We start from the raw sequence: 72,089 nt of genomic DNA on the forward strand, positions 1-72,089 counted from the left end.
TTTCCCTGCTTGATCCTGACTCCGGCTCTGATCTCTGGCTTGACTCTTGGTTCCCAAGTCTGGTTCTGACCCGCTGGCTCAATTCCTGGCTCCTGACTCTGGCTCTGACCTCTGGCTCGACTCTTACCTCCCAATTCTGGCTCTAATCCTTGGCATGACCCTGGCTTCTGACTCTGACCAGTAGCTCCTGGCTCTGGCTGTAGTCATTAGGTCTGATCCCCTATGTCCCTGTCATGATACCCATCTCTGCAAAGTCCAGTGGGAATCAGATGAAGTGCAGTAGTGAGGCTCTGAGAGTTGTGCATATATATATATATATCCACACACTTGCATATGCGGGGCTGATATGTCACCCCTGTGCAAAGAGGCAGCACAGGCCTGTGCACCATTTAAATCCCCACTAAAGCTTCATTTTGAGACATTTGAAAGAGGCATAGGCCTTCTGTTAGCCCTCTGCATGGAGGTAAAATTTCATGCACTGTGAAATGGGCAATTGGCCAAGCTAGAGATGTGCAGCTGTGAATGGGATGTGTTGCCTGCACGGCTATAAAAGGCCTTTCCCCATCTTAGGTGGGCCAAATTCAGAGGTGAAGTAAATGATGGTTACACATAGATAAGTCAGAATAAACAGTTACAAGCGGGTGTAACTTACACGCCCAGGGGACAGAACAGAAAGGCATAGCAGGTAAAGCAACTAATATGAAAGTGTAAAATGCAGAATGGCACTAACAAGACAAAACACACCTGTATGGGTTTGTGATGGGATGGACTATGCCCTGAGGCCCCCTACTGGAGGCCTTGTGTCCCTGCCACTCCCTACTCCAGAAAAGGGCAGTAGAGAGATCCTCCAAGCTGCCTAGAGAGGCTGTGTGGGAAGCAGCCAATCAGGACCCAGCAGGCTAGTATAAGAAGAGCTGCAGGACTAGCGTGAGTTCAGTTCAGATGCTTGCCAGCTATGCTTTGGTTTCAGAGAAAACTTGGGATTTAATCAACACCCGCACACCAGAATCTGCTTTGCAGTAATCCCAAACATCTGGTGAAGCTGCTGACTCTCTGCAATAGGGCCTTAACACTCAATTCCTTTGCCACATTTTGGTTCCCTCCCTGAAGCCAGATCGCTTGTCCCCACCCTTTTACTGTTCCAAGCCAGATTCCTGTCCTCCACCCCAGTAGAACTAGGTACTCCACCACCATCTCTTCTTGCTTATTGGACCTTCATGTTGCCATTCAGATTTGTGCTCAGTATAGCGTCTAGCCTCATTCTGAAAAATATGGATGGTCATGTCTCTAAGATAAAATGTGACTGACCGGACATACAAACATGTATTAAATCATTGGGATCTGATCCTCAACTGGTATAAATCTGTGTAGCTCCATAGGCTCCCTGGGCACTTTCTGGGAAGTCAAATTATGAAAAATAAACCACAAGTCATCATCAGAAGCTTGCAGAGGGATTTGAGGGCTCAGCAAAAATGATCTGCTTCACATCAGTCCTCTGACCCGTTCATTTCTCCATCAACAACAGGCTGCTCTGCGATCAGCAGAGAGGAGGGTGAGTGACCATGTCTTCCTGGCTTACCGAAGCTGGTTTTAGTTAGTTCTCTGGTAGTAAGTGAAGTCTTGTAGGACAAAAGGAAAGCAACAACATAGAAACCTAGGAGGAGAAACAGGGAAGGCTAAAGTTTGTCAATGCCTATTCCTATCTCATGCAATTACAGGAAAATTATCTAGTGAGATATGCCCACCTGATTTTAGCAGATGAGCCTTCTTCATAGGTCATAGAAATTAGAGTTAGAATAGACTTGTTAAGCCATCCAGTCTATCTCCTTGCCAGTAGAGGAGTATTGTATTTGGGGTACATGTAATAATGCTTTGTCCCATGTTAGAGGACATACCCTTCACCCGCTCCCCTGGTTCTTGTCACGCAGACAGAAAGCAGAAGTCCAATGCTCAGACAATGTGATGTTTATTGGGGTTAGTTCCTAGCAAACCTATCCATAGCTCTACACGCTGGCAGAGTCTGTTTCCCAATGTTCCCTTCCCAGCTCTAACTCTGCAGAGCCTTGTCTGTGTCCCTGTTTTCCCCCTTCCGATTCCCCTCCGCACCTTAGCAGGCCCAAATAGACCTGCAATGCATGCCTTTAGTCCCACCCCTTTCGTATCCCATGAGAGGAGTGAGGTTGTGCTGGTCAGGTATAGACATTTCTTTGGTCTTAGTATTTTATGCCTTCCCCCAGGGCCAGTGCAAGGATATTTTGCGCCCCAGGCGAAACTTCCACCTTGCGCCCCCCCAGCCTCTCCCCTCGACAACCTCTGAAAACTAGTAAACTTAGCATTATAAACAGCCTGTCAGAATGGGTAAAGGCTGTTGTAATGTTTCTTTTTTACCTTTAAGGCGTTTCAGTTGTTTGCCATTGCCTCTGATGGTGTCCCATTCAAAGTCTTACTTTTGTGCAAAGCTAAACAATTGAGCCTTGCATTGCATCACCAGCCAGTTAGGCAGGGTGACACATTATCCCCTGGTGACTAATTTCTACTCCAGGTCTGTAAAGCAGACTTTTAAGGTAAATATATTATTCCTTCAATATTACCTATGCACACATCTCACAAAGAGTCTCACTCTTGACACGTTACCAGCCTTGTGTAGATCCCTTCCACATTCCTCTTTGTGGATAAGTGCTCAGTGTGGGGTGCACTGAGTTTGTCAGGCCTGCGGTAACAGCTGTTTGTGAAGATCAGGGGGCCCTTTGCCAAGGAGTGCTGGTGTCACAGTGAGCTTGGGGTGGCTGACAGTATGGGGCAGGGCACTGAGGCTGGTGGGACAGGTAACACTCACTGGGCTGGGGGGCAGGCGGTGCCGGGATGGGGCAGGAGCAGGTACCTGTCAGTCTCCAGCACTCAGGCCACACCAGGGCCAGCAGCCTCTTCACCTTGGAGTCTCCCCCGCTTGCCTGGGGGCCACTCTCCTCTCAGGCTCCCCGGGCGGCTGCCACCGCAGCCACCCGGGAGGACACAGGCGGGGAGCGCTGCCAAGGAGGAGATGCAAGGGGCTGGGCTCAGCTGGGGCCCTGCACCTGCTGGCCAAGAGCAGCAGGAACCGGGCACCGCTCAGGGGCAGCCGGATGGCCCAAGCCCAGGGCACCTACGCTCCCCGCCTGCCCCTGTTTCTGTGGAGGCTACCGCCACCCTGGGCTCGGGCCACCCGGCTCCCCTTGAGCGGTGCCCGGTTCCTGCTGCTTTCGGCCGGCAGGTGCGAGGTCCCAGCCAAGCTCGGCCCTTTGGATCTCCTCCATGGCAGCGCCCCCTGCCCGCATCCTCCTGGGCGGCCGCGGTGGCAGCGGCCGGGGAGCCTGAGAGGAGAGTGGCCCTCGGGCAAGCGGGCGAGACTCCGAGGTGAAGAGGCTGCTGGCCCCAGCACGGCCCGAGCTCTGGAGACTGACAGGTACCTACCCCGAAGCAATAGAGTAAAAAACAATTTGGGGCACTGCTTTTTGACATCCGCAAATCTTGGTGCCCTAGGCAGCCACCTAGTTCGCCTAGTGTTTACACCGGCCCTGCCTTTCCCCCAAACCCTTTTTGCCCCTCCCAACTGGTCGCTTGACCTTGCCTTGAGTTCGGGGTTGAGGCAATCCTAAAGTGACCTCTCCAGTAACACTAACCACTTTTATCTGTTCCCGTTGTACTAACAAACCCATCTGACTAGGCAGAAGCAACATACACCATCTTTGTCCTTTGTTTACACATATTAGTGTAAGATATAAGAGTATCAAAGTCAAACCCAAAATTCTATCCCAGGCTAACAAATAGACCTATATACTAACCTCCAGTGCCACTTTTAATGTACCAAGTGATTGATGTGGCTTCCCTCACATCCATTGAAATTCTGTCCCAAGGCCTAATAGATCACACTGTTAAGAAGTTTTAAGGTTTAAAATCCATGCACGGGGAAGATGTCTTGCCACTGACAAGTGTGACAAACAACTTTACCTTGTGCTATGAACAGGAGTTGCTGTGGCTGCATGTCTAGCCCCAAGATACTGTTGGGGTCCAAGCTGTGCTAATGGCATCCCCTATGGCTTGATGGTTACTTGTTTTTCTGCATCTTTCCTACCCCTGCACTCTGGGAAGGTTGAGTAGAGCTGTTTGTTCAAAGGGGATAAGACTTTGGTTCAGGGCCTTGGATACACCCCCTTTGCTTCCTGCCACTCTCCTTGGAGACAGTGTCTGCAAAAACCTACTTAACCAGCTACTCAAGGACCCTCCTTGCCTAGGAGAAAGTCTGGGTGGCAAAGAGTCATTGGCGTGGCTCCCATACTGCTCCCAGATCTAGGAGGTGTGGCCAGAGTGTCCTGGCTCTCCAGCAATCCCTGGCTGCTGGAATGGGCTGTTGGGAACCAAGAGCAGCTGAGTAAAGTTAGAGCAGCCCTGAGGCTTCTGCTTTTGGGCTTGATAGTTGAAGAACCCCAGGACTGGAGAGATACCAAGACACCCCTCCTGAGCTGGGTTGGGCTCTGCACGGTTGCAGCTCAAATATGAGCCTTTGACCTGTCCCTGCCACTTTGTTCACATCTCTGCTGTGTCTCCTTTTGAGCTCGAAAACAACCTGTTCCCCTTCCTAGAGGCAACAAGTCCATTTTCCCTCACCACGGCTTACAAAGCACATTCCACTGCAAAGCAATGTCCTTGGAGATGGGGGCTGTTGGGAACGTGTCTAACCACTCAAAGGAACATGTGGGAAGCCAGTGTACCGTGCCCACTAATCGGCTCCCTCTGCTTCTCGTTTGTGCTAAATATATTTGGCTTGGACACTAGTTATTGGTATGGAAAGTTTAAAGCTGCTTCTGAAAGCCGGTTGGAGGCTATGTTGTGTAACAGAGTAGTGCAATAAGTCATCAGAAACAAGCTAATCCTTTCCAGTCCCATACTGGATGTCATTGTGAATGTTGTTTTTAACCCAGCCACTAATTATACATGGATTCTTTTTGTTTTTTTAAAGCAGAGTGTAGCACTTGTGATTGATGCTGGACCAACCACCCTGGAGCTTGCAGTTTTTTGGCTGTGCACAGAATGGATATAGCATTGGGCAGCTGCAGTTCAAGCTTCCCTGGGACCACCAGTGTGGCAGAAGATTTGCCCAGGCAAGACCGCCCCTATGATTATCTATATGGCACCATAATCTTGCATGGTGGTTTATGTACCTGTAAAAAGATTATAATCTCTATGTCAAGAATCTATCTGAAAATATGGTATACAACCTCTAGGGGTGAAGGAGTAGGTTCCATGGTTCATTGATGGTTTGCCTTCTCTGATGGGATTGCCAAGTTTGGGGCAGTTTTTATTCCACATTGGTCACCCAATGGTAATCACTGGTGACAAATAGTACTTACCATTCACTTAGGCTGGATTCAAAGTGGGGAACTAAAGGCTGTGTAGTCTATTACAAAGACACATAGTTACCTCGGCATAGGGGGTTTGTGTTTTGATTTGAGATGTTTTCAGCATGGGCAGCAGGTATAATAGGCTAGGGAACGCTTTGCCTTCACAGGCGCTGCTGCCAACCCACCATCGGACAACTGGGCTGTGGTGCCTCCCTTCCCTGAGACCCCCACTGCCTCCTACACTCCACCCCCCACCCCCAAAGGTCCCCGCTGCTTGCTGCTTCCCTCCTCCTTGGGATGGGACGGTGGAGTGAGGAGGCTCCGGCGGGCACTGCTGGTAGCTTGGTGGGGGGGGGCGCGGCCTTCAGGGATGGGAGGAGCTGGCGCTCAGGGGGGCTGCCAGTGGCTTGGCTCTGCCCAACTCTGGGGCTCAGCACCGTGCTTGGCGAGACTGCCGACCCCACTCTGGCAGCACTGGGGCCGGCCTGACGAGCAGGGGGCTGGAGGCTCAGTCTAGTACTGGCGGTGGGGGGCACGGTGGGTGGGGCTGGGCGGTAGCTGGGGCGGGCCGGGGCTCCTCTGTTCAGGGAGGTCCCCTCAGGGCTTTTCCTTTCGGGGGTGGAGGGGTTGGGGCTCTGGCATCTGGGGGGGGGGGGGCTTTGGGCAGAAGGGGTGGGGTTGGCAGGCTAGCCTCCCAAAGCGGGGGTTCACCCACTGCCCATGGTCTTCAGGATTCTCCCAGTCTAAAGATTATTGGGCATTCTTCATCCAGAAGGCTGACAACATTTTAGCCGTTCTCTAGCAGTGCAAAACAGCCCACTGAAGCACCTACAGAGGGATTCTCGTTGTGGCACAGAGTTGGTTGGCATAGCTGGCCCTACGTCTCCAATCGCTCCAGAATAGAGGGTGGGTCAGCCTGTGGCTGAGCAATCATCACTGCACTCTGGCTGTCCCCGGCTGCTGAACTGACCCTTAGGGGCTGTTGCAGCCATACAGAGTATAAAGCAGCCTTGAAGATGTTTTCATTTGTGCTGGGGGCTGATTCCACCCTAGCTTGTGAGGGAGGGCAAAAAAGGTGACATAAAACCACTATTGTTCCTCCCCACTCTCAGCCAGGCCAAGTTCTGCTCCTGCTCAGTTGAGGATCTAGCTCATAGTCCCTTGCCAGAGAAGGAGGCTAAATTCTCCTAGCGAATTGCTGGCTTGAAATAATTGTCCCTGACTCTCAGCAGAACCTTATACAACATTTTCCTGACATCTAGAGGCAAGGATCACAGAATAGTCAAAGAGGATGACATGCGATAGCATCTATTAGCCATTTTCTTTAGTACATGTGGATCACTTTCACAATTGTATTTTTCTAATGCATATGCTAATAATTATCTCATTTTCACTGAGGGGGAGAAAAAATTATAAACAGAGAACGACTGCAGAAAATAAACACTCCTGATCAAGTTAATGATGAAGCTGAAGGAAAACAAGGTTCCAAGATTAAAATCCTGGACTATAGTATTGGAAAACTGGAAGAATTTCTCTGATACGCAGCTTGATCATCTTGTTGCTTAGTGACTTTACTCCCCTCTTCACCCCCAGAATTGTAGTACCGTGATCCAGCGTACATAGCATTCGGGATGGGCTAGAGTTGAGCTAACCACTGCCTGTGGCTGAGGTTGAAAAGCTCGGAGAAAACTGACAGCCATTGTTAGAGATATGACAGGCACATAGACACAGTGCCTAGCACAATGGAGCCCAGATCCTGGCTGGTACCTTTAACCATTACTGTAATACAACTGTTAATGTAGTTTAGGAGCCTAATTTTATGCCCCTGTCTATACATGAGGGAGGGAGAAGAGCTCCTGGAGCTAAAGGACAATCTTAGCACAAGAACAAATGGGGATAAACTACCATTAGCAAATTTAAGATGGAGATTAGAAGGTTTCTAACTATCGGAGCAGTGAGGTTCTGGAACAGTCGCCAAATAGGAACAGTGTGGGCAAGAAACCTAACTAGTTTTAAGATGGAGCTTAATAGATTTGACCAGGAGTATATGATAGGCTTGTGATAGCAGGGGATTGGACTCTCACCTAGGAGGTCCCTTCCAGTCCTGTGGAGTGTGGGAGGCACTGATGACTCTTCATTTCCCAAGCCCAGATCTTGCATGTAACGATGCTTCTTCCTCTTCATTTCCGTTAAACTATCATGTCTCCTGTTTCAAAATCAGTGTGAACTAGCCATTTCCTGGCACTCCCAACTGTCTGGCTGCTCAGAGCTGATGCATAGTAATCTCTAAAGATAACACAGAACTCCCAAGGAAACATACAGGCCCATCTACCACTCATGAGATGTTATAAAGCTCTAGTGATATTAATGGATTGTAGATGCTTTCTCCCCTTTTTCATAACATTATCTGACGTGTGGCAAAGGCGTTATGGAGCAAAAGAATTCACTTTGCATTTAACATCTTAATTGCTGGGGCTGATTCTCTTTCCACCCTGGTGTGAACCAGGAGTAGTTCCACTGATGTCAATGAAGTTACAAGGGTGTAAGTGAAGAGCAGAATCAGCTGAGGATCTGGCCCTTGCCAAGCTGTCTGGAGTGGCTCAGGAGCGTGAGTACCAACCTCAGGACAGACTGTTAAGAAGCAGGGCACAAACCCAAACTGAACTCCTCAGATACTATAACAGCCTTAACTCGGAGTCAAAGACAGTCCCCTTGGGTACTCCAGTCTATCTTGCCATCCAGGTAAGCTTGCCTTAGTGAAAGATGGTCCCTTACAAAAAATCACAACAATATTCAGTCACTTATCCCAGGTCCTTGCACCTTAGATGGTACACCAAAGACAACGCTTGTATCCAATCCTATAATAAATTAACTAAAGATTTATTAACTAAGAAAGAAATGAGTTATTTACAAGGTTAAAGCAAGTAAACATACATACAAATGAGTTACAGTCTTAGGTTTCAAAAGGTAATAGAAGCTGCTGTAATATGCAAGTTCTACATGTCCTTTAGGATAACCCAAGCTAAGCAGTTGGGGTTCCCTTGCTTATGCTTAGAAATCTTTCCCTCCCAAAATCCAATCATAGCAATCCAGTTTCGTCTTGTCAGAACAAGACGAAACTGAAAGTCTTTCCCTTCCTCCAGAGTTCACATTGATGGGATGAGTCCTAGAGTCTCCTCTTCATGGATGTCGTGGGGAGAAATCAACAGAGCCTTTGTCCTTTGTTTCACAATGGTTCATTTGATTTCAATGGGCTTTCTTGGGTGCAGAACCAAACACCTTCTGTAGGAAGCCAGCTGTTACATTAATTAATTAATTCTTTCCCATTACAGTTACAGAAGTTTACAATGCAAATACTTAATATAACCTTATAACATGGGGTACAGTTGTTAAGTGAGATTAATACATACAGCATCCTACAAGCATTTCATAAAGACTAAACATGTTTATAAATCTAATACCTATTTTAATAATGCTAACACAAAGGTGAGCCAAATTAATTTCCAGCTATGCATTTGTCAGTGTTCAGCTGGGGTGTAAGGGCCTTGGCATGAGCTGGCAACTGGTCTGCTAGCGTCACATCCCTATCCCTCAAAGGGGGTAGTCTTTTTTCTGTATTGTTGGGCTTATAAAAATCCAGATGTCTGGAGATGTTCAGTTGTTCTGCTGCTAGGTTTAATTCTTAATGCTTGGTGGTCATTGTCTATACAGAGTGTAGGAAATCTTGTGATATCCAAAAGCCTGTTATTGGTATAAAGTGGCCAACATGTACTCACCATTATAGTTAGTACTGTTATTTGTTCTTATAACATATTGTAAAAGATTTGGGGTCAGATCCGCACTTGATGTTCATCAACTTGATGTTCATCAACATAACTCCTTTTAGTCTGATGGTGCTATGCCAATCTACACAAGCTAAGGACCTGGCCATTAGAAGAAGACTATTAGTAGCTTAATTCTGCCGTCTGTTACATCAGTGTAAGCCTCGATTAACTCTTGGAGGTAGTGACTGTCTGTTGTTATGTGTTTGTGCAGGACCGAACACAATAGCACCCTGATCATGGCAGGGAACTTTGGATGCTACCGTAATATTAATAATATTGCTGTCCATGGAGTTTTGCTGGATTTATGTGCTGTAACTGACAGAAGAAGCTGGTCCCAGGTCTCAAAGATGGTATTTTGTGCAAAACAAAATAATCACTTACATCTGTCTAATCTGGTCTGTGGATCACTTGCTGGTGGTCTGCGGAGAGCTGGCTCCTCCTCTGTATTTCCAGCTGCTAAATTCCAATAAATTAAGCTAAACTATACTTTAAAATACTTTCCTAATATTATTTTAACATGTAAAGCAACTGCAATCATTCCCCGAGGGGGCCTTATGTGATGGGAGGGGAGGTCACCCAGGAGACGATCTCTGTATTAAAATGTAGTCTATTCTACGTAGAAGCTTGAGAACCGCCGATCAATTTAATAATTACTATTTGTGTTACAGTCCCACTCAGAGCCCTATGACGCTGAATGTTGTACAAACAATTATTAAAAAGATGGTCCCTGCCCCATAGAGCTTACACTCTAGGTTACAATAGTGGATGGGAAAGTAGAGGTGGAGAACAAGGTAACAATAAGACAAGCATATTTTGGCACAGTGAGCATTAGTCATGGCTCATCATCTGTCCACTGATGCTGTCATGTAGGCATCCTGGTTTAGATCAGCCACCATGTGACACAACTAAACTGTATCAGCTACTCCTGCCATTCCCCAGCTGGGATTTCTGGTCAGCAGCTCTGATGAAAATGTCTTTGTTAGACTGACCTGGCAACCTGATCTGGAAAAGCATCTGGCCACAATTCCCCAAATAAATGGCTACTGTCATCTCTTTGTAGGAGAGACTAATCGGGGGGTTTGTATAGTGCTTATCCTAGTGCCTATATGGCATCTTGCATCCTAGTATCTTTCATTGCACATCTTGGAAAGTAAGCACTCAATCTGCAAACACACCCCCAAATAACTTTACTCATCGCAGTTGAGCCAGGGACTTGCAAGCATATGCATTTGTTGGCTCGCACCTTTAGGAACCACTTCACCCACCACTGAAATGCAGCAGCTACTTACCAACTTGCAGCAACTCTGTACAAGAAGGTGAGGGTGGAAACTGCAGAGGTAATGCAAGGAGACAGAGTGGAGTTATCCATGCTGAGGTCCTGTGACCAATACCCATGTTCTTGTAAGGAGTGCAAGGGGCTAGCTAATCACCACCAGGCCCTGACTGCGCATCTGGAAGCCTGAAGCTCCAGCAACATTTTAAGAGGATGTTGTGGTATTGGTTCAGGTCTGACTCAGAAAAGTGCCACCTGCTGAATCAAGAGAGAGATCTTGGAGTCACTGTGGAGAGTTCTCTGAAACCATCCACTCAATGGGCAGCGGCCGTCAAAAAAGCGAACAGAATGTTGGGAATCATTAAGAAGGGGATAGATAATAAGACAGAAACTATTATATCACCTCTATATAAATCCATGGCACGCCCACACCTTGAATACTGCGTGCAGATGTGGTGGCCCCATCTCAAAAAAGATATATTGGAATTGGAAAAGGTGCAGAAAAGGGCAACAAAAATGATGAGGGGTATAGAACAGCTTCCGAGTGAGGAGAGATTAATAAGACTGGGACTTTTCAGCTTGGAAAAGAGGCAACTAAGGGGGGGATATGATAGAGGTCTATAAAATCATGAGTGGTGTGGAGAAAGTAAATAAGGAAGTGTTATTTACTCCTCCTCATAATACAAGAACAAGGGGTCACCAAATGAAATTAATAGGTAGCAGTTTTAAAACAAACACAAGAAAGTATTTTTTCACGCAACCCACTGTCAACCTGTGGAACTCCTTGCCAGAGGGTGTTGTGAAGGCCAATAGTATAATGGGGTTCAAAAGGGAGCTAGATAGATTCATGGAGGATAGGTCCATCAATGGCTATTAGCCAGGATGGGCAGGAATGGTGTCCCTCTCCTCTGTTTGCCAGAAGCTGGGACTGGATGACAGGGCATGGATCACTTGATGATTACCGGTCTGTTCATTCCCTTTGGGGCACCTGGCATTGACCACTGTTGGTAGACAGGATACTGGGCTTGATGGACCTTTGGTCTGACCCAGTATGGGTCTTATGTTAATACTACCCTGTAGTTCTCCCATCCAGCTATTAGCCACACCTATCGTTGCGTAGCTTGAAACCTAGCAAGTCTAAATCTGGTGGTGTTATGATGACTGGTAGTAACTGCTGGTTCCTACATGTCTGAGTGAAAAGGCATGAACTGGTTCCTGAGCGTGGCACTGCCAGGGTGTGCGTGTGTGCGTGTGTGTACAAAGTCAATGTAAATCTCACCTTTGTGCTCCCTCAATCCTGAGGCTGCTGTGTGCTGGGGATGCTGTCACCTCCACTGCTTGCTAATGTTCCAAAGAGCCAGAAGGGCAGCCTGGGATTGGCTCTAAGCTGCGTAGGTGCACAGCGGGGAGGGGCACCTCTTGTTTTTGTTCTCAAGCCCTAAGTACTCCTGTAAAACAAATAATAAATTCAACCGCCAAAGTCGGCCTACAGCGCAGTGAAAAGAAACTTCTCCACACCTTAGGATCTGGCCCGATATCTTACAGAGTCTTTGGGTCAAATTCTCTGCTGGAGTTACTCCATGGAAGTCAACGAACATACACCATCAGGGAATTTGGCTCTTTGTTGTATTGTTGTACTCTGTTGTATTATTCAGTGATAGTTCAGCTAAGATTATTGACTTCAAAATTCAGCTCTCTGCCTTTTATGTCTGATGCTAAATGAAAAGCCCAGTGACTAATGGGCCACTTTAGTGCCAAGGGTGACGTGCTACTTCTGTTACTTCTAAACCACCTAGCAATTCCGATGTAAACAACCAAAAAACCGAGAAGATTCCAAATACACCAATAGGTTTGCCACGTCAGAATGATTCATGAGCAAATGATGAAAGAAAAGAGAGATCTAAAAAGTAAACAACTAGGAATGCATTTTATGGGTGAAGGGTCCCCCCGCCATTTTACTTGTCTTTTGAACTGAGGTTGAATAGAAATGGAGAGTTTAGAGGGTTTGGGGTTAAAGGAAGCAGGACTTGGTTCCTATGTCTTTAACACCACAGGATTTCCACATTCTGGGCAATTTAGTTTAGCGGTGCTGCTCAGAGATGAGACCAGTAAGTTGTTGCAGTGGTGTCTGGGGGCCGCAACCAAGATGCGGGCCCCATTGTGCTCGGTGCTTTAAATATCCATAGCAAGAAACAGTCACTGCCCTCAAGCGCTCACAATGGACAAGACAGACAAAGGAAGTATCATTATCTCCACTTTATGAATGGGGAACTGAGGCACAGCGAGAGGAAGTGAGTTGTGCAACATCACACTGGAAGCCTGTGTCATGAGCGCCAGTCCTAGCTCCTTAACCACAAGGCCATCCATTTTCTCTTCATTTCAAGTTTTTTCAGATATCTCTGACTAACAGAGAGAGAGGACTTGCCAGTTTTCCATCTGCATGATATTTACTTGTCAGTGGTGGGTCTGTCACTGTGAGGATCACTCTTAAACTGGGTCTGGTAGTTCAGACACTGATCTTGGCAATTTTTGATTGGGTTTTGGCTGCTTGGCAGCTGGTTTTGGCTTCTTTGTTGGTATGTCCTGCGTACTGCATGTAAGATGTTGCTTCATGGAAGAATTTGACAAGCCACCATTTGAGAGTGTTTGACAAAGATTTTCGTGGAAGTTTGTCATTGTTTACACAAGAGTCCAGTTGGGAGGATGGGGCTAAAAGAATGTAAGCATGATGCAAACCACCAAGCTAAAACCTAGTTCCAAGGGGAAAATGTGAAATGTAAACAGAGGACCGGGCCCTGCCTTTGTTTTCATTGAAACTAAATACCAGGGGGGAGGGGTGGGGGTGGGAGAATCCTCTACTTGTGAAAATGTATCTAGGTGCTTATCTGGCCCTCAAGGGCATGGTATCTGAGCGCTTCATGGTCATGAATGGATTTTATCCTGACAAGAACCTTGTGAGGCCGGGGAGTATCCCCATTTTAAAAAAGGGGGATTGAGGTGACTTGACCAGTCTGGGTTTGAACCCAAGCTTCTGAATTCCTAAATAGCAGCCAATTCCACTGGCGTCCCCGGAGCTACATCCAGCATAGCTTGTTGACTTCTGTCATGAGTATCAGAAACTGGTGCCTTTCCTGTTAGGAGCACTGAGAACCCCCTGGCTCGATCTTCCTCCACTTCTTCTTACCCTTGTTACCCCCCTGTGTCCACTGAGAGGAGTAACTTCAATTTGCTATCTAATCTCTAATGGGAGGACTAGGTCAGTGCAGTCCTATGATGCCCAAGCACAGAGATTATGTATCTACACCACTGTGATAAAAGATCCATGTCAGGGCCGCAGCTGACCCAGGGTTTGGGTTGCAGGTCTATAAAATTGCAGTGTAGACATTGGGGCTTGGCCTGGAGCCTGGGCTCTGGGACCGAGTCAGCTGACCCAAGCCAGCCGCAGGTCTTTTATTGAGGTGTAGACGTAACCTGAGACAGGGAGCACTGATAAGACTACTGTAGCCACTTCCAGCAGCTCTGTAGGGGGAGTGTTAGGAAAAGGCCATTGCCCTTATTGTGGGGCTAATGTGGATTTTTTTTTTCATGTTTACCTACTTGGCTGCTCTCACTCTTGATCCTACCATCCAGGGAATGGCTCAGTCTGTGTTATCTCTTTCTTCTTGGTCCTCTCTCTCTTCCCTCCTGCCCCTTCCTCCCTCTCCCCGTGGGTTTGCCCAGCAGTGGTTGACATTGTGCTGGATCTTATTGCCTGTTAGTGCTCACAGCGTAGGCATTTGGTCAAATTCTGTGGTTGCTTTTCCCTGCTTTGATGGGCTTGGAAGCACTTGGAAGCACTTGCCCGTCACCTCGGTGGCTCAGGTGTCAGTGGTACCACTGCCCCTCCTGTTGCTGCTTATCCTCCGAGTGAGTGAGTCGTGGGTCACATTCTCACAGCACAGGAAATTGTCGCTGCTTTCACAGCCTCTTCCTCCGAAATTCTTCCGAATCTGTTTGGTGGCGGTGGGAAGATGGCAGAGCTGCAGGTTTTCCTTTGCCCACACTTGTCGATGAAGTACTTAGACTGTAAGTTCTTTGAAGAAGGGACCATCTTTTGGTTCTGTGTTTGTACAGTACATCGCACAATGGGTCCTGATCCATGACTGGGGCTCCAAACTGCTACTCCAATGCAAATAATTATAATGGCCTCAGCTGATTACTTCCTGGCTACATAGTAATGTTGTAAACAGCAACAAAAATTAGATCTCTATATACTTAAGTAAATGTAACTATACAGGACCAGATCCTCAGCTGCTATAAATCAGTGCAGCTCCATTGAGGTCAGTGGAATTTACCACTAGCTTATGATTTGGCCCTTGTTAATTCATAGTTTCCTGTTTGTTAGTATCCTTAGTATAAGGATCAAAACATAAGTGCCTGCCAGAATGGTCTTGGATTTCACAGGAAACCATTGCCAGCATCAGAGCCCATGGCACCGTGAGATCAGAGCTAGAACCAATGCACTATAAATATTTAGACTGAGCATCGTTAGCAGACTGATTGCAATAATGATACTTTATATGAATCATCCCGAAGTTCCCAAAGCTCATTACAAGCTTAAACAAATATATAACCGCTACACAAGGACCACAGAGTCCAGTCAAAACTTGGAGAGGAATCTGTAGTATGTAATTACCCTTGCTGAAATTTGGCCAGAAAAAAAACAGGCTAATCTTCTTCATATCCTGTTACCTTTCCAACAAATGCCAGTAGTTCCATATCTCACTAGAAAGGGCACCTTCAGCAGCTCTGTCCTCTAACAACATGGTAGGACATCGGTTGAGTGCCACTGCAGACCACCATCAGCACCTGAGTAGAGCGTGTAGGTCTCTCAGCCAGGTACTGACCCTGTCCTAGCCTGTTTAATTTCAGCTATGACAACAACAAGATGACATAGCTGCATAAATATGAGATGGGCAATGACTATCCAGAATGAGTGTGATCAACATTTCATCTCTATGACATTCCAGGATGCAATCCGGACCAGTGAAGGGCTGTGTCTCACCTCTGCCCTGCAAACTTGGGTGCCTCATGCTGCTTAAATGCTGTAGCTCCCACCTGGGAGGCTTGCAAACAGCCTTCCAGCATGCAGGTAACACCCTGAGTGTCTGTGTATAGTTGCAGCCTGTCAGTCACACTTGGGCTTCCACCAGCCTTGCTTATCATTTGCAGGGTGACCGCAACACACTCCCAGTCCCAGATTTTCCCCAAAAATTTGTGTTCTGCACTGTCCGGCTCTCTTCTGGACAGTCCAGATATATTGGGTCCATTGCCCCTCTAAGGGGATCAATATACAACAGTTTGCTACTTTAAATGAAGTTACCCACACAATTCAGTTTAAACACAACACTGGATTATTTTTGATTAAAGAATAAAACAAGTTTATTTAACTACAAAGAGAGAGGTTTTAAGTGAGTACAAGTATAAGTTAGAAATGGTTACAAGAGAAATAAAAATAAAACACTTCCTTGTACTAAAACTTAACAAACTAGACTTGGTTCAAAGAGAAGACCTTTACCACGTGTTCCCAGTAACCTTGCTGACCAAATTCTCAGGCCAGGATCTGCTCCCCAAGTCTGTTTCTTTTGTCGTCTTAGGTGAAAAGGAGAGAGATGGATAGGGAGAGATAACTTGGGCTGTTTTTTGCACCCTCATTTTTATAGTTCAGTCTCCTTTTGAAAATGCATTGTCCTAAGGGTTACCCCTAGATACATTCTTTCCCACTGTGAGGTTAGAGACATGGCATCTCATGGTGAAAGAGGTTCCGTGTTGCTGTTTGGTAAGATGCAGATCTTTTTGTTCCTGCTCCCTTTCCTTGCCAAAGAATGGCCACTTGAGTGCCCATCAACTTTGAAGGCACTTGCCTAGAGGCATCAGTTTGTGCTTAGTCTCTGAAAAACTGGCTTACCCTGACTTGTCTGGTAAACACATTTCAGACCTAATTTCAGCTTGTGTTTAAAACTTGACAGAGAATGTTGCTATACACATTTCGTCATGGTATGGTTGACCTCTGAGTTATTAGTTTTCAAATGATGCCTCAGGAGGCATATTGTGTACAAAGATTATTACAGTAGTGTGTTGGGTGTGAGCACAGGGGTGCTTTCAGTCACAATCTCCCGCTATGTTGTTTAGCTCTTTACGGGGATGCTTGGATTGTACTGAAGTTGTAGCACTGGTTTTAGAGAGTCTTGTGATCTGTGGCAAATGCCACGGACTGGAAAAGACTGTTAAGAAAGGAGAGAGAATGCAGAGATGACTAAAAAGCTGTGAAAATAGTAATAGGGAGGGAAAGAGAGTGATAGCTGATGGGACTTCCCCATGTAGTATGTTTTCCCCAGGAGTGAAATCCTGGCTCCAGGGAAGTGGTTGGGGAATTTTGCCATTGACTTCAATGGCGCCAAGATTTCCCCCCAGGTTTTTAAAGTTAAGGGGCCAGATCCTCAGCTGGTGTAGAGTGGCATAGTTCCATTGACTTCAATGGAGCTATGCTGATTTAAACCAGCTGAGAATCTGGCCCATTGTTTAAATGACTACGTCCCAGGAAGAAAAGAAAGCAGAGACCCATCTGAGTATTCCTTCTTTTGTAACATCTGGATTCTGCGCTGTCATTATGCAGCTGCTGTCAGCATAACTTAAACATAGGCTGAACCTGGCAAATATCTTTAACTGATGCCCTCCACACTCACATCCATTTAAATAATTGTCAGTGTAGGACCCTCAAAGTCATTGCAATCAATGTTTTGCAGTTACCATATGAGAGCCAAGCTGTTTGCATTTAACTGGTGAAAAGTTAATCCTCTAGCACCTGATTTATCTGCATTCAGAGGGGGTGTGTTTTTGTTTGGGTTTGTGCTTCTCACGCTGAAAGCCTGCATGTTTCCTATCGTTCAAATCTTACATCGAGACACTTTCCTGGTGCTCATGGTGTGTACAGCTTCACTTGCTCACCATCAGATGGCTCTTTGATGGCTTGTGTGTCATGAGTTGGTAGCCTCAGGGTGGCTCCTAAGACCTGAAGTCAGTGTACTGTAAACACTTCCATTGACTTCAATGGGCTTTGGCTTAGACAACTGCACAAATATCCACGTTGCAGAAATGACCATCACAAAGGCATTAATTGGCCCCTCTTGTTAGCCATTTCAGTCCAAGAAGGCCAAGCAGTAAATACCCATGCAGATTGTTCTACTCTCTTATCACTCGGTGAGGCCCCGGCTGGTCAGGATTGAGGCTGGTTGCTGAGGAAGCATAGGCCAAATGTGTACATCAGCTGCACATGTTGTCTATTCTGTGGCTAAATAGTCTAAGGGACTGAAGGCCTCTGTAGACTTGGTGCCTTTTGCCAGCACTAAATTAATTTCAAGTACCAAATGTCAAGCCCAAAACATAGGATGCCCAGGCCTAGTGGCTAGCACAGGGTGGGAACTGGGTTCCCATGCCAGCCAGGGTTCAGAACGGGCGGACAGGAGCTGAGGTCAGGGACAGAGTCAGATACAGGAATCAGGCCAAGTCAAGAAACCAGGGGTGGGAGTCAGAAGATTACCTGGAGATCAGGAACCACAAGTCAGATAGCAGGAATCAGGCCAATGCAAGAAACTAGCAGGAGAGGGGAGGTCAGGAGCAGGTAGTGCTGGGTGAGCGACCCAAAGCAGGGTGGAACCCAGTTGTACAGACGATTTCCTGTTCTTCCTCATGACTTAAGTCAGGGAAGCAGGTCAATCAGGGCCCGAAGATGGAGCCTTCTATCTGAGCTGGGCTTCAAGGAGGCCTTGTTCTAGTCAGTCACTGTGTGGTGGGTTGGAGTGTAATGACTCTGTTTCCCCAGGAACTCTGTGGATCTGGGTTGAGACCCATGGGTCATGACAACCACAACACTAAAAAACCCACCGTGGCCTCTAGATTTTGCCTTTTTGTGGTTGGGGAGATTTTCTGCCTTCCATTTTATTACTAGGGACAGATTCCAAGTTTGAGGAGACAGTCACTCTGATCGAGCTATCACGCTAAAAGTAGAGCAGGGCAGTGGGAGAAGCTAGGCACACGAATACATACCCATCCAGGATGCTCGGATGTTCCATGGAACTGAGAGCACCATGGTCCAGACTTCCAAACCCCTGCATGCTAAGATATGGCTTTAGCATGTACCCAACTTGCACACGTGTAACCTGCTGGTGGGCGTAGCACGCACTGACCCTGACCAGTGGATTACGCGTGCACAATGCCTGATGAATCAGGATTTGCTCTTGTCCAAGCCTGTCTGAGCATGCTCTAAGACCTCTGCATGTAAACCCATGAGCCTCAGCTGCCTGAGCTGAAAGACTTAGCTCTCTTAGTCCGTGCTGGAGCAGCAGGCTCATCAGCCTCACTCTGCGGCTCCGCTGTCACCACTAGAGGGGGACAGAGCACCACACTGAGTGGGCTGCACTTGCATCAGGGCAAGAGAGCTGTCACAAAGTTGGTTGCCTGCTTACAGGGGGCATTGCAATGATTTCCATCAATACGGTAAAAAGGAGCAGTGAAAGCTTCTGCTGATGAAATGCGCCAGCTCTTTCTTCCAGTATTTTAGGTGTTGGCCTCCTTAAGGCTAAAAAATAAAGGAACTAGCACGGGGCAGCATCATATAAGTTATTGTTTTCTGTAATACCCACAATGTGCTGGGTGCTTCCCAAACCTAAAGGAAGGCATGACTCCTGTCCCAAGCCTTTTTCATAGATTTTAAGACCAGAAGGTTTGTAAGGTAGTCCAGTCTGATCTGTATATAACAGGCCATGCAATTTCACCCAGTAATTCCTGAAGCAAGCCTATAACTTCTAGGCAGAGAAAGGGTAAAGGGAAAGGAGTGCAATGAACAGGCAGAGTCGTTAGGTGGTGTCTTGAGAAAACAGTGTCTTGTTAATCCAATTCTAGAAATATAAAACTACCCCTAATTGCCACTCTGCATGGCCACTATTAGTCAGCCAACTTATCGCAGCAGTCACAGTACAGATGGGTGTTCAGGGGGGACTTCTAAATGGAAAAGACCTGTGAGATCCGGGAGTCTATCCAGCTGCATTGTTTGCAATGAATAATGACCACTGGGTTTTAGTAAATCTGCGGGGAGGAGAGGATTATGAATCATCACTAGGTTAAACTGGTTCATTAGACGCTTGCTGGCTTCAGACAGGTGATATGGAATGTCTCATTGATGTGATATGAGTAAGGCTGCAAGTCTGTCCGAGAGGTCATGGAAGTCACAGATTCTGTGACTTTCTGTGAATTCTGCAGTGGCTGGTGCTGGCTCAGGGGCTGCTCCCCTGGGCCAGCAGCAGCAGTTTGGGTGTGTACGAGAAGGGTCAGGGCTAGGGGCGTGGGGTTGGAGGGTGTGGGAGGGGCACTTACCTCGGAGTGGGGGGCTCCCCCAGCTCCCACTGGCATGGCCCTGCAGCTCCTAGGCGGCGGAGGGGCCAGGATGTTCTGCACCACGCACTGCCTGCGCCCGCAGACCCTGCCCCTGCAGCTCCCATTGACTGCGGTTCCCAGCCAATGGGAGTTGTGCAGCCGGTGCTTGTGGTGGGAGCAGCACGCGAAGCCCCCTGGCCCCTCTGCCACCTAGGAGCTACAAGGACACACGGAGCTGTGTAGGGAGCCCCTGCCAGCCCCACCAACCCTCCTCCCCCGCATTAGCGGGGGTCCTGGCCAATGAGCTGCAGCCTGCCCCCCCATCCCAAGCACCAGTGGGGGTCCCGGCCCACATGCCGTGGCCTGTGTGCTTCCCTCCAGCACCAGTGGGGTCCCGGGCCACTGCCCCTCCCCCCTGCCCAGAGCACCTGCAGCCCCTAGCCCAAGTTATAGTTAGGGATATATAGTAAAAATCATGGACAGGTCACGGGCCATGAATTTTTGTTTACGGCCTGTGACCTGTCCATGACTTTTACTAAAAATACCCATGACTAAAATGTAGCCTTAGACATGAGTAGTCTGGGGATATGTGTTCGCATGTGTACAAGGTCAATCCCCAACGTATTCTTTGTTGGTCGGGTACCAAACACATTGGCAGTGTGGTCTAATGGATTAAGCACAGCACTGGAAGCAATGAGCTCTTGAGGTTTAAGTCCAGTTCTGCCACTGATTCCAGCTGAGGACTGGAAGGGGAGGGTGCACAACCTTGTTCAGACCGGTTGTATTTTCTTTTTCAAATAATTTTTATGTTAAATGAGGTGTGGGCTGAACCCAGGTGGTCCACAACTGATCGAACTTGCATCCTTGTTGGCAGTGCCCAATGAGGGGACAAGGATTCTGTGGGACGGGGCATGACCAGCTCATATTTAGGGTTTGTATAAATCTTTTTAAAAATCCAAGGACTGATAGGTGGTCTTGTGGTTAAGGGCCTGGATTGTCCGGGCTCTGTTTCTAGAGCTGCCCCAGACTCCCTTTATGACCTTTGGCAGTCATTTAATCTGACCATGACCTGAGAAAGAAAGCTGTAGTGGTTTGGGTATGTTGTACGGATGTCCAAAAAACTGTATTCCAAGACAAGCCCTTGCCTAGACACCACTTGGAGGAAGATGGAAAAGACGAGGACAACAGATGACCTGTAAGCAAACCATTGAGAAAGATGTCATTGTCATGGAAACAGACTAAACTGGAGCAAGACAGGTGACATTAGACAGTGGTGGAAACACCGGGTTATCTCATGTGTCATAAGGCACAAGAGCATCTAATCTGAAAAATAATTAATGTCACTTAATGACAGATTCTGATTCCCTTTCCCATGCTGAGTGACCCCATTTTGGATGGGCTATCACCAGCAGGAGAGTGAATTTGTGTGGGGTGGGTGGAGGGTGAGAAAACCTGGATTTGTGCTGGAAATGGCCTAACCTGATGATTACTTTTAGATAAGCTATTACCAGCAGGACAGTGGGGTGGGAGGAGGTATTGTTTCATATTCTCTGTGTATATATAAAGTCTGCTGCAGTTTCCACGGTATGCATCCGATGAAGTGAGCTGTAGCTCACGAAAGCTCATGCTCAAATAAATTGGTTAGTCTCTAAGGTGCCACAAGTACTCCTTTTCTTTTTGCGAATACAGACTAACACAGCTGTTACTCTGAAACCCATTAACTTGTGGATTTGATGTATTTATTAATATGAGTAACATTATTAGCATCTGACCCAAGCACTCTGCCTCAGTTTCCCTTTGTAAAATGAGGCTAATGGTCCACTACATCATGGAATGTTGCCAGGTGCTCATCTCCTACAGTAATCAGAGCCATTGGAAAACCAATAATATGTAATATTCTAATTAACACAACAAATGCCCCTTTCCCTGCAGAGCTTGCAACCCAAATATTGCAGCATTGTGCTTGTGCCTAAGAACCTGAAGGTGAAACTGACTAGAAATTGTATAAACAAAAATGAAAGAGACTGGAAATTGACTATGACTCTCTTTTCATTGTCTGAGCTGAAATGCAAAAATTCAACAGCACACATAGGGAAGGAGACAATTCCACTTCTCATTGCATTTCTGTTTCAGTTATTTATGGTACAATTGGTAGTATAAGTAGGACTCCTTTTAAAAATATGATTTCTATCAAGACAGTGTCCCTTTCTTAATTCAAAATATCCATTAGCCAAGAAACCAGTCCAGAGGCAAAGAGGAAATAACCCCAGGCTCCTTTGAGTTGGAAAAAAGTAATAAAAGAAATGAACTTTAATACTACACATTTGAGGGTGGATACAACACATCTATAGTATACAAGGATTGGGTAGGATTCCTTTTAAACTGAATGATGATAATACATTAATAATTTGTAATGTCCTTGTACAGTAAAGGGGGAGTAGTAAGTAGTGTACAGGCATTGGGTAAGATCCCTTTAAATAGTTTGAGAGAGCTCTAGTGGTGTTCACTGTGTACTATGTTTTATTGGTTTCAGAGTAACAGCCGTGTTAGTCTGTATTCGCAAAAAGAACAGGAGGACTTGTGGCACCTTAGAGACTAACCAATTTATTTGAGCATGAGCTTTCGTGAGCTACAGCTCACTTCATCGGATGCATACCGTGGAAACTGCAGCAGACTTTATATATACACAGAGAATATGAAAGGAAGATGATGTCTGTCTGTATCTGTGCAAGTTTTTTCATGCAGTTGATAGATTTCGCAAAAAGAAAAGGAGGACTTGTGGCACCTTAGAGACTAACCAATTTATTTGAGCATGAGCTTTCGTGAGCTACAGCTTAGTAACCTGCTAGAGCAGCAACCTTTATACATAAATAGGCCTTGTATGTTGCATATCGTTAGTAGCATGGTTAGTTGGACCTCACTGTGCCTGTGTGGTTTATTTCAGTGGCTCTCAACCTTTCCAGACTACTGTACCCCTTTCAGGAGTCTCATTTGTCTTGTGTACCCCCAAATTTCACCTCATTTAAAAACTACTTGCTGACAAAATCAGCCATAAAAATATAGAAGTGTCACAGCGCACTATTACCGAAAAATTCCTGACTTTCTCATTTTTACCATATAATTATAAAATAAATCAATTGGAATATAAATATTTCTACTTACATTTCAGTGTATAGTATATAGAGCTGTATAAACCAGTCACTATCGTATGAAATTTTAGTTTGTACCAACTTGAGTAGTGCTTTTTATGTAGCCTGTTGTAAATCTAGGCAAATATCTAGAGGAGTTGGTGTACCCCCTGGAAGATCTCTGTGTACCCCCAGGGGTACATGTACACTTGGTTGAGAATCACTGGTTTATTTCATAGTATTATTGTTGTGTGAAGGGAAAAAGAAGACCTATCATCGACGGGCCAGATGCTCAGTTGATCTAAGTTTGTATAGCTCCTCTGAAGTCAATGGAACTTTGCTGATGTATCTGGACCATCTGATTTTTTTATAAGGGTCCCTGCTGATGTTTATTTTTAATATTTTCTAGAGAATGAATGAATGAAGTCATTTTCAGTTGGTAAAGTATTCTCGTTGCAGGGATGGTGGCATTGCTTTTTTCTCTGGTGAAAAACGTGAAAGGAACAGGGCAAGAGCCGCGGGGAAGAAATCATTGTCTGACTCCAGTGGGGATGGAAAAGTGGCTGAGATTTCAAACGGGGATGAAAAATCCTTGAAGAGCAAGACCGGCTGCTGCAGAATTTATTGGCTTTCCCCTTCAGAACGAAAGGCTTGACATCAATGACACGCCTCTGTCCCTCACTTGTATTGGCAAAGCTGCATGTGACAGAGAAGAGCTGCGATGTAAACCCCTCCTGCTGCATTAGGGTGCTAAAAGGCGGGATATAAAAATGCTGAGATGGTGTCTCTGAGAGTGGCTTAATGTGGCTCCAGGGAAAAGAATGATCATGGTAAATGGAGCACAGGTTACAGGGGACAAAGCAAACGGGGAGGCTACATTGCTAATGAAAAAAGAAGGAAAGAAAGGAACTAATGAGGAAAGGAAAGGGGGAGTGCACCACATGTTCTCCGGAGAGCATTTTAGTTGTCATCAGCAAGCTTTCCTTACACATTTTCAACCCTTTGGGCCAAATTCAGCCCCTCTGTAAGTAGGCACAAGTCCATTGATTTCAAAGATGAATTTGACCCTCTCACTGTAAGTCATGGCGAATGATGTCCATTCAGTTTAGTGAGAGAGGGAAATCACCAGCAAATCAACAGCGGCCCTGGCAAATCAGCAGCAATTTGAGCAGTTCTGTGAAAAGACTGAAGGTCCAGGAGGCCGATTTTCATAGATTGTAAGGCCACAATGGACCTTTGTGATGCTCTAGGCTGCATAAAGCAGGCAGGGGTGAAAGTAAGCCAGGATGGGCTGATACAGTGTACAGGTCAAAAGTGGCTGCCGGTACCAGCCCATATTCATCTGATGTTAAAGCGTGGCACTGCCCCTTGCGGCAGGGCTGCCAACCGGGGGGGCGGAGGGGGGGCGCGCAAAAGGGGCAGTGACATTAAAGCGGCTTTAACGTCATTGCCCATTTTGCCCCTCTTCCCCCACCCCAACCAGGGCTGTGATTTAAAAGGGCCCGGGGCTCTGGAGCTCCGGGCAGCGCACGCCAGGCACTGCAGATGGGCTGGCTGGGGGACTTCTGCCCAAGGCCCTGCCCCTTTCAGGGGCCGGAGCCGGCACCCCATACCTCTAAGTGTTGAAAGTTACTTTCACCCCTGAAAGCAGGCCCTAGGGCTTGCGTGAATTAATTCTCGTTTGAACTAGAGCATGTCTTTTGAGGTTCCATGTTTTGGATCAGATGTTTTCACCCAAACATTTGGATGTCATTTCTAGTCTTAAAAAAAAAAAAAAAGGCCAGGAGCCGGGTTCGGGCTGATTAGTGCAGCTGAGGGGAAGATTTTGAAAGCCCACTGCATGTGCCATCAAATGTTAAGCATCAGCAGGAAGTTCAAAGTTGCGGCACAGCCTGGAGGTCCCTTTTCAGTGCCATGCTTCCTGTTGTCTCGTGCACGTAGAGCTGCAGAGATCGAAGGTCTGTCTACGTTGCAATTAGATGTACGATCGCAGCTCAGTCCGCAGACTTGCGCTGGCTGTAGTTTAGCTCATGTGGCTAAAAATAACAGTGACGGTGCAGCGGCACAAACCCTAGGCTAGGCTTGCAACATGAATAAGTAGCCAGACTCCTGGGTGGGTTTGTACAACCAATGCTGCATCCTGTGCTGTTGTGTTCACAGTCTACCCATAGAGAAACTGGATAAAAACATAAAACACTCTTGCTGGAAGGTTAAGAGCATAAGAATGGCCATACTGGTTCAGACCAAAGGTCCATCTAGCCCAGTATCCTGTCTTCCGACAGTGGCCAATGCCAGGTGCCCCAGAGGGAATGAACAGAACAGGTAATCACCAAGTGATCCATCCTGTTGCCCATTCCCAGCTTCTGGCAAACAGAGGGTCGGGACACCATCCCTGCCAATCTAATAGGTAAGAGCCACTGATGGACCTATCCTCAGGGATTTTATCTAGTTCTTTTTTGCAATTTAACACTACTTTTATTCTTATAATCCACAACAATAATACACAGTAACCAAAACCAGAGAGAGACAAAGCAGGCTGCTCCCTACAGCAGTGATGTCCAGCTCACCCTGTGATGCTTTCAGAAGAGGTGCCAGCTTATGCCAAGGCCCTTGCACCTCACTGAACAATGCATAGCTGGAAAACAGTGTTAGCACTGTTAAAATAGATGTTAAGTTCATAAGAATGTGTTTAGGGTTTAGACTTGATGAAATGCTTGTAGGATGCCACATGTATTGATCTCATCACACCTGCTTTCCATGATATAAAGTTATACTGAGTGTTTGCATTGTAAACTTCTGTAAGTGGGTAACTCACCAAAAAGGAAAGAAGCATTATTGAATGGAAAGAGCTGATCCTGTGCACAAGAAGGCCCACTGAAACCAAGTGAGCCATTGTGAACATCAAAGGACAAAGACTTCATTGATTGCCCCCTCTCCCATCCTGATGAAGAGGAGATGGGCGCCAACACTTGTCCCATCAGTTTGAACTCTGGAGGAAGGAAATAAAAATCCCTGCCCAGAAGGAACTGTATCCCTGGGCTACTTGATCTCAGGGAGAGGCCAAGACTTCTAAGCATAAGCATGGGATCCTCAGCCACTTAGTGTGGGTTAGCCCTAAAGGACATAGAGAGCCTGCTTATTACAGCAGCTTCTAGCACTTTTTGAAACCTAATACTGAACCCATTTGTGTGTGTCTGTTTACTGGCTTGAACCTTGTAAATACCTCTCATTGCTTTTCTTAGTGAATAAATCTTTAATTAATTTATTATGTGACTGGCAACAAGTGTTGTCTTTGGTTTGAGATCGGAGGTGCACTTGACCTGGGGTAAGTGACTGGGCCTTTGGGACTGGGAGTAACCTGAATATTCCTGTCATTGTTGGTGTAAGGCAGTGGCTCTCAACCTTTCCAGACTACTGTATTCCTTTCAGGAGGCTGTTTTGTCTTGTGTACCCCCAGTTTCACCTCATTTAAAAACTACTTGCTTACAAAATCAGGCATAAAAATACAAAAGTGTCACAGCCCCACTGTTACTGAAAAATTGCCGAGTTTTTAATCATATAGTCATAAAATAAATCAACTGGAATATAAATATTGTACATACATTTCAGTGTATAGTATATAGAGCAGTATAAATACGTCTGTCTGTATGAAATTTTAGTTTGTACTGACTTCGCTAGGGCTTTTTATGTAGCCTGTGGTAAAACTAGGCAAATATCTAAAGGAGCTGATGTACCCCCTGGAAGACCTCTGTGTACCCCCATGGGTACGTGTACCCCTGGTTGAGAACCACTGCTGTAAGGGGCCATCTATCACAAAGACAGGTTTGCCTGGGTGGCAGGACAGAGTGAGTGCCCAAAGGGACTGCCTGTGACACCATGGTGAGGCTGTTGTAGTGCTTGAGGAGTTCACAATTGACACTAGGTTGTGAGACCTAAGTGTAGAACACACCCAATTTGGGGGTTGTGCCCTGCTTCTTAGCAATCTGCCCTGAAGTTGGCCCTTATGGTGGTGAGCCATACCAGACAGCTTGACACACCCCTTCTTGTTTTAGACTGGCTATTTGCCATCTGACTCTGCATGCTTCCCTGCAGAGCCTGCAAGCAGGAGCAGGGGGAACCCTCCCCCCCCACTCCCCCCCCACAGTCTTAAAGTGAGAGCTTGTAATTCCGACACAGCCCCCACACATGCCACTATGTTGTCACTGCTATTTTTAGACACACAAGCTCGATTAAAACTAGCACGGGTTTGCTTCCCTGAACTGCAGTGACGCCTCTGACTGCAACGTAGATGTATCCTGAGACAAAGACCGCAGCCAGGCTAGCTAGGTGGGGCATCAGGACTGGGTTGACTTCAGATGCTGTGTCTTGTTTAGCTGAGTATGCATTACCCTGAAGCTGGCCTCAGTTCTCTTGGAAACACTGCAGTGTAAATACCATTGCAGAAGTCAAGGTGTGAGGTCACAAGCATGTTCCATGAATCTTGCTGTATCAAAGTGAAAGTTGGGGCCCTGTGAGATGTTTATGAGACGAGGTCTGCACATGGGGAACGGGGATAGAGGAAGAAAGCTGATATTCAACTCTAAACATAAGGGACCCCTTAAAAACTTGCCAGTGTTGTCTTAAATTAACTTACTGTACATCAGTATTGCCAAAAATTCCATAAATACTTAGCACTGGGGCTGCCTGGGAATACTGCAATTCCTGGAGTTATGGCCCGTAGGCCCCATTCGTAAGGGTGATCACTATAGGTGTGCCAATCAAATTAGTGGCAAGAAAAGAGGGCAGAGAAAACGAAGGCAGTTGGGAGGGGTCTGAAGAGAAGTGAATATTTCATAATTAATCAGGGGGAATCGGCTTTCATCCCAGAGGAAACAGGGACAAGACAAGGGTTATGGGTATACAGGGGAAAGGAGAAATACAACGCATGTCACCAACATATAAAAGATATCATGGGCTGTGAGCTGAGTTAATGTCCCTGTGGAGAATTAGGTTTTAGTCAGAGTCCTCTTCCTATTCAGTTTCACTGTCTATGGTATCTTTGCTATAGATTGTTGGAAGAGTTTTTGTCTGCCTCAGTTACCTGCTGTCAGCGGGGGAAGGGAGGGGTGATGGCCAGTAATTCAGCCATCGTGAGTTACAGAGAGGGGGCAGGAAAAGGGAGATGCCACAACAGCAGCTTGCTCTGCCACATCCAAGAGGCAGATCCTCAAGCAATGCCCACTGTCAGTGACTGGTCCTGGCTGAGCCAGCTGGGCTATAGTAATTACTGACCCATGCCGTCACTCGGAATCTTCTCTGAAGAGCGCACGGTTCAGATAAGTGTCTCCTCCCCATTGCTGTCAACTTTAAGCAATTCTAAACTCCCTACTTCCGGGCTGGGTTGGAATCACAAACACCTCCCCCACCCAGAGGGAGATTTTACACTTGGTGTCTAACCAAGATTTGCAGTCTGGATAAGCATCCAAACTTTTTGCTGCTTATCGAAACTAGACAGAGCTACATCTCTCTTGGGGTTGGGGTGGGGAGCCCCTCACTAGTTGAGACCAGAGAACAGAAGATGGCACGTTCCCAGTAGAGAGTAGGGATCAGCATTAGTGCCAGTTGCTGAGCTACTATCTATTTTCAGGCCAGAATATGGGCAAGACCATGACGGAAGCAGCATCGTCTAGTCTACTAAGCATCAAACTGGGAGTCAGGGTTGCTCTGACACTGATTTACTCTGTAGCTTTGGGCAAGTTACTTAATAATAATAATAATAGCTAGCTCTTAAAGATCAGTTTTTCTGAATAGATCTCAAACCACTTTACAAAGGAGATCAATATCTTTGTCTCCATTTTACAGATGGGGAAACTAAGGAGCATGAAGGTAAAGTGACTTGCCCAAGGTCCCCCAGCAGGCCAGTGACTGAGCCAGGTATAGAACCCAGGTCTCAGGCCAGTGCTCTAACCACTTGGAAACACTGCCTCCCCTTCATTAATGGATTTTTATCCTCAGCAAACCCTCCGTAGGCTAGGGAAGCATTGTCCCATTTTACAGATGGGGAACTGAGGCACAGAGCAGATTGAGTGTCTTGCCCAAGGTCACACTGGAAACCAGTGGTTGAGCTGGAAATTGAACCCCAGTCTCCTGAGTCTCAGTTCAGTGCCCTATTCACTAGAACTTTATAGCAGGAAAGCTTCACTGAACGGTGGTGTTTTATTGTAGATGGGCCTAACGCCGACTGCCCTAGGTCTGAGTACCCCTGCGTGTGGAGGAAGTTCATATCTCAACCTGGATCTGAACTCTGTGGCTGGCCCATAGCTCTGGAATGGCTCAAACCATAACCCTGGACCTGAACGCACTTGAGCTTTGGGGTTCATATGCTGAATCTCATGCCCATCTCTGGCTTTCACTTTAACAGAGAGTGTTTCCGAGCACTGAAGAAGCAGCCCTTGGGTTTGCTGTCAGAACTAGGATCCCTGCATTTTGTCTCCCTTTGACTGGAAGGAGAAAGCTAAGACACAGTAATACGGTAGCTGTGCTACTTCCACGGGGGCCGCTGACTCCCAGCCAACCTGACAAACCACTGCTGAGATTTGTCCATTGATTGTGGCTGTTTTTCCTCGCCGAGCTCAATGAACGATGGAGAATAATGATTCTGCCTGACTTTCTTTCTCCACACCAGCCAGTAGCTTGCAAACAGCTCAGTGGGCAGAATGCCACGAGCAATCATCTGGCACCTGAACAAATGGCCAAATTAGGGATGACGGGTGCAAAGCACCACACCAGTGAATGATTTCGCTTCAGCCAAACCACACTGCGATTTTCATCTAGTCCACGAATAGCCTGTTCCATGGTAGGACATGTCTGAAATATTATGTCTGCCTGCCTCGAGCCCAAGGTTCCTTTGTGAGCTAGGACTTCACCATGTATGATCAGATGCTTCCCAGAAGAGGCATGCATGGAAACACATGACTGCAGCCATTACAGCTAGGGATGTGACCTTTGCTGCTTAGTGACGTTGTACTCCCTACGTTTTATGGAAATATGCTTATGTGTGTGAATATGATGTAACTGGAATATGCTTTACGCAAAAGTTCTCCTGTAAGATATCATAACAAAGGTTATAACCTATTGAATATATTCCTCCTATTTGTATGCATATATCATCCTTGTGTCTGAACGTAGAAATATGAAGCATTACTCTGAGGTCCTATTGTAATTATGCAAAGTGTGGGCCATTAATGGTGGTTTAGAATCTTGATGGCTTCCATTGTCTAGGACAATTGGTTGTAAATGGTTTATTTACTGTGTAGGTGTGGGCTAACCCAGGAAAAATGGAGACTAGGGTTCTTACAGTGACATGTGACCATGTCACACGATACTGGAATCCATCTGAATCCTTGTACTTTTCCATTGATGAGGCAGGGGTGGGGACAAGCACAGACAAAAGATGCCCGCCTTGTGCCAAAGGTATAAAAGGGGGTGGAGCAGGACAAGGGGGTTGCCAGTCATGAGAAAACCCCTGCTTACCACCTGAGATGTCTGCTGGAACTAACAAGAACTGTACCGGGGAAAGGATTGGGCCCAGACTAGGAAGGAGTCCAGTCTGTGAAAGAAGCTTATTGGAAGATCTCTGAGGGTGAGATATTACCTGTAATCAGTTTCTTAATATATTAGGCTTAGGCTTGCATGTTTTTGCTTTATTTTGCTTGGTGACTTACTTTGTTCTGTCTGCTATTACTTGAAACCACTTAAATCCTACTTTTTATACTAAGTAAAATCACTTTTGTTTATTGATAAACCCAGAGTAAGTGATTAATACCTGGGGGAGCAAACAGCTGTGCATATCTCTCTATCAGTGTTATAGAGGGTGAACAATTTATGACTTTACCCTGTATAAGCTTTATACAGAGTAAAATGGATTTATTTGGGGTTTGGATCCCATTGGGAACTGGGTGTCTGGGTGCTGCAGATAGGTGACCCTCTGAACAGTTTTTGGTTAAAGTCTGCAGCTCGGGGGGCGTGGACCAGACCTGGGTCTGTGTTGCAGCAGACTAGCATGTCTGGCTCAACAAGGCAGGGTTCTGGAGTCCCAAGCTGGCAGGGAAAACAGGCTCAGAGGCCATTTTAGCACATCAGGTGACAGTCCCAAGGGGATCTGTGTGACCGAACCCATCACAACAGGGTTGGTACCTGAAAGGAAACTTCAAGGGGAAAATTGTGGCTCTTGGTGAGTCAGTTATGAATCAGTGCCCCAGCCTGGTGTCAGCAGGTGCTGTGCTGTCATTCAGACAAGATTGGCAAGCTGCAGGCTGGAGCTGGGCAATGTTCAGTGGGTCAGGTATGCCTGGACCTTGGGGAACTTTGTTTCATGGGGAGTTCACATCCATTGAATTTTGGGCTGAATTTCAGGCTTGAATGAATCCCCGAAGCAAAACTTGGGTGAAGCTGCCAAGCTCCAGCTGGTTTTTGAAATCACAAATGTTTCATTAGCGCACCTGGAGAATGACTGAGGCAGGGACTGCAAAGGCTGGCCCCAGGGGACTGCTGGGTAGCAAACCAGGGCTGAGTTAAGGGTTTATTTAAAAAATGTTTGCACAGTCCTCCTCTAGCATGACTGACTTGGCTGTTGCCTGTTTCCCTAGCACCCACCGTTGGCATTGCTTCATTAACCTCTCTGGCCCAAACGCTCATCTGTGTAGCGTACTAGTAATCCTTTAGCAACCAGCAACTGCCAATTAATAAATAAATGTCCGGATGCCCAATGAATCCCAGAGATCTGAGCTATACAGCTGGGGAGGTGTAGGCACCATCCTGACTGTGCACCTGGCTAGCATTTCTGTCTGGAGTGGAAGGGCAGGGCCCACCTTTCCCTTAGCCACTGCACCTTCCCTTGGGGTGGCTTTTGCCTCCAGGAGCAATGCATGGTCACAGCCTGGCCCTGTGTTACTGTGATTTCCTACTGTGCAACCTTAATTTTGCATTAACATCATTTGACCCTTGTAATATGCAGTTTGTAGTGTTTGTCGATCATTTGGGGTGAAAGGCCCAGTGTGGATGTCTGTTGTTATGGTAACCTCACAGAAAAACACAGAAGAATTGGTGGATGGGCTGGTAAGGGGGTTGTTTGATATCAGGAACCATCATTCCAGTTAAGTAGGTTCACTTCATTGGGACACTGACGCCTGGAGTAACTGGTGGTGGTGGTGGTGGATTTCAAGTAGGGTCTGGTGATGAGTTAAGCGCTAAACATTTAGAGGCTTGGTGTGTTGCAGAGAAGCACCAAAAGGAACCTTTTTGTTCTGCGCCATAAGTACAAGACTCTTTGGGTCTGCAAAACAGGGCTGTAAATCTCCAAGAACTGGCTTTTTCATGAGGTTTCCAGTTGTTGTGCAAATGCCATAAGAACAGTTTTTCTCGGTGTGTTTGTTTCCAGCTGAAAAGATAATTGAATAACAGGTTGGTTTGCCCCATCCTAAGCTGTTCTGGGGTGCACTGGCAGAAGTACATTGGGGAAATTTACATGGAACTGACGTTCTGTCTGGGATTGAGGAGAAAGTGAAGAAACATAGGAGTGGCTGGTCTGTGTGAATTCCTGCATTATATCTGGCTCTGGCGGAGACTAAGTGATCCCCTTACTTTTACAATCACATGCAAATTTAAAAGAAAAACAGCCACAGGGCAGATTTCCTAGAGTTCCTTCCCAGGCGGCACATAATCACAGCCCTAATATTGCACCTGTCCTGCAGGAAGGCAATGCCTTTTTTTAGATACAGGAGCTCAGTGTTATTCAATGGGATTCACCCTGCAGCGAAAGAAACCTCCCTGCAGGACAAATGAATTTCAACGTTCCTGGGCCCTATTGTCATGCGTTCTTGCAAATTAGGAAGTTACAAAGGGCTATAGCCAGCCTTGGCCTCTTTTGCATTCAGTTATTTGAGAGTGCAAATGCTCAGCTGATTGCATACATCAGGCACTCAACTGCAGTCCAGAACACCCCACAAATTAAATCCTAGGTGGCAGTGACTTGCAAATCTGTAAGGCCCTGTTCAAGGAACACACTTAAGCATTTCTTAAATCCATCCCTGTTTAGGGGCATACTTAAGTATGTGCTTAAGTGCATTCTCTGTAGGGATGCTTTCCTGAATTGGGGCCTTACCTGCTACTTGTTGCAAGCAGGAATGTTCCTGCTGCCAGAATGAATCTGACCTCTACTCTCTATTCCCTCTGCAGTTTTATTCCCCCACTGCCATAAATTCCATCCTGTTTGGTTCCTGAGAGCAGAACCAGCCTGGTGAAACGTACAGCAACCATCAGCGTGACAGCTGCTGAAACCATCCACCCTATTAGTATAACCCTGCTGCACAGGCTGCAGCATGTATGCAGCCAACCTGACCCATTGGGGCGATTTATGAATATAACCACAGCAAGGAATGAAATCACCCATCATCCTTCAGGGTTTCTACGCGAACTGGAAAAGAGATATTTTTAAAGCAATTTTTTTCATATTTCAATTGCAATAACTCAATATCCAGAAGACAGATTTAAAAAAAAAAATCTACCGGTTTCAAGGTGGGTTAACAATGTGCAAAGCACATGCCAGAACACGTGTTATTAGCAATAAAAAAGTCCTTTATTTTCCTCCCTTGAGTATTTCTTTCACACTCACTTTTTTAACTATCTTTATTTGTTTCCCTTCTCTCTCTCTCTTTCCCCCTCACAACCAGATCCCTTAAACAAAACAAAGTTTTATTTCATTCCAGACAGGGACGCCTGCCAAAATCTGGGCCTCCCTTTTTATATATATATATATACACATACAGACCAGTGCTGAAAACACACACAAATCCTCCTCCCCCCACCACCCCAAGCCAGTAGGGTGGCAGACGAACAAGACACAGGGTGAATTATCCAAATGGTGCTGTGAAGGGATGGCTTTTACTGGCAGAGGTGAATGTATTTTTGCAAAGGTTTAGAGAAATTCCTCTGTTTTTCTTGAATTTTTTCATGGCTGGAAGTTCTAGTTTGGAGAAGAGCTTGAAGCCTGATGTTTCAGATGTCACAGGCAAAAGTTCCCCCCATTTGTTTATTTGAATCTTGTATTTACAGTGTTGATCCCTGTGAATTAATTTGCACTAATTCCGTGGCAGAAATCCCATTCACTGCAACTTTCCCTGCTAAATATGTAACCGAGATTGGCTCCACTGATATAAAGTTCAGATCAGCGAGGAGAACGTTGGCTTAAAATTGCACTCTGTATTTCACATCCACTTGAGGCCCTTGCACAACTGGTTTTGTTAGACTCCCATGCATACAGGCGTTTTCCATAACAGATTGTACCGTTTGTCCATCCAGTCTGGCACCCTACCCCCCACATGTCCAGCATCTGATGGTTTAGAGCAAGTTGCTACATTCTCAGCATGCACCCAGACAGCTGCAGGGAAAGATCTTCTTCCTGGTCCCTTGAGGTGATGGGCGTGAGAAGCGGTGGCTGTGCGGTCTGTCAGCCCGGCTTTCATGAGTTCTTACCCCATTGCGGCCTCAGACCAGTCATCTAACTACTACAGGTCTGAGGTTAGCTCTCAGCTAGACTGATGTAAGTCAGGATTAACTCTGCTGAGGTCAATGGAGTTACACTGGGGTAAACCAGACGTGAAAGCAGGCTCTGGACCTACAGCTCCATTTCCTTATTTGCAAATTTGAGATAATACTATTTACCTATTATAATAAGGGCTTTGGGACTGATCCAGTTCCCCAGGGAACCACTTATGTGGGCATTCGATTGGGTCCTTTTGTAGGGCTAATTTGTTACCATGGGTAAGCTAAGAGCAAGGTATGAGTCTGAGTACCCTTAACTTAGCACACACCCACCTAAAAAAAGAAAAAAGGTGTTTTCCACAACATATTTGGGCGTTTTCACTTGAGACATAAGCACTAAGGAGACTCGGCTTCCCAAGGCAGCTGAATTGAAGGGAAACACATACTCAAGGACAAGCACCACATGATACTTGGCAGTAACAGGATCATCGTTCCATACTGGTGCCAAAACTTGAGCGTGAGAGCTTAGTGCGCACACTCGCTCACTGAAAGCATTTGGACAAGTAAAAGTCAGCTGCTCAAACAGGGGTGGAAAACGAATGCGTGAGAAGGGCACGAGGGAGCGTGAAGCAACTGTGACAAAGTGGGAATGTTCTTAATGTTTTCTCTGAATACTGTGTGGGTGCCCCAGTTTCCTCTAGGCATTTCTTAAGTATCAGGGTGGTGGGATAAGGGTGTGTGATTGTTGCAGAGCCCTAGAGGGCCAGTGTGATGCTGTCTGCACAGAGAATGGCCAACACCCTGTCTCCTGGCAACTGATGGCCTGGGCCCCTCCTCTGCAAAGGTGCCAACTGAAGGTGTTGGGGAACAAAGAGATCAGGTGGCCTCCTGGCCCGGGAAAGAGACAAAGGCCAGAGGAGGGGCCAGAGAGTTTCAGTTTGGAGCTGGCTGGGGAAATGGAGGGAGGCCCAGATGGGGCTCTGGCCTCCCTGCCCCCCAAGATGGACCTGACTGAGAAGTCCTGTTCTCTGTACCTACAAGCTGTTTTAGACTGTGTTCCTGTCGGCTAATAAACCTTCTGTTTTACTGGCTGGCTGAGAGTTACATCAGACTGCGGAGCTAGGGTGCAGGGCCCTCTGGCTTCCCTAGGAGCCCCGCCTGGGCGGACTCGCTGTGTGAAGCGCACGGTGGGGCAGGGGATGCTGAATGCTCCGAGGTCAGACCCAGGAAGGTCAAAGCTGATGAAGCTTCTTGCCCTGGAGACAGTCTGCTCACAGAGAGGAGGCTCCCCCAGAGTCCTGACTGGCTTCGTAGGGAGTAGTTCCAGAGCATCGCCCGGGGACTCCGTGACAGCAACTACATTGGTCATTCTGAGCACAGACTCCTGAGAATGTTTGGGGGAATTTGCCTCGCTCTGCAAGTCCTGCAGGGCCAGACCTTCACATGCTCATCACTCACCATCTGGGGCAGATTTTCAAACGAATTCAGTTCCCATTTAGGCATCTAAAAAAGGTTTAGGTTTCCAAATCAGCTCCCACTGTCACACTCCTGGCCAGATTTTCACAAGGAAATTGTGCTGAGCTCTTCTGAAAAATCTGTCCCCCCATTCAGTTCCCAGGTACCGGGACTCTTTTGAAAATCTGACCCGTAATGTGTCTGACCCTGTGTACACTGACTGTAAACTGGCTGCTGGCAATTTTACTCTGTCAGCTAGACCTGGAGCAGGTCTGGATGGCATGGGGCTTTAAAAAGCCGGCAGCCAGTCTGGTGCTAGAGCAATGGAGGGAGAATTTGAGAAAAATTCTCAGTGTGCAGATGCAGCCTCTGTGCTTTGGTTTCCCCATCTTTAAGATGGGGACAATGCAAACCTACCACTGCTGACTGGAGCACAGAAATAATCTCTTCTCCTTCCTTACACTTCCTGCCCTCCTAGTTCCTTTCCTTTCCTCTCCTGCTCTCACTTAGAGACCCTTTCCCCTTCCTTTCTTTTTCCTACTTCCTTGCTCACATTTCTCCTCCGTCCACCTCAGCCACCATTAAACCCCCTCCACCAGGTAGCTAGCAAGACACGTGCTGATCATCCTGCTCATTAACTTGTATGTTATATCCCTGTCCCCTGCCCGTCATCTGTGCTTGTGCATTTTAGGCTCTGAGTCATCTCCCACAGAAATCAATGGCAAGACCCCCGTTGGCATCAGGAGGCATTGGTTCAGGCCCTGCGTTTGCCTGGCAGCCGGTACAATGGAACCACGATCCCGACAGGTACTTTTGGCTTCCGCAGCAGTATAAATAATTGCTCAGCTGATTGCATACATAAGGTACACGAACTTCTCCAGCACAGTGGGCTGAAGTCTCCATTGACAGTGCCTTTGCACTTCTGAGGCTATGGCGGCAAAAGCGACCTTGTTTAAGGTGATGGGACATTGTGAAGCTTAATTGATTCACATTTGCTCAGTCCTTGGGTCAAAGGGACTTCAGAAGTGCCCAAAACAATGGTCTATGGCCCATCACAAGTTTTTCTGAGCAAACCGTGTAATAAGAAGGCTGACTTTAGATGCCAGGCTAGAGTGGAGGAGTTGGGGAAGACGGGGGGGGGGGGAGTTGAATTACGCATATTGATTGGGTTAAAAACTAACCTGGGGATGGAGCGGGGGGTGCCTGTTGCTAGAAGGAATGTCAGGACGTGGAAAGGGAGCGCAGCTTATTTAACAGCCCTCATAGTCACCAGGCATTCTGGACTCAATCCGTGGTCTGAAGATGAGGGGCGTCTGGGATCAAGTGGAATTGCAGCGTTGTCAGATTTGCAAAGCGTGTGAGGAGTGAAGTAGTGGAGGAAGCAGCATGGAAAGTTGTGGACCTCAGCCACACTGACTCTGAGGGAAAGCAAAACACCCGGAGGAATTTTGATTGGAATCCTGGCATGTACAGAGAATTTTATGGCAGAAGAGCAGGAGTGGCTGGGCGAGACAGCAATTCAAATTCTTCATTGTTAAATCTAAGCAGCATTAAAGGGCAGCAGCGGCCACACGGGCCTGAAGGGAAGGGGAAGATTAGCATAGGAAGCAGAGTCGGAGGGGGGCCTCTGAAAATAAGCAGACGCCAGTTCAAAGGATAATTTGATGAACAAATAAAAGAATACACAAGAGAGCGAGAACAGCAATAAATGCCAAGGAAAAATAATACCAGCCTAGACAGAGGACTGAAGAAAACCCATTTTTTAAGAAGACTTAGCGCTGCCGTAAGCAGGAGCTGATGAGTTTCTTAGGTATATCGACAGTGGGTAGCATGGCTCATAGCTCACAGACATGCAATAGTGCTGTTCGAGCTAGTGCCCTAAAAATAACACTGTTGTCGGGGGGAGCACGGCTAGCAGCACAGGCTAGCTTCCTGAGCCCCACACCCATCGGGACCCCCGGGGTATGTGCTTGGGTGGCTATCCCTGGCTTCACTGTTGTTTCAAGCTAGCGCGTGTCTGCCTACTCAAACTGGGAAGCATGAGTGTAGACATAGAATCATAGAATATCAGGGTTGGAAGGGACCTCAGGAGGTCATCTAGTCCAAACCCCTGCTCAAAGCAGGACCAGCCCCCAATTTTTGTCCCAGATCCCAAATGACCCCCTCAAGGATTGAACTCACAAGCCTGGGTTTAGCAGGCCAATGCTCAAACCACTGAGCTATCCCTCCCCCCTACATACCCAAGCTGGCACAGGGTGGACGTAGGCACCCCCCGTACAGGGTAAGCAGTGTCCTACCCTTGGAAGGGGTAAGCCAAAGGCCCCGTAAGGGTTTTTATCTGCCAGCCCTGAGACTGCTCTAGCTTGTGTGTTGACTCACTCTCCAGGATCGGGGGTGGGGGGGGGCGGGGGGCGGGGTAGAAAGCCACCCATATCTCCCCTCCTTGGTCATGCTGAGCTCTGCTCTGGCACTCATCCCTCATCTGCTTGAGTTTCAGCTAATGTCCCCTGCTGAGGTTTGGTAGGTGCAGAGGGATGTGAAGTTTGTGAGTTAGATCTGTCCCCCTCTTAGCAGGTGAAGGCCAACGGGACATTACTGGAGTAGAACTCTCAGTGCCTCCCGGCACAAGGGCTTTCTCACTCAATAAACCACCTCTTTATGCCGACACTTTCTCTCCAAATGTCACCTGGTCTCCAAGCTTCCTTTTCGGTGGGGAAACAACTGAGAAGGTTGCAGTTAGGCAACTCCCACCATATCTGGAGTCCTCAGATGTCTTTGACTCGAGGTCGTTTGGTTTTAGCCCTGCGTGGGTTGTCTGACGATTTCCTGGAGATGGAAGATAGAGGGAACATTTGAGGTGATTTCTTTTAAATCTGGCAGCAGTACAGGTCATTGAAAAATGGAGGGGGAAAATGATTATCCACGCAGAGATTTTTGATATAATTGATTGTCAAATGCTAGCTGGCCTGGGGACTCTAGAAGCGATAGGATGAATTTCTCTTCTGTGTCTTGTTCCTTTCCCTCTGAGAGCTCCCAGAAAGCAGTAGTGAGCAATTGCATTTCTGCTCCAAAGGCTCCCACGTGGGGTTCTGCAGGGTTCCATTTTGTCATCCCTTCTCGTGGAGTCCTGCAGGGATCAGTACTAGGCCCAATGTTATTCAACATTTTCACCAATGATGGAAGTTGGTATAAAATCACTGCTGATCAAATATGTGGATGACACAAAGATTTGCAAAGTAGTAAATAATGGTGAGGACAGGACAGTCATACAGAGAGGTCTGGATCAGTTGGTAAGCTGGATCCATTCAAACAAAATGTATTTTAATACAGACAAATGCAAAATTATACATCTAGGAGCAAGGAATGCAGGTGATGCCTACAGAATGGGGGGCGGAGGGCTGTATGTTCAGAAATAGTGGCTCTGAAAAGGATTTAGGGGTTGTAATGGATATGCAACTGAACATGAGCTCCCAATGTGATGTTGTTGCAAAGAGGGCTAATGCAATCCTTGGATGTATTAAGAGGGGAGTAGTGAGTAGGGAGGTGATGTTGCTTCTGTGTACAGCATTGATGAGATCGATACTGGAATAGCATGTCCAGTTTTGGTGTCCCTGTTTTCAAAATGATGTTGAAAAATTGGCAAGGCTGCAGAAAAGAGCCTCCAAAATTATTCGAGGCCTGGAGAAAATCCCTTATCATGAGAGACTTAAAGCACTCAATTTTTAAGGCAGTTTAAGGCACTAAAGGGCTCTGTAACCTAGCAGAAAAGGCCTAACAAGAACCAAAGGCTGGAAGCTGAAGCTAGACACATTCAACTGAGAAATAAGGCACAAATGTTTAGCAGTCAGGGTGATTAACTGTTGGAACAAATTACCCAGGGAAGCGGTGGAGTCTCTGTCTCCTGATGTTTTCAGATCAAGACTGGATGCCTTTCTGGCAGATCTGCTTGAGCTGAACACAAGTTCTTGGGCTCAGTACAGAGGTAACTGGGTGAAATATATGGCCTGTGTTCTCCAGGAGGTCAGGCTAGATGATGTAATGGTCCCTTCTGGTCTTAAAGTCTATGAATCTGTGTAGCGAAAACCCTTGCACGTGCAGCTTTTTCGGAGGGTTTCAGTTGCTGGCTGTTAGTCCAATATATGTGCATTTAAGTGATATTATATAGATGTTCCCAGCACCCAGAATAGATGTATGGCATATGGCAACCAGCAGAAAAGTTTCTTCTCTTCCCCCAAAATGAGGAATGCCCCCCTTAAAACTACACGATGGGAGGGGCAATATTCACTCAAGGACCCCGTGCCACCAATTCTCTTGATTTTATTGTGAGTTTTGTGACATTTAGTGGGGTTTTTTGAAGACCCAGCTGCTCGGGGCGTCGGCTACATATGCAATGAATGCATCGCATGCCCCAGGGCTGGCTGTGCCCATGGGATGATTCCATCCAGTCCCCAAACGCACATGGACGATGCCATTTGGGAGAACAAAATGGCATCCTCCCAGCAGCATGACCTTGCATGCACTGTATGTGTGAGGTCACCGCCTTGCATGCCTTACTAAAAATGTCATGGCATGCCACTGCAGCTGCTGGATTAAAGAGATTGCATGAAATCCCAGCTGTCATTTAAAAAAATAAAAATAACTTTCCAGCCTTCCTGACTGCAGAAAGAAGCTTTAAAATGTGAAGCAAGTGTATGCTGAAGGCCCAGATGCCAGAAGGCAAAGGAAAAGACCCCAATATTTATTATTTAAAAAAAAAACTCTTGATTTTTTTTAAACCAGTCTCTTGATTTTGGGGGCCTGACTCATGATTTTTAAATGCTTGGGGTTGGCGATGCTGAGAGGTTTAAGGCCCAATGTCTTGTGACACATCCAAGCCAGAAAGGGATGGTTTAACCACTGGAAAGAGAAGGTTCGCAGCTTTCCAACGATATACATCGCTCTTGTTTCTAGTCCTGGAATGTCCTGAAATGTTGGTCCTTAAAATAACGGCATTAGGCATGAAAAAGCTACTTTTGGTCACTTTTAGAGGTTTCTACAATGTATTAGTTATGGGGACAGATCCTCTGACTTTGCACAGGACTGGGTAGAGGAGGGAGAAGCAGCTTTGCAGCACCTTTGCAGCTCCACACTCCACACTGGTGGCTAAAGCCAGTGCAATTTCGAGCCTCTCACTGGATGGAGCAGATTGCTCCTCCGCCGTGCACAAGGAGCACCACTGCTCTGAGGCACCATCTCTCCATTGCTCTTCCTGGGACGGGGTAGCTCCACACCACCCCCGCCCCCTTACTGGATCTTAAAAGCCACAGGCTAGCCCACTGTCCACAGTGCCTAAGTAGTCTGGGCAGCAGAGATGTTAAGCATAAGCTATAACCAAGTATATTGGCTTATTCTTCACTGCGAGTGGCAAGGATTTTCAAACGTGGCTAGTGAGTTTGGGTGCTTTGGTTTTGGGACCTTTTAAGGGCCCTAGTTTTCAGCTGGCGAGTGCTCAGCACTTTCTGAAAATAAGGTCCCTTTAAAGTACTGTAATTTGGGCACCCAGAATCACTAGCCAGTTTTGCAAATGTGGGTTTGTAGATTCACAAGGTTAAAGCCTGTCCCCTTTGAAGTCAAGTGGAGATTTGCTGCTCTGCTGACCAAGTGAAGAGTCCTGAGCCCAGTAACTTATGGCAGGACTGTAGAAGATCTAAAGGTTCTTGTGATGTCGCTCTAAATGCGATCGGCTGACCGTGCCTCCTCATTTACCTGCCGTAAGGTGAATTGTCTCACACCACCAACAAGAAAATAAAGTAACAAAATAATAGCAAAACGAGAGGGTCCTTGTTTACCCCCTACATCCAACCCTGCTTTCTGTTTTTAGGGGTAGGGCTGCAATTCCAGAGGCAGCTCAACCCAATCTGTCACCTAGGCAACACTTCAGTAAGCTGCGCCCCACGTCATTCAAACGTGGCCCTGCAGTCCCTCTGTCGTGACCAAACCGACTCTGAGTGAGTGGCATTGTGACCCGGAGCCCAGGATCAGAGCACCACTGAGGTTTAACCCAGTGTCTCCTCCGTGATGACGGAGGTGTGGCCGGGCCAAATCTGCCATCCAAGGCAACCGCCCAGCCCTCTGCTGCCCTAGGCAGCTACCCAGCTAAACTGGCCTTTGTGCAATTCCAGCTGCCTTGGCAAGCCCTTTGAAATCCGCCTCACAGAATGCTGCTGCCCTTCAAGCTACAGTCACTACAGTTCTGAGAGCTTCATACACCACGGCAGGAGCTTTCATAGGCAGGACCATTAGTTTATCTAATCTGACATGTATGTCACAAGCCATTCAGTTTCACCCAGATACCCCTTATATTAGGCCCAATCACTTGAGTTAAACTAAAGATTTCAGTCCTCAGGAGACTAAACAGTCGTGTGCCACAGAAGAGACCGACGTGCGTCAATGCCCAAGGCCCCTGCAATAGCAGGGAATTGATTAGGTGAGATACACTCAGATGATCCCAGCAAGTGATCCATGTACTGCGTGCAGCGGAAGGCAAAACAAACAAACAAACAATTAACCCCAAAATCCTGGCCAATCTGACCTGGGGGGGAAATTCCTGAGCCCAAATCTGGCTGTCAGAGCAAGACACACCAGATGGGCATCTAAAAAAGAGGATTCTCTGTATCAAGTCAGATCATTAGTCCACCTTGTCTAGTGTCCTGTCTCCAGATTAAGCTTCAGAGAAAAGGGGTGGGGAATAAGAGGATCTATCTGGTCAATTTTGCATCGGGGGAGGGGGGGAATCCTTCCTGACCCCTGAAGGTGACCAACTGAAGCCTTGATGCATGAGATTTGCTTATAACCATTGTCTTAATGCAGAGCTGCAAGCTTGCTGAGGGCAATGCCGGCAATCCTTTTCTCCCCAAGGCCCATGAAGGAAGGGGATGATCAGGTGAATTAATGGATTCACAATCTCCAAGGCCAGAAGGGGTCATTACAACCATCCAGCCCAGCTCCTCCTCTTCCCCCTCCCTGCCTGGCTGTAGAATTTCTCCCAGGTGCCAGATTAAAGCATGCCTTTTAGAAAGATAGCTCAGTTTGTCTTTTGTTAAAGCTCCATAAAACACTTGTTTGTAACTGGGTCACAGAGTAAGTAGAGACACTGATTTTCAGAAGTGCTGAGCACCTGTTACTACAAAGGAAGTTCATTGGAGCTGTGAGCGCTCAGAACTTCTGAAAAATCACCCCTTCAGTGACTTGCCCCTGGTCTGTAGCAGAGCTGCGGAGACAACCCAGCTCTGATTCCCTGATTTGTTCTTCAGCTGGAAGGCAATCCTTCCCTGCTTTGAAAAGGGCTGTAAGCACTGGGGAGTCTTGGCTCAGGTGTGGGGCAAATAGCTTGCTCAATAGAAAACTGGCCTGTGACCAGAAAACATTGAGCAGCTGTATATGGTAACTTCTGTCACAGGGAAGGAGCGTTCAGATGGGGAGAGAGCAAATGGGAGAACATAATGGAGTGAAGGATAGTGGCAACTGACACTCACAGTAAAAGTGGGATAAGATACACTTACGCTTAAATCTGACCTTCTTTAGCTAAGAACCCTTTCCCTCTACAGCAATTCCTTATGATCTGTATTATCCTGCAAGCCATCTCGGTCGTGCCGTAAGCTTTTGAAGAAGCATGTTAGCACACAGCACTTTCTTGTCCCCCTCCTTGTTAAGCAGCCAGCCATTATCTTACAGGAAACCTCATACCCAATCAGTGTCCAGCCCTGTGAGATGCTGAGTCCCTTTGAAGTATGTGAGAGCCAATGAGAAGTGAGGGCCCTGGGTAGGTGCTCAGCCTCTCACCAGATCAGGCCCAGCAGTTGGTGAGGGAACCAATGGTTTCAATTTTGAGCAGACTGCTCTCCTCACCCGATCTCTTGGAATTTGACATATTGCTTCAATACTGCTCGTTTTATTACACCTTTCCTACAGGGTCAAAGGGCACATTCCCTCTATCTACCCTGCATGCAATTTTCATTCTCTTGTCTTCAATGCTTTATAGAACGTTTTTTTCCCCCTCCTCCTCCAGGATATTGTGGGTTATTACCTCAATCCTTTTTCAGCTGAGGAAGGCTTGAGGTAATGACCTGAAACTTCCTGGAAGAGATCCCACAAAGCCCCGAATGGAAACCACATGCAACATATTAGGGACTCTCATTGTACAAAGAAACATTCTTTCAAGTAACGAGAACGTACATTGATCAACTACTTATCTCCCACCTGGTAAACGCCTTCTATGCTCAACAAGGCACAGAAACTGGTAGGGGGGATTATTTGATACGCAGAAAGTTGTAACAAGAAAGATTTTTTTTTTTTGTAGTTTCCTTAATTACCTTCCCTAGTCAAACCTCAGTGGGGCCCAGTGCCTATATCTCTATGGGATTGTATATAAATCTGGAACAGATCCATGAAACTTTCATTATGTAAAGATGTAGTCCATTGATGAATCCATGGAGTCCCATTGATACTTGCTTGATGCTATAATATCAATGAGGAAATGGTATAGAATTTTTTTATTATTATTACCCAGGGGAGAAAAGTCTTTTCCTATATACTGTGCCTACAGAAAATAATATCCTTTTTCATCAATAGCAAAAACATTTTTTTCCTGAGATCCTTGGTGGCTTTAGGGAGCAAGGAGGAAAGAGGTTGAGGATAATAACCAAAATATGAAACAATCACCTCAGCATTACAGAGCCAGAACCTCAGCTGATGTAAATCACACTGTGCTCTCTCATGGAAACTTTACTTTTGTTCTTTCTTGATTAGTTGTTGCCCATAATCTAAATCACATCACTGAGCCTGAAAGTAAGTGGGTCTTTTCTGCAAGCATGTGGCTGTTGCCCTCCAAAGGCTTCAGCTGCATCCTTCCACTGCTGGTGGGTCGATCTGAGAAGAGCTGGAGAGTAAAGTTTGCGTGCAGCAAACAGAGAAGGAACCTGTGCTTAGTTAGCAACACCTGTCCTTCTTAATAAAGATGTGACAGAAATGGATAAAGAACAAAGGCCTGATCCAAAGCCTGTTAAAGGACCCTAATTAAGGCAGTAGAGGAGAACTGGCAAAGAACTGTGCAGGGGAAATAAACAGTTTGGTGCCTCTGTAGGGAAAAGACTCTCATTTTAAACTCCTATTTCTCTCTCTCCCATCCAAATCAAATCTAGCCCTCATGGTTGCAGAGAAAAGCCTGAAAATGTGATCTGAATGTAACCTAAGGGCTCAGAAACCGAAGAGTCAGATAAAAAGTATCCCAAATATATTAATCTGCATGATTTTAAGTGCATCTCATTATTTTTGAGGGGCCCGGCTCATCATTTTTGAATGGTTGGGTCTTGCTATCCTGGGTAGAGGAAATGAAGAAGACGATGTAGTCTAGAAAGCAAATGACTGGAAGATGGGGCTGCTGGGTTCTTATCCTGGCCTTCCACAAGTTGCTGGGAGGCCTTGGATAAGTCATTTGATTGCATTGTGCCTTTGGTTAGCCATCTGGACAAGGTATTATGACAGACCCAGACCAGGGGGTACAGGAGTCTGGTCGAAGGCAAATATACTGGCCACTGGGTGAACAGTTTTCTGTTCCCCGAGTGACTAGAGCAGGGGCTGTCCTAGAGCAATCAGGAACCTGCCAGAACCAATTAAGACAAGCAAGCTAATCAAGACACCTGGAGCCAATTAAGAACTTTCTAGATTCAATTATGTCAGGCAGGCTAATCAGGACGCCTGGTTTAAAAAGGACCTCCCATCAGTTAGTAGGGGGGGCGTGCCAGGAGCAGGGAGTGAGAAGGTGTGGTGCTGGAGGAGGGAAGAGTTCAAGTGTGATCAGGTTTCAGGAGAAAGATCCTGCAGTGAGGATAAAGAAGGTGCTGGGGGGGAGGCGGCCATGGGGAAGTAGCCCAGGGAGTTGTAGCTGTCATGCAGCTGATACAGGGAACATTGTGGACAGCTGCTCTCCACAGGGCCCTGGGCTGGGAACCTGGTGTAGAGGGCAGGCCTAGGTTGCCCCCATCCCCCCCAGCTCCTGATCGGACGCAGGAGGAGTTGACCTGGCCTGTGAGAAACACCAGAAGGGAAGGCCTAAATTGGAAAGGGATGTGCCCTGTCCCCGACCCATTAGGTGGGACACAGAGACTGCGGGGATTGTTCTCTGTTTCCCCCATGCTGGCCAGTGCATGAGGCTAACTGAGTGAATGGCAGATCTGAGCCACGAATGTGGCCAAACTGGGGGCTGCCGTGAACCTCTGAGGTGAGAAAATCCGCCAATCAGCTTAGGACCCACCAAGGCAGAGGAGGAACTTTGTCACAGTAGCTAATATCACTTTTCTGCAGCAGAGATAGAAATATGGGTCTTAGTTGGCAGTGTGTCTGGAGACCCTTGGATCAATGTGGTTGAATTGTTGCAAACTATTATTACATTTCATTTTATTAAATCAATTAATCTACCTCATTTTAAGCACTGTTAGATTTTTATTACCTTCATTTGGGTCTTTGTCCCACATTTGAGCCTTCATGCAGGTTAAGAGGCATGAAATAAACGGATAATAAAGGGAGATCATTTTTTTTCTTTTCTTTTCTTTTTGGTGTAAATGGCAAAGAAAAGGTTCTGGTGTCTGGGCGGAAACCTCCCAAAGCATCGCCCAAGGAATCAGCCCGTGCGCCAAGCCGAACAGCTGTGAGAAAGCTATATGAAAACTGAAACACTCAGCCGGAATAATTTATTCCGGCTGGTTTGCAGAGATAATAACAAAAAGAAGTCCAGCTTTTTTGTCTGCCTTTGCAGCGGTACAGGTCCCGTGCCAGACTTTTGAAAAATGTAATTTTCAGACTGCAGGTCTAGGTTGACCTCGTCTGTGCTGAGTGGGTAGACTGACCGGTGCAACGGGTGTCTGTATCGATCTAAGGCACCACATGGTATCTATGCGGCCTCCTTTACTGGAGCATCTAAGTACCTCACCATTGTTATCCTCATAGGCGGTGACTCCATGGGGGCTCTGGGGCTGGAGCTCCCATGGGGAAAAAAAGTAGTGGGTGCTCAGCACCCACTGGCAGCCCTCCAGGTCAGTACCTCCCCCTCCCCAGCGCCTCCCTCCCATCGCAATGCAGGAGGCGCTGGGGCAGGCTGGTGGTTTGGGGAAAGGGGTGGAGTGGGGGTGGGGCCTGGGGCAGAGGGGGGTTGAGCACCCCCGGGGAACAGAGGAAGTCGGCACTCATGGTTATCCTCACAACTCCCCTATTGGTATAGCTCTATCTAAGGTACTTCTGTAGCCTCCGTTGCTGTAGCATCTGAGCGCCTCACCGTCTGTCCCTTCATACCACCCGAGAGGGAAAGATTGCTAGCCCTATGTGACAGAGGCACAGAAAGACTAATTGGAGGAAGAAGATCATAGTCTGTGGCAGAGGATGGGAATTGAACCTAGGTCTTGGGAGTCCTAGGGTAGTACCCATCCTAGGTAGCCTCTGCCCTCAATTATCCCAGGTTCCCAACAGTATCCTCTCCACACAGGGAATCCTGACTGGGGCTCAAGGGAAAGCCATGAGATGCTACCTTGGTCCACAGCGTCATGAGGGCATGGTCCATTAGCTAGAGGCATGTCCACCACAACAGCCGCTCAGCAAGTATACTGCCATCTGCAGCTGTAGTCTCCCTCTGCTCCTTTTCAGAGAAGGGGGAATCCACTGCCCCATGCAGCTGGCCAACTTGAGCCACCCTGCCTCGCACTGCTAAGAAGGCTCTTTTACTTCAGGTGCTGCTGCTACCAATCTGCTTCTGCCCAGCGTGGCTCCTGTCGGAAAAAGCAGCATATTGCCCCGTATCTCCACTCATTTACGTGCAGCTTGCAACCTCTTTCCAGCACTGGTGTCTCTGCTGTTGATTCACAGGGGCATGCTGAAGCTTGACTCATCTGTCCGCCCCTGTTTTAAACTTGTGTGACTCCACTGATTTCCCCGCAATAGTTCCTGATTTACATGAGCGAAGGCGAATCAGGCCAGGAGAGCAGGATTTTAAAATGTCAGTTACATTAATCCGAAAAGCGGTGAGTACGGGTGGAAACCAAACCAAACACTTACACTCAGTAAAGAACCTTTTGAACTTTCATCCCAAACTTATCTGGGACGTGATCCTCAAACACAAACAGTCAATTAACTTCCTGTTAAAAAAACATTGTTTGCCATCTTCACAGGGTTCTGCACTTCCAGTGCTAGCCAAAATGGGAAGCAAAAAGGGCCAAAATACCCCAAGAAAGGGTGATCCTGCCATACTACCTGGCCCCACCAGAAACAGAAAAGTCCCTGAAATCTTGTGATGCAGCTTATTGCTCCTCAGATTTCCAGCCTGGGTTTGGAGTCTTGAGAAGTTTGAACACTTGTGAAAAGGACAACAAGATTCTGATAAGTATCTGACCTTTTGTGAACTCAAGCCTGACTCCTTGAGATTGTCCCATCAGGATTGCAGCTGGAGCCTGTTCTGCCACCTGTAATTAAGGTTGCTGAACACACTTTCCATTATAAACCCTATTTTCGGTTGCGTATAATTTTTCCAAACTTTAACTATTCGGGTTTTAATTTTCCATGCTGGGTCTCTGCCTCAGGCTGAACTTTCTTTGGAAAGTTTCATAAAAACAGTTCACCCATTTCTGAGAATAAAGGGAGGGAAAAATGGGTCATATTGCCAATGTCAAAACACGTTGAGTTTTAAGGTCAGAGCCTCAGCTGGTATAGATCAGCATAGCGCCATTGACTTCATTGGAGCCAGGCCAATGTCCAACAGCCGAGCATCTAACTAACCCATTGTTTGTGTTAACTGTGTATAGCATAAGCTAGTCAGAGAACCTTATGCTTTCATGAAAGTGACATTTCAGTTTTCAGCTAATCATGGTCAAATATGTTGCCATAGGACTTCTGTTCTGCACAGGGTGCCCTTCTGGATTCAATGCCTATGGAACGCACCTATCTTTTGATGCTTTGGTTTGCATATTTCATATAATCTCTTTTTTTTTCATTTTAACCTGAAAGTTGCAATGTAACTTACAGATCGAGGGCCCAAATTCTCATCTCAGTTACATCAGTGCAATTGCCATTGACGTCAGAGGAGGACGTGCACCCATGTAATTGAGAGGATGATCTGGCCCCATGGGTATCAGACAGCTCTTAGCTTACGTATGGAACTCCTGCTGACATGCGTAAGAATTGCACATATGGAATGAAAGCATATGGGCCAAAATATAATTTGAATGTACATAGTTTCCTCTTTCCCAAGTCAAGTACATTTTCCCCCCCACAAGTCAGATCTTTCGGCCTTAGTTTATGTTTTCTACAAATATTATTCTTTGGTTTAAAAGTCATGTTTCGTCTGTTAAAAATAATCTTCTCAAGGACTGAAAAAGCTCTAATATTAAACAGATTTTTCCTGTTAAAATACATGTATTCCTCGCAAGGTCAGTCAGTTCAATCTGCGCACTGCAGTAAAAGAAAGGTCATAATGACTGTACCTGGTAAAAAATTAACTGCGCTCAATTAAGCCTATAAGGCACTCTAGGGTGCGGGGTTGTAATGTGATAACTGCCCACTCAGGGGTAGTTGTATAGCAATAGGCGGAGCCAGGAGTCTTAAGTCATCCTAGCTGAGCGGTTATCACATTATTACAAAGTAGATAATAGATTTGTTAACATGGAAACAAATAATTTTTCAGATTTATGTGATGGCTTTATAATTGGCGCGATAAGTGGCGGAAACACAGTGCAACAACCACTCACCATCAGCTATTTACATAACGTCTTCAGTCAAGTTCTGGTACGCGCCCCCGCCCCCTCCCCCCAACCGCCCCGATGCCCGTAGTGTCTGAATGCCTTCCTGTGTCGCAGTGATACGGCCCGCTTCTGTCACGTGTGGGTCGTTCTTCCGCTCCACTGCAGACAATTGTCTGGGGATTGTTTGATTGATGATATTATAGGCACGCTGTTCTGGGTGTTTACGCGTGTCCTGAGCTCTGCTAGCGGTAAGCGCTGTAGAAGAACTAGGTATTATTGGTATTTGATTACATTAGTAAAGGGAAGGCTGGAGAAGTGAGAGGAAGGTTGGTCCAGTGGCACATGCCTGGAATACTGGGTTCAAGTCTCCGCTCTACCAGGGATGTCCTGGGTGACCTTGTGCAAATCACGTAGGGCACGGCTCACAAAAGTACTAAGAGCCTAAACCCCTGACTTGGGTGCCTAAATCCCAGTCTTAGGCCATGCTGCCATTCACAAAACTCCCACTAAACCCTGTAAGCACCAAAACTCACTCAGCGGCTACATTTTTGCACCAAAAGTTCCCTAAACACTTATGTTTGTGCCTCTGGGTGTGTGTCCTGCTGCCTCCCTCCTGCTGTCCAGGCACCTGTCTCCTGCCTAAGCCCCAGAGCAATTCACAAGCCATGGGAAGTTTGTCTGTCGCAGTCATGTGCAGGGCCCAGTCCGGTAGGGCAGCATCATCATTTCCCTCATAACTTTTAGCCCTGTGGTTAGGGTACTTACCCAGGATGTGGGAGAACCCCAGTTCAAATCCTCCCTTCGCCTGATGAGAAGGGATTTGACCAGGGTGTCTGACTCCAAAGAAAGTGGCCGTGAATCGCTAGCAGAGATAGGCACTTCAGCTTTAGGCACTTATGTCTAAGACAGGGGCAGGGCTTAGCACATACCCCTCTTGTTGGCGTCTCCCATAGGCTATCTGAGCTGACTTCTCACCTAGCACCCTGGCTTTTGTGCATCGCAGTGTAAGGTGACATCTGTCCCCATATATTGTATCGGGACCCTAGGCTCCGAATTACAGGCTTTGTGAATCACAGTGTGTGCCTGTGGTTTTCTATGTGACACTCAGCATCGCTGCACCTAAGTGCCTTTGTGAATCTAGGCCTTAGTCTTTCTGTGCCTCAGTTCCCCATCTGTAAAATGGGGCTATAATAGCAATTCCCTACATCACGGGGCTGTTTCCAGGATAAATATGTCCACGATCGTGAGGAGCTCGGATACTATGTTGCTGGGGACCATCTAAGTCCCTAAGACAGATAGATAGAAGTGGACCTTGCCCTGGCAACACAAAGTGGTGAGGTCTGTGGCGGTGCATAGATCTTGGTTAAGCAATGACATTTAAGCGAGCGCACAACAAATGCTCATCAGTCAGAGGCACCAAAAGTGTTTGTCCAAACCCCTTTCCCTCCCATCCCCACAATGTTGGGGGCTAGGGTAAAAGGAAGTGAGTGGAAGCCATAGCTGCTCAGTACCTCTGAAAACCAAGCTGCTTGTTTAAAGGTTTCCATATGGCTTTTAAGTGACTCACTTTAGGGGCCCATGTTTGAAAAGTTTGGCTGACATTTTCAAAAACAAGTTCCTAAATTTAGGCTCCTAAATGCACCTTTAATCACTTAACTCTGTGGCTGCGAGTATCAAAAAGCTCCCCCGGACGTCAAAGGGAGTACTTGTGGAGTAAGGCTGAAGCACTGGGTCCTTACATCGAGATTAGGTTCTCAGGCCCAAATCTTCAATGGTATCTAACTCCCATTGATTTCAATGTGCACCTGGTGTGTAAATACTTTTGAGGATCTGGGCCTCAGCACCTCCCAGGATGTGTCCTCCCTGCCTCAGTTTTCCATCTATAAAATGGGGATAACTGTAATTACCTATCTCATTTGGGGGGTTGGGAAAATTAATTAGTTACTGTGTTTGAAAGGGCTACAAAAACACGAGCTGTCGTAATCAGGAGGCACCATTGTCAGGCCACTGGAGTGGGACTCCGAAGAGCTGGGTTTTATTCCCTGCTCTCTCACTGACCTTTGTTATGCCACTTCCTCTCTCTGTGCCTCTGTAACCCCTGCAATGCTCTGTCTGGCTGATCTAGTTAGAGTATAAGCTTTTCAGGGCAGGGCCTATCTCCTGCTCAGTGTATGCATGCTTCCCAGCACAGTGGGGGAGAGGGGATCGTCTCGGTTCTGCTGTACTAAAAATAATAATGTTTGTGTTTGATGTGGGCCTATTGGGAAGTCAATACCACGGCTGCTAGAGAGGAGGGTCTGACCCTGCTCCCACTGAAGATCTTTGCTAGGGAGCAGGATGGGACCCAAAGCTAGACACGGTGAGAGGCGTCAGCTCTTTAGCCAGTTTCTGTATTTGTCTCACTTGCGATTCTCCTTCCCCCGCCCCCTCCCATCATCCTACTTTGGTTAGATAAATAAATAAATAAAAGTCACAAGGCGATCATTGTCGACATCCTCTCAGCACTTTGAAATCGTTCCTGGGCTAGGCCTGGAGTTTGCTGTCTCCCCGCCCCTCCCGCTGCCCTTTTCCTTTCTTGAACAATGTTCAAGAGCAATATTGAAGAGGTCGGTGAACAATATTTTCTATTCATTCCGCCGAGCGATGATGTCAAAGAGAAGCGAACCGGTTTCAACCGTTCCCCAGTCCGCCCTCCGCTGCACATGATCAAATATAGCTTAAACACGTCTGCACCGTGCTGGAGCGCTTTCGGCCTTCAGCCACTGCTCTGGCATGGGCCACACAGTGTGCATTGTAGCCTCCTGTTAATGCTGCTTCGCCTTGCCAAGACCTAAGCCATCTGAAATATCAGCTTTTTGCATCAAGTACCAGACTCAACCGAAAAACGGTGCCAAGTTTTTCTTTTCTCATCTGTTTTAACACTTGCCGTTGAGAAAACACGGACTCCGCGCGGGCCACAGAAGGTCCTGCTTTCTGCAGCTCTTCTAGCCAGGGCACACTGTTCTGTGGTATAACTGTACAGGTGTTTTGGTAAAGGTGACCATTCTCAATTCCAGAGACAAGGTGGGTGAGGTGAGATCTTTTATTGGTGAGAGAGACAAGCTTTCGAGCTTCCACAGAGCTTGTGTTAGGTCTGACCTGAAGACAAGCTCTGTGTAAGGTCAAAAGCTTGTCTCTCACACCAGCAGAAGTTGGTCCACTAAAAGATATCACCTCACCTGCCTTGTCTGTCTAATATCCTGAGAGCAACATGGCTACACAACCGCTGTAGTCGTGATGGCAGACTTTTTAGTGTTACGACAAGTGGCTCCTTAATGCGTCCCCAGCCCCATAAAGGAAGAATGGTACAGTGGTTAAGGCCCTCGCCTAGAAAGTGGGAGGACTGAGTTGAATTCTCTGCCCCACCACAGCCCTCCAGTATGACTGTGGGCAAGCCACTTTGTGGAAAATCTTCAGGAGCGTTTGTGTGCCATTGATTTTTCACCTTAGGTAAAAGTGGAAGACGAGCTGCTTCAGTGGTTCACCTCCTTCCTTTCCAAATGGATCTGATATAATTGCAACATGATTTGATGCCACCATACGTAGTTTACAGGTCCTTTTGTATGTAATATCATTCTACTCCCTGATTCAAGCATTTCCTGGTCTAGTTGCTTGAGCAAACAGGCTCCTCAAATGTGGTCTTCATCCTTCTGGCTTCAGTATAAAATGATGAAAGGAGCAGTCAGCAATCAAATTCTCGATTGATTAACTTAGTGAGCCTAACTTTTTCAGCCCTCAAAAATGGGTTTATTGATATGAAAAAGGTTCAGAGGTAGGAATTTCTAGCCTCTTTATAAATCACAAATCACCCTCCTTTGTGTTACTACGCCAGGAACACAAATGCTGTGTGGTAGGCTTGTCTGCATGTCTGTATCTGAGTTTTCTTGCACACAGCTGAGTTTCGTGACTGGTTAGAGCTCTGGTTATGTAACAAGCTTGCATGGTGTGTAGTGTGTCCCCTTCTAGTTACTGGTGTTCATGGAGGATAACAACCTACTACCTCTGCCAGCTAATAGCGTTATTCTTTTAGCTGAAGCAGAAGTCTGCACTTTTCTGAAGTTCTTGGGTTCAAACCCCACTGATAACTCATGCTGAGGATTATAATAATTACAGGCTCATTGAATCATTTTCTGCATGCTTTGGTTTCTGCTAATGTTTCAGATCCAACTTAAAAAAATCATATTGGTCACTAAAGTTGTTGCCTATGTAGCCCCTTCCTAGCTTCCTGAGCTAGATAGTTGTTTTCACTCCCCAGCATGCACTTTATAATGAATGGTTGATGGGTTACGGACAGTTTCCCCATAAGACAGCAGGAGGAAGAGCTATCCATGGCACTGCTCCGCTGCTGTGGACTGATTTCTCTGGGCAGTGATCCCATCGACTGCCTTTCGCCCTTTGGAAAGTTATAGTGTTTAAGTTAGCCTTCACATGATGCCCCAGCCTGGCTGACTTTCTCTCAGGTCCACTGGGTGGAAGGAGCAGAACAGAACATTTCTTGATTGATTGGGAATGACAGGTTGTTGAATGCAAGTTTGCTTCCTGATAATCAAAGACTGGAGGAAAATGTGGGTCCACCAGAAGCCCCATAATAATAAAATTTACAAGAATGTGATTCTTTTTCCCCCCTCCCTTCATATTTACTTTAAGCATATTTCTGCCCTTAATTACATCTATACGTTAATAGATTTTAAGGCCAGAAGGAATCGTTACAAGCTTCTAATCTGACCTCCTGTATAACACAGAACATAGACTATCACCAAATAATTTATGCATCAAGCCCATTGTGATGTTACACCCCCATATTCTTCATAGAAATATTGTTATGATATGAATATGGCATAACTAAGAAATGTTTTTGCAAGAGGGGACATGTGAGGTATCATTGGAAAAGTTATGATTTACTGAATATGATTCTCCTATTTGTATGCATGTATCATTTCTGAATCTGAAGTTAGGAATATTGACTATGTAACAATTACAACTGTGTGTGTACTTGGGGAATGCCCACCAGACAGAAGGCAGTCAGCCTGGGTGGGCCATTAGGAAGAACAATAGAATTTTGAAGATACTAATCTCCCACCTTCATGAGAAGCTTCGTGGGTTGCTGCTTTGACACTGCAGTATCACGTGATTGTGTCCCCTGGTACTAAACCCCCTTCTTGGGCTTCCAGTGTTTTTCCATTAAAAGAGGATGGGGGTCAGATTGGGAAACAAAAGGTTCTTGCCATATGTAAATCCTATTCAATGCTGGGGAGTGAATTAATCAAGGCTCTTCTCCATTGCCTCCCCGCCCAAGAAGGAAGACTGCTGAAAACACCTGAAGAAGCAAAGGAACTAAGCTGGGGGCTGGGGGCTGAATCCAGGCGAGACAGATCAGCCTGTGAAAGGAATCCCTGAAAATTTAAGCTGAAAGCAGTGCAGTTTACCTTCAAGAAACTCTGACGTGTGCTTGAAACAACATGTAGGGTGAGTAACTATTGTAGCCAATATCCCTTAGTGTATTAAGCTTAGTTTGCGTGTTTTTGTTTTATTTGCTCAGTAATCTGCTTTGCTCTGTTTGCTATCTCTTATAGTCACTTGAAATTTACCTTTTGTAGTTAATAAACTTGTTCTTTATTTATTCCAAAACCCAGTTTGTGCCATTCATAACTGGGGGGGAGGGGCAATAAGCTGTGCATATCTTCCTCCACACTGAGGGAGGGGGCAATTTTCATGAGCTTACTCTATATAGATCTCTATACAGTGCAAGACAATACAATTTTGGGTTTACACTCCAGAGAGTGTGTGCACAGGAATGCTGGGAAATCCCCTAGCTGAGTCCTCCCACACAGAGCTGATTGCAGACTCTGTGTGATTCTACAGGTGGGTGTGTCCCTACCTGTGTGTGTGCTGGAAAGGGGCTTGAGAGCCTGTCACAGCACCACGGAATAAGGGGAGCCCAGGCTGGTGGGACAGGCGGGCTCAGTGGGACCCCAGTACGTCTGGTGGCATTCTGAAAGGGGAGTCCAACCCGTCACACCCATATCTTGTGCAGCCTGTATTTTAGAAAGGTAAGCAATCTTGATTTAAAGACTTCAAGGGATGGAAAATCCACCACAGCCCTCAGTAAGTTGTTCCAATGATTAATTACACACACTGAAAAAGTTTTGCCTTATCTCTAGCCTGAATGTATCTAGTCATTGGATATTATTAGGCTTTGGACTGTTAAAGAGTTATGGAATCTCCCCGGAGTTCTGTGGAGAGGTGTCACTGAGGGCAAAATGCTGCTCGGTGGTTCCAATTATTCCCTTTAATGTAAAAAACGTACACAGAGAAATATGGAGCCTGAATTCTCATTTACACTCAGGCTTTTTTACACTTCTAAGATCACATAGCGTCAAGGAGAATTGGATGTAATATGTCCAAAACATTGTGCTGAAATAGAGAGTGAGTGGCACATTATATTTGCACCCTCACTGAGAGGCTCATCAGCCTGCCCAGTGGGCGGCAAGGACGGGACTGGGCCAACTTGGCAACAGCTTGCCCACATAAGGTTAAAGAGGTGTTGTCAGACGAGCTGTAAAAGGACCGACAGCGCTCACAGCCACAGGAGGAATCACAGTAACCCAGAGCTGCAGTGGGAGGCATCACAGCACCCACTGGACCATTGTAGCTCAGTTAATGTTTATAGACTAGGCTGATTTACACCAGCCTAGGATCTGGTCCTACAAAATATAAAGATTGAAACCCTGGATCTGAAAACCTCCAAACATCAGTGTTCTTGAAATCCAACTCTCACTCTCAGTTTTGCAGCGTGGATCCATGTTTAGTATACATTTGTTGCTTATTCAGACCTGCTAAACAACTGGGATGCTGTACAATCCCTTAAAATCACTCAGATTAATAGATAAAAAATAAAGCTATGAGCCAAAATATAAAAAAAACCTTAATGCAATTAATGGAGAGGGCTAGTCTGAGATAGACGATGTCAAGGGGGATTGCAAGTTTCAAACCCAGGGGGCTTCTACACCCAAAGCTTGGTCACTTGGTGTAAATAGCAATGGGAAATGGTTCTCTTCTCCAGTTATTGAGTTTATTGCTAAAAGTTATTGTTGTGGTACATATGTGTGTGTGTGAATGTATGTGTGGTTGTGTGCACATATGTACTGCAGGAAATTATAGCAATTAAACAATAGGAAAAATATATATACACGTGTACACATGCAACAATGCTGAAGCTTTATTCCTGTGCTGTTGGTTTTGTAATACATGTGATAATACACAGCACATTAAGGCCTTCTGTTCAGTGGGAGGATCCCAGTGTTAAAGTCACAATAGACTCACATTATATTGTTCTATTTTATCTTTTTAAAGAGAGTTTTCAGTAATCAAGTCTCCTGCAGGGTTTTTATAGCCTCTGCTAGTGCACCTTGTGGCTTTATACTCCAGAGATCTTGGCTAAGTTCCTTTCCAAACTATGAACTAAATTCATCTTGGTGGAACTCTATTGGTTCAGCAGAATTACACCAGGGATGAATGTGGCCCTAGGCATTTTAACAGTAACCAGAGCAGTGCTCTTGATACAAAACGGCACACTGCTTTCCTGACCTCTCACTTCTAATCAACACTGGACCTATTTGTCCTTACTCCAGGAACTTTCATTGCATTCTAAATTCCCCAAACAACAAAGCAGGGGCCAAATTCTCCTCCGTCTTACACATGTACAGTCTCACTGAAGTCAGCTAAGGTTGCTTTAGTTAATTAAGTTATATGGGGTGCAACTGAAGGCAGAATGTGGGCCAAAATGTCTTGTCACTTTCAGTTCTCCCCCTGTCTCAGACACAGCATTTCATTCTGTGAATAAAATAATAGTGTCTCTATCTGATATAGGACTTTTTATCAGTAGGTTGCAAAGCTATTCCACAGTCTTTAATGTATTTAATCCTCACAGCGGTCCTCTGAGTTAGGGAAGCATTATTCCCTGCATTGCATAGATGGGGAACTAAGAGGCTAAGTGACTTGCCCAAGGTCACACAGGAAGTCGTGGGCAGAGGAGGGAATTTAACCCAGGTCTGCCACATCTCAGGCCAGTGCCTTAACCTTTGGCCCATCTTTCCTTCACAAATTTTTCTACCCAATACAAACTAGTGATGAAATTCTGTTCTCAGTTATATCAGCACAACTTGGCTGATTTAAATGGGATGGCGACTGAGAGAAGGATTTGATCCAATCCTGATGTAATGGGATTACTTACATGAGTAAAGGTTTGCAAGACTGAAGCATACCTCTGAGCTTATGTTTGATCTATGCTCAGACCTCTTGTTAACTTCAGGAGGTTGCTAATTACATGTGCTGCAAATGGGACCCTAAAGAGGTATATTATATGCTCATCTTGATATACAGGGATGTAAGTCTGTCTCCCCCATCAAGGTTAATGGCCACTGAACAACGTCTGTGCTGCTGTTTTTAACGAATGCACAGATTAGGCTAAAATACCTTTTTCCTGTGTGTGCTCTCCACAAAGGCCAGCTCAGGGGATTGGTAGTGGGCTACCAGGCTTTCCCCCCAAGATTTCTTCTAGAGCTGTGTGAATAATGGCTTTTGTGGTTCACCGATAATGATGAAAACTTGGGGAAAAAAACATTTGGGGCCAAATTAAAAAGGAAATTATTTTGAAACAATTTGGCAACATTGACTCAATGCCACGCACGCCTCATTTTTCACCAAAGAAAGTTTCAGTTGAAAAACATCACCTGGCTCTGGTTGCGACTGCAGATTCAGCTCACGTAGGCAGTGACCAAAGGCTCGTGAGGGATCTCAGTGGCCAAGTGCCCACACGCCAAAAACCAGACGCACAGGAAGTGTCAATCTGCATGGTGACCGTGGATTCGAATGGGCATGGGCACTGAATTCAGGGGTAGTCCTGCTAACGATACTGCTACAGTGCAGCTGGGAGCAGGCTTCCCAGCTTGGCTAAACAGACATGCACTAGATCTGCTTGAGCTAGTGTGCTAAAAATAGCAGAGGGTAGCACAGGCCGCAGCTCGGGCTACCTGCCTGCGTGAAAACCCAGCCAGGTATGTACTTGGGTGGCTAGCCCAAACTGCCACCCGTGCTACCTCAGTTACACGGCTATTTTCAGCACGCTAGCTCGAGCAGAGCTAATGGGTGTCTGTCTACCTGAGCTGGGGAGCAGGCTCTCGGCTGCAGTGTATATTTACCTAAGGTTACGTCTAGTCTGCAATCACAGGGTGTGACTGCAACTTGAGTAGACCTATCCAAGCTAGCTAGCTTGGTTATGGAAGCAGTGAAGGTGTGGTAGCATGGAATTCAACACAGGCATTGCCCGGGGTTCCAGGTGGGCGTATACAGCCTGCCCAGAAGCACGCATTGTCACCACTTCACGGCTCCAATGCCAGAGCTAACTAGATGTAAGCTAGTTTGGGTGCATCTATTTGAGCTGCAGTCACACCCCATGCAGTGTAAACATACCCTAAGTCTGGTATGGAGGCCCAGTGGCAGGGTAATTGGAATTCTGCCTTGCAACTTTCTGCACGGTGTTTGTTCAGTGGTTAAATCAAGGACTTGTCAATCCGCCTGCTGTCACAAGTGTTGTTTTTTGCCAGGCACAAAGAGCAACTGCATTCTTTGCATCTGAATGACTTTTCATTTTAGATGGAGAAAACAACAAAGAACAAAAGTAAAGTCTCCATGACAGAACACAGTCTTTGTTTCTTTTGTCTATAAAAGGCTTCATCAACTCTAGGAACAAAACTGTAACTCTTTATACGGAATGCAGTGTGGCCTAGGGGCTAGACTGCTGGACTGGGATTCTGGAAACGGGTTTTCTTCCCAGCAATGGATAGCTGGGTGATGTTAGTCTTCACTGCACCGTGCCTCAGTTTCTCCATCTCTGAAATGGGGATAACAATACTGACTCACTTTGTTAACCACTTTGAGATCTACTGATGAAAAGTGCTAGATAAAAGGCAGTTGTTATTATTATTCTTTGCATGCAAGTTGAGCTAATCCAAATGTGAAGATGCAGCAAGGAGAGAACAAAAGTTGTGGTTTCATAGCACAAATATACACATGACAAGAATCTAACTATAAGTACAGAAATCATAGAATCATAGAATCATAGAATATCAGGGTTGGAAGGGACCCCTGAAGGTCATCTAGTCCAACCCCCTGCTCGAAGCAGGACCAATTCCCAGTTAAATCATCCCAGCCAGGGCTTTGTCAAGCCTGACCTTAAAAACTTCCAAGGAAGGAGATTCCACCACCTCCCTAGGCAACGCATTCCAGTGTTTCACCACCCTCTTAGTGAAAAAGTTTTTCCTAATATCCAATCTAAACCTCCCCCACTGCAACTTGAAGCCATTACTCCTCGTTCTGTCATCTGCTACCATTGAGAACAGTCTAGAGCCATCCTCTTTGGAACCCCCTTTCAGGTAGTTGAAAGCAGCTATCAAATCCCCCCTCATTCTTCTCTTCTGCAGGCTAAACAATCCCAGCTCCCTCAGCCTCTCCTCATAAGTCATGTGTTCTAGACCCCTAATCATTTTTGTTGCCCTTCGCTGGACTCTCTCCAATTTATCCACATCCTTCTTGTAGTGTGGGGCCCAAAACTGGACACAGTACTCCAGATGAGGCCTCACCAATGTCGAATAGAGGGGGACGATCACGTCCCTCGATCTGCTCGCTATGCCCCTACGTATACATCCCAAAATGCCATTGGCCTTCTTGGCAACAAGGGCACACTGCTGACTCATATCCAGCTTCTCGTCCACTGTCACCCCTAGGTTCTTTTCCGCAGAACTGCTGCCTAGCCATTCGGTCCCTAGTCAAATACAAATGTCTCTTATAAAATAAAAGGGTAATAACTTCTGCATCAAAAAATGATCTCAGATCAGAACAGAGTGACAGACAGCAAATCATTTATGACACATACAGCAAAATGACCATTATGTCTTATCTGTCACTTCTCACCTGTTGTTGTGTTTCCTCTTCCTTGTGTTTGTGCAGGGTTTTGTAGCTACCTAATATAGTTGCTTTTGTTCGAGAACCAGACAGTTTGCCCCATCTTGTAACCAGGACTTTGTCATAAATAAGCAAACATCTGTTAAATTGAGCTGTACTGTGTGTGGGTTGTTTTTTTTTTTAAAGGGGAAAAACACAATAGAAAATTGAGTGAGTTTCTTGTGCGGCATATCCAGCAGGATATACTCAGGAGGAGATTTATAATTTGTTACCTGTTGCAGTTAAGTGTCTGAAAGAAGCTGAGCAGAAAAAATAAATCGACTGAACTGAGCTGTTCTTCTGCAGGGCTGTTTTGTGCTCCAGTGGGAAATGCCCCTGTTTCAGTGCACAGAACGAATGTACGGCACAGAGCATTAATAGTGTGAGTTGCTTTCAGAACAACTAAGATGACACTAATTGTTGAGAGTAAAATTAAGAATATTATAGCTTTCATCTTTGTGTCCTGCCTTTTATCCACAGCCGCTCTGGTCCAGATCCTCAACGGGTGCAAATCAAAGTAGCCCTGTTGATTTCAATGCATATTAGCAAAAAAAAAAAAAAAAAAAAATCGTTGATTTTAAAGTGAGAAGGAACAATTGGGATCATCCAGTGATCTCCTGCAAAACACAAGTCATTGAACTTTCCTGAATTAATTCCTTTGGAACTAAAGCATCCCTTTCAGAAAAACATCTTGATTTTAAAATGTCCAGTGTAGTAGAATTCACCATAACCCTTGGTAAATTGCTCAATGGTTAATTACCCTCACTATTACAAATTTATGCCTTATTGTGATTCTGAATTTGTCTTGCTTCAGCTCCCAGCCATTGCGTTTTGCTATGCCTTTGTCTGCTAGATTGAACAGCTCTCTAGTATCAAATTTCTATTCCCCACGTAGGTACTTATAGACTGTGATCAAATCACCCCTTACCCTTCTCTTTGTTAAGCTAAGTAGATTGAGCTCCTTGAATCTTTCACTATAAGACATGTTTTTTAATCCTTTAATCATTCTCAGGGCTCTTCTCAGACCCTCTCCAATTTATCAACATCCTTCTTGAATTGGATGTAGCAGTTGCACCAGTGCCAAATACAGAGGTAATATAACCTCTCAGCTCCTACTTGATATTCCCCAGTTTATACATCCAAGATTGCATTAAGCCTTGGGCTAAAGCATTGTATTGTGATCTCATTTTCAGCTGATTTTCTGCCACAACTCCCAGTCATTTTCAGAGTCACTGCTTCCCATGATAAAGTCACCCAGCCTGTAAGTATGAACTGCGTTCTTTCTTTCTTTCTACATTTGGCCATATCAAAATGCATATTGTTTGCTTGTGCCTAGCTTACCACGCTATCTAGATCTTTCTCTATTAGTGACCAGTCCGACTGATTATTGACCACAAGCCCAAACTTCATGAGTAATGATTTTTATGTTTTCTTCCAGCTCATTGTAATTCAGAAAAATATATTTCCAGTTTTCCTCTTCGTGGTCCCAATCCTGCTCCCTTTGGAGTGAATTGCAAAACTCCTTCTGACTCTGTATGTGCTGCATCAGACCATATGAAAGGAGCGTGTCATCCCAATACAGTAGTACTCTGGGAAGACTGTTTTTAATGGCTGTATTTTCCATAGGTGAGACTATCACAGGCTTTATATAGGTGTTTACTGCCTTGTGCAACCATGAAACTGAAATTCACTAGTAAGTTCTCTAGCAGGTTTGGCACCCAAGTATGTACCCATCGGGTCTGGGTGGGTTTTGCACAGGCACGTAGCCCGAGCTGCTGCCGGTGCTACCCTCTGCTATTTTTAGCGCACTAGCTCAAGCAGATCTAGTGCTGTTTAGCCAAGCTGGGAAGCCTGCTCCCAGCTGCACTCTAGCAAAGATAGAGTCTCAGGAGGAGAAAACAGCTCACCAACTTTAAGATTACAAGCCTGAGCCTGCTTCCATTGAAGTCAATGGCAAAGTCCCACTAACTTCAATGGAAGCAGAATTAGGCCCTTTCTGTCGGTGTCTAGGTACCACTTCAAAAAGTTGGACCAGCTGCCCAACTGATTTCCAACCCCACCCTCCCTGGATCCTCTTTGGGCACAAGAAAATGATCTTAATCAACTATTATTGCAGTTTCACCGCTGAAGGTGGGGAGGAAGTGGGAAGAGAGGTTTTCTTTAATCTTGTTTTCTTCTCCCAGTGCTAACGCTCGTCTCAGAAATGAGCAGCACAGACGGCTGTGGAAGCAACCGCCCCCTGGGCTTTGGCAAAGGATAATTAGAGAGAAGCTGCACTCATCGTGAAAACTGCCATAAACCATTTGCCGAAGGTTACGCCATGACGGAGAAGTCTGCATCTTCTCTCCTAAGGAGCCCGATGAGAGGACAGACATACTGCATTGTTCATTGTCTTCAATCAGGCCAGATCTGAGGGCAACCCATAAGCTTATCTGCATGAAATTAAATCGCCAGTTCCCTACCCCGCCCCCAGATCAGCTACAAGCACCAAGCCAAATACAGATAAATGCATGACAGAGTTCATTAAAGTGGCTGAAAATCAAGATGGAGCAGCACAGTTTACATCAGCACTATCCCAGGAAATAAAGATAAATTCCCCCACTTCATATTTTAACACAGCTTATCATAATCACCGGTAATAGCAACCAAATGGTTTTCATTTGTTACACTGGAAGTGGGCTGGGGGAGCAGTTTCCTGGGTTTAGGCTCATCCAGTTTAATTTTAAGCTGGTGTCAGGGGTCACTTCCACATTGTGTTGTGTTTCTGATGAGCGTTTTTTGCTGCAGTTTGTACATGTGTAATACCTGGGCTGGATAAGCCACTGTAGAGAGAAAGTGGCTATAGAAGGAAAGGGAGGAGGAAATGGTATAAACCCACTGAGTTTATAAAAGAAAAAAACAAACACAAAAACCAAAAGATGTTGCATGGCTCACATTTCAGAGATGGGTCCAGGGGACCAATTTATTGCACGGCAGGGATGAGAGGTCTGGGGTGGACATTGGTGTGATATGATGAACTAGGTGAGCGAGATGGGGGTGGTTACTGTATATTTATGCTGCTAATAAGCATTAGAGAGGAGCCCTAGCCAAAATGCATGTGGGTGTTTGGATCCCAGGTTTGGTTCAGACTCATCTCTATATAAAATACAGCCCTTCCTCTAGAATGGTTCCTTGGTGGGAACTAGGGACCAGGAAGTCCTGAGTTCTAACCCTTGCTCTAGCGTGACTTTGCGAAAGTCATTTAAACTGCTTAGAGTCCAGTTTTCCCTGACTGTAAACTGCCAGCAGTGACGGCTGCCTCTGGCAATGGAGCATTGTGGCGATCAGCATGTGAAGTGCCCTGAAGATCGCAGATGCTAAATTCTGGGCTGGATTGCACCCTCTTCTGTTAAAACCTGGGGGAGAAGGCTGTGAGCATAGGCGCCGACTCCGGGGGTGCTCCGGGGCTGGAACACCCACCGGGAAAAATTAGTGGGTGCTCAGCACCCACTGGCAGCCCCATGGGTCAGCACCTCCCACCCGCCGAGGGCCCTGCCGATCAGCTCCTCCTCCTCCCTAAATGTGCCTCCCACCTGCTGCGATCAGCTGTTCAGAGGTATGCAGAAGGCACTGGGGGGGAGGGGGAAGAGGAGGAGCAGGGGCGGGAAGAGGCAGGGGTGGGGTGGGGGCAGAGCAGGGGTAGAGCACCCCTGGGGAACAGAGGAAGTTGGCGCCTGGGGCTATGAGAGGAAAAAACTCAGTGAGGATCCCTTCCTGGGCCTTCCATCAGCGAGTCCGGGATCTGCATGGCCAATAGCTCCTGGCTGTGTCCCCAGCACCCCTATTCCCTGGTGGTGCGGCTACACTGGAGTTGTACTGCCAGGTGCTCCCTCTGGCTGAAGCGATCAACAGGATCTGCATCCCTGGAAGGGCAATCCCCACCATGGACGAGTTGAGGTCCACGTGCAAAGTGTCCCCGTAGTGTGTAGACACGGAGGGCATGATCTGGCTCATTGCAGCAAAAGGGCCAGTGTGTATGTGCAACTCTGCCTTCTGTTGTGTAGACTCACAGCTGCTGAACTATGAGTCTTAGGCCCCACAAGAGGGATAGGTGCCTGTGCTTTTGGCACCAGAAGATCTGAGCTCCAGGCCTGGTGCCCCCACAGAATGGCCATAGCGTAGAGCACAATGGCAGCCATGAAATCCTAGGCAGTCACCGTACTAGTATCGTTTCCTGTTTTAACAGAAACATTCTCAAGCTGGTTGACACTATTAACAGAACTATAGCAAGTCCTTCTGTCCAGCGGTGAGAAGTCATTCCAATGACTTTACACAATAACACAGTCTGCAGATCAGGAAGGGGGGCAACCCTCCGCCCCATTTCTAAGCCTGGCAGGAGGAGGATTCCATATGTCAGAAGTGAGCAAGTTGCATGGTAGCAGGGAACTCCACTCTTGTGCATTCCTGCCAAAACCAAGACCTTGTGCATAAACTCACAAGGGGAGCGTTGGAGAGTAGCAGTGCAATAACCTCACACAATTCCTGGATTGTTTTTAACCCTAGACACTGACAGAAAGGGCCTAATTCTGCTTCCGTTGAAGTTAGTGGGACTTTGCCATTGACTTCAATGGAAGCAGGCTCAGGCTTGTAATCTTAAAGTTGGTGAGCTGTTTTCTCCTCCTGACACTCTATCTCCACTTCATCACACAGAAACCAGGGTGGGGGACCAAAACTGGGGGATACCACATGCCAAACTCCAACCATACATTTCAGTAGTTTATAAAGCAATAATAATACTAATAAAAAAGGGCTTTAGAACAGAACGTTCACGTGTTGCATCAACATCTGGCGTGGTTTTGTCCTGACTATGGATTGGCAGCAGTAATCCACAGGGGACAAGAGAGGTCATGACTGGACAAGTAGGGGAGTTTTTTTCTTAAGGCCAGAGCGGGAAGAGTTGAAAGGTAATATCATCTGGTGATAAGCTACTACTACTTTACCTTCTGGCCAAACAAACAAGAGAGAGTGAGGGGAATAGAACACTTAAATCTTGGGAATTCAAAAGGATAAAACAAGAACAATTTGAACCCAATCCTTGATTTTTAAGCACTCATGTTTCCAAGATGAGTAACTCAAGGGGAAGTGATACAGGGCTGGATTCAGCTCTCAGTGAAGTCAGTATGAATCTGGAGTAACTATGGACGTCAATGGGGTTATTCTGGGTTGAAACTAGTGTCAAGGGGAGAAACTTACCCACGGTCCTCATCCGTCAGCATGTAGCCACGCAAGAGGAATCAGTCCGATGGCATTCGAATGAAGGCTGCAGGACAGAACCGTAGTTCTTCTGAAGGACACCCTAAGAGGTCAGGCAGCTCGGAAAGTTCGATTATTTTGTTTTAAACATTGACCTGCCACCCTCTGTTTAGCAAACGTATTGCTGGAGGGAGAAAATAGTAGTAAAAACAAAACGCTTGCTTGGAAAGAACAGTGCAGCTGGAGCGGAATGAGGCCGTGCAGAGCAGTTCTACACAACAGTTCAGGACAAGAAGTGAGGAGCCGTTCTACACAACAGTTCAGGACAAGAAGTGAGGAGCCGTTCTACACAACAGTTCAGGACAGGAAGTGAGGACTATCTTATCCAGTTAAACCTGCAAAAGAAAATTTAAGGGAGGTAGATTGTACAGTACTTATCAGAGCTGAAATTTTGCCAGGATGTTGAGGGTCGCACACATACGCTTGCAAAGAAAAGTGCTCTGGATTCTGTACTGATCACCAGTGACCAGGAACTTGGCTTTGCATCTCATCCAAAAGGCAACACGTCCAAGTAGCAGTTTTCCTTAACACTACGCTGGGACATGGGTTGAGTCCTGGCTCAAAGGGAAGAGTGAATCCCCAATAAAACTTCCCGAAGTCCCGGCTGTGCCATTCACAGTGACTCAACCTTACTTTAGTGAGCATGGAAGTTTGCAGATTTTCGTTAGAAAGCAAACAACAAAATCACAGCAAGGTAGTGAAAATGCTCTATTCCCCACCTTTTTGTTACTCGCCAGATAAAATTTACTGCAGATCTAGAGGTGCAGTATATATTATGTGACAAGATTAAAAATGCATGTTAAATAATAACATATTTACAAGTCATAAAGTTGGGCCAGATTCCCTATCTATCTGATTTTTCATTCCACTCCTGGCCATGGGATTTGAGCCCACTGTTGCAGTCAGTAGCGTTACTCTGGATTTATGCCAGGCTAAATGAGAGCAGAATCTGGCCCACCAGGTGGTAGGACATTTTAGATGTTTATCAGCTGACTATTGAGGGATGGTGATGAGGGGTTTGATGACAGTCAGATGTAGCTAATGAGATGAGCAGGAACAATTTGCCATGTTGTCCAACTGGGCATTTTCAGTCATTTTCAACTGCTCTTAGGTGCCCAGTGCTAGAGCAATAAGCTCTGACTACATCTCTAAATCAATAGATATACAGTTCTTCAATACTACCCAGGGCCAGTTTCCCTAAGAGACCATCTCATCATCTCTGCTGCCCCTCAGTTCAGAGGTTCATCTGCATAGTTCACCTCCCACCCTGGGTGGAAGGGGAGGTAAGGAGGCACCTTACATGCTCTGCTTGTCTCACCACCAGTCGATTGCCGCGCTTCTCTGCGGGATTCTGCTCTGCCCCCTCCATCATCCTCCCTGCCGTCCACTCGCCGCACCTCTCTGCCAGCCGCCCTGCTGGCTGCACCTCTCCATCAGCCACTCGGCTGGCCACTCACCAAGATGTTTTCAGGGCCCACCGCTTAACGCAGCTCTCAGTGATTTCATCTGTTAGTGGGGGCACCTCACTGCAGTCTCTTGCAATAGAGACACTGTCCCAAAGTAGGTCTAATACTTAAACCTAGGTATTAGCGATTTTAGCTCTGTACCGTCTAACAAAACTCTCAGTTGAGTCTAAATGAGCTCTTTTATTGTGCTGTGGAGAGAGAAAGGATCATATAGTGTCTAGGACCATTAAACAGGACCCACACCATCACATACAAGTACCTGTCTCCACCCGCTCTCAACTCATTGGGTTTTGGAACCCAGGTCCCCTGCCCAGCAAGTGCCATTCGGATGAGGGCAAGTCCCTCCATCGGGGTATGCCAGGTACAGTTCTGCTGCCCTCGGTTCACACAACAAGGGTACCAACGCTTTATTACTCCTGCCCAATAACAAGGAGACTGGGGCTCTCAGCCACAAGTGATCATTTGGCCAAGCAATCGGGACCGGCTCTAGGCACCAGCAAAGCCAGCACGTGCGTGGGGCGGCACATTTCCAGGGGCGGCCTTCCGGCCACCCTTTTTTTTTCGGGGCAGTGGCGCTCTCGGAGCTGCGCCACTTAGACGGGGCGAGGGCGCCGTGCCCCTGGCTGCAGCGGGAAGGGGAAGCCCCAGCCCTGGGGTGCTGAGCTGCCAGGGCCCTGCCACTCCCTGGGGACGAGAGGGCGAGTCCAGCCGGGGAGCCGGGGCTGCACCGCCTCATCTGTGCCCTGGCTGCTGCGCTGCCTTGTGCCACCCCTTATATTGGGGCTTCTCTGCGTGGCCGGGCGGGGGAGGGGGGAAAGCCCCTGCAGGCCCTGGGAGAAGGTGACATCACTCCCTCCGCGTCCAGCGCCGCCTGCGAGCCCCAGCCCCACCTGAGCTTGGGGGCGGCAAAAAGCCTAGAGCCGGCCCTGCAAGCAATCCCCTCATGCTGAGCACCTAGGCAGGGTGGGTGTTTCCATGCCAACGAGATCAGCTCCTGAAGTCCTTTTCCACAGCTCACCGCTAGACATCAGGGGAGATCTCATTCAGACTCTGCTTACATATTGTATCACCTGCATGTTACAAGGATATACAAATCCTCCTGAAACACAATGCAACAAATACTGCACCTGAAAATGGGCCTTTGGATCTGTATATTCACATTACTTTCTCTTGCATGGCTCAGAACATGTCACTCTTTGTTGGCAAGGATCAATTAAGCCCAGAAGGGTTTTGCTAACTGAAAGGGGAGTGAGTCTGAGAGAGGAGTTTGTTATTGTTTGCATCTTGAGCATCTTGATAACCCGGAGAGAAAGCCCAGCACAAAGTGAGGAAATACAACCTTTCACGACCGTGTCTGTGGAAGTACCCCGTTCCCCCCCAGCTCTGATGGCTAATGCACACTGAATTCATGGCACCGATCCCAGGTCACCCTGAGATGAATGGTTTGGGAGAGTTGGCAATACACTGCACACGGCATCAAAGGGCTTTCGCTTCAGACAGGCCTGCACTGTGTGCAGCGTGGGCTCGCAGAGTTGGAAGCTAGAACTGAATGCTCAGATTTATTTGGTCGGTAGGGTTTTTTTAGAAAGAGAAGTAGAGGAAAGGAATGTTTGGGGGAGGAAAGGGAGGTTGGGCACCAGGATGTGATGAATGCTTCAGAAATATTTCATAGAGACAGGTTGGCTGGGTCCTAAAACCAGCAGATAACTGAGCTTTGGCCCTGTTGTGGCAGCTACAACACCAGGTCATCTACCCAATAGCTGAACTAATAATCTGGCCCAGGTATTTCGTCCTCACCTGGGCCCGATTCTGCTCTGACAGAACTCGGGCCTGCATTCTCCTAATCCTGCCATGGGGACAGATCCTGAGAGCTGCTAAAAACCTTTAAATTAACCCATTGATTTCAGGGAGAGCGACGGGCACCCAGCACCGCTCAGGGTTAAGCCCTTCTGGTATGTCTACATTGCCTCTGGAAGTGAACCTCCCAGCCTGGGTAGACCAAGTCATGCTAGTGAGGCTCGGACAGGAGCTTGGGCTCCCAAGCCTAGGGGGTGGTTGGGTAGGATTCAGAACCTGAGCTCCAGCCCATGCTAGCTCAAGCCCTGAGGTTCTGTCTACCCCAGTTGGGAGGCTCACTCCCAGCTTCAGTGTAGACATACCCTTAGAATCCAAGCCAGTGCCCACCAGAGTTGATGGGAGCCTTTCTGCGGGAGTTAGACTGGGTCTCCGGTTGCTTGGCAATGTGGTATTATAAAGAAGATCTCGTCATCCTGTCTCCTGGGCTTCTGGGAAACCAGGAAGGGATGTTTAGGGAAGATCATATGATGACCTCCTGAGGGATGCAGCAGAAGAGTTCACATCACGTCTCAGAAGCCTCTGACAACCAATCCGTCACTGTACGGTAGGTGGCTGCACATGGTAAGGACTACAGGAAGGAGGGTGGGTACTGTAGCAAACAAAATGCCATTTCCATTAACAAAGGGTCAGATGAAAAAATATATCCTGGGATATCACTTGGACTCTACCCAGGCTGAGCCAGAAGGGTCACAGATGGGGCATTTCCACCCTGCTATCCCCTCTGACGCGGAATGATTAAATCCTTCGAGGCGGCGAGATAATTCAGTCCTCATGCTCAAAAGGGCCCTTCGTGAACAGACCATGGGCGATTATTTTTGGGAACTGAGCTCAGAGCAGCTGACCTCTCATTGTACAACAAGACCTCAAGCCAGGGCCAGGGAGGTTAAAGAAAAAAATAGTGAGTGAGAGAAGCAAATGCTTCGTTCTTTCAATCATTCAATCCTCAGGAGCAAGGACTAGCTTAATCTTCAGTGCAGAGGCTGATGATGAATGGTTTTACTAGCAATAGTAATTCAAGCCATGTGCAATTCAGGGTGTATTAGCTGCTTGTTTCACTGCCATCAGCCAATGGAAGCCTGCTCCACTATGGGGATGCTGTGTGGGGTTGGGTGGGGAATGAGGGGAGGGGGAGGATCATTACAAAGTGACTGAGACACCCCCAAGAGGCCCTAGTTGCTTTGGGTTCCCCCCTCCCCGCCACCTTAAATCACTTTCCTCTCCTCTTAAAAACATGCCAGACATCTTAAAAACATTTAAAAGTACATGTCCTCTGCTGTAATCCATTATCTAAGGCTCCCATGTGGGCTCCATCATCAGAGAGTGCCAGATTGATAATGTGGTCTGTACGGGGCCCCAGACGAGGCGGATTAGAAATAGGATTATAGCACTCGAAACGTCCCACGCGTTTCCACCTTAATTTGAAAGGGGGGAATGGATCAGACAAGGGGAGGGGCCTCAGGAGGTTACAGAGCAGTGTATGGTATATAAGGCAATGTGGAGACTCTGGGAAGTCGGAAATGAGAGGGATGTGTGTATGTGTGTGTGTGCAGTTTCACGCTGAACTAGTTGAAATGGCAATATTCCCGCCTGATTATTTTCAGCTGTTTGGGTCCATCTGCAGACGCCGGATTTTTGTGTTATTAAATACTGTCAGTTGGTCATAAAAGCTTTGGGGCCTTCAAAGCAACATACACATTAGAGATGAGCATAAAATGAAACCCTAAACTGAACACCCCACACATCAGGGAAGTTCGAGTTTAGATCCTGATCGAAACTAGGTCTCTGTCTCTGTCTTGTATCAGAGACAATGAATATATATGGTGGAGTGAGGTGGGTGCTAAGGTATAAAGGTTCAAAATTCAAGACATATTGCTGTGGTTGTGATTGATCAGTAAGTCACACGATACGGTTTCTGTTCCCTTACTGGCTGGATGAGCAGCATGTGCTTCTGGAGTAAATACTCTTGTGTAAATGTAAAATTTGCTTTCTGTGAATACTTGTACAGTCATCTTTGAAATTCACTTTCCACGAACTTTTGTGACTGTAATACTTGAGCCGATGTTGCAGTTCTTGAGATTTTTATGGTGAATCTCATGATATTTAGTGTTTTTCTTGATGCCCTGGCTCCTCGTCAGGTGATTACAAAAGAATCTCAGCTTCCATTTTTAAATTGTTTCTAGTCTTTTTGGCTCCAGAGAAAAGATTGCAAACTTTAACCCTAAAGGTTCAAAGCTCAGAGGACAAATGAAAAGAACCCAAATGTATCACTTTCTAAAATCTCATGATTTTAAGCCAAATCTCGTGGTTTTTTGGGATCTGACTCTTGATTTTTTGAATGCTTGGGGTTGTCAATTCTATTGATCTTAAAGACATTTATGGAAACTGAAAAGGCATGCAAGTAACCCATGGTGTAACTCTACCTTGCGCTAGCCTGCTGCACACCAATTGTCTGCATGGACCTGCTGCCGTGCACTAAAATTCCGCTTGTGTGCTTTGATCTACTCTGCTTTCATGTTAAGGAACTTTCAGTGCATGACAGCAGGGTCCACATGGACAGTGAGTGTGCAGCAGGCAAGTGTGAGATAGATTTATACTCCAGCTTGCTATGCATTCACTGTTTGTCTAGATTAGCCCTCAGAATCATGATTCCAATCGTACAGGCTTTGAAAGGAGAGGAAGATTATT

This window comes from Eretmochelys imbricata, chromosome 1 (assembly GCF_965152235.1).
Source record: "Eretmochelys imbricata isolate rEreImb1 chromosome 1, rEreImb1.hap1, whole genome shotgun sequence".
Classification (NCBI taxonomy): Eukaryota; Metazoa; Chordata; order Testudines; family Cheloniidae; genus Eretmochelys; species Eretmochelys imbricata.